Raw genomic sequence first — 60,646 nt, forward strand, 5'->3', positions numbered from 1 at the left:
ATTATTAGTATTCACTGAAACAGAGCAATGTTTGCAAAAAAAATAGGCATCGATTGAGTATTTCTTCCTTAATTCCTGTCCGGCTCATCATCTCGTGACCCGACACAGTTCAGATGTTCTCATTGAAAATGGTTAAAAATCAAACTTGTGAAATGAGTTGGTTCGAACGGACTCGCTGCTGAGTCGGTGGATTCACTCACAAAGTGAGTCTGTTGTGAGAAGGAGCGGACGGTTAAAAACAGCCTCCTCAGGAAAATAAAAAACGTATGGTGAGCTCTCTAACTGACAATTATACACTGGCAGCGAAGCCTGCTGCATGTTGCATTGAGCTGAACGGCGTATAATCAGAGAACATGCCGGTGGGGAGGAAATAAACAGATTCAGAGAAAACAGAAAGCTCCGTTGACAGAAATCGGTCACATGGCGCACGAGAGCCAAAAAAACTCATATCAAGCTTCAGACTCTCTTTTGTTAGAAAAATTCAAAATACAACATAAAGAATAAAACCGTGCCGTCCTGTCTGTGGGGGAAAAAGGTGTTTTGTTTTCCATTGCAATACCTCGACTGGACTCTAGGGGGAGACCTTGGCAGCACGGCCAGGTGGCAACCCGATAATCCGTTTTATGTTGTTCTAGATCCACGACTGCAACCGACAAGTTCCAAAGTAAGTAACTGACGTTACGCCATTTTTCTTGCCGGCTACAAAACTTTGCCAAACTAAGCCTCCAGACCCGTGGACGAAAATTGCGGTGAAACTTTCTGGTGTAAAAAAAAACAACCTAAATTTAGTTGGAAGTTATCTGCACGAACTTAAATATCTTGGCATGACGTCGGTCCGACAGGTCGAGTTTCTCAGAGCGTTTCTAGGATTTCAGGAAGTATCTTGGTGAGTAACGGTGTAATTATTATCACTCAGAGAAAAAAAAAAGGCGAAAAACTGGAAAAAAAAAAGGCGAAAAACTGGAAGCATCCTGTGAGATGAAGTAAATAAATGTTAGTGAACCGCTCTTCTTTGCACTGAATTGCTTTTGGATAACGAGTTTCAGTCCTTGTGCATCTGAACCGTTCCACTGTACATTCGGTAGGTGGACAGACATCACTGTGCAGCAGTTAGGAATCCAGAAGCCACAAGTACAAGTTGGTTTTCCTTCCCCCCTGCCCCCCCTCCACCCCTCTCCTCCCCCCAAACAGCCAAACCACTCTTTCAGATACCTCAGCCTCGCTCCAAATGATTCATTCAACCATCCACTCACTAAAGAAACACTGAAACAAAGAGCGAGCGCAACATAAAACAGCCTATACTTTTCCGACCGCACACCGACTACGGCGACCCCCCCCCTCATCCCTCCTCCCTCCCCCCTCCCCTCCCCACACACACACTGTAAGTTTGATGCACCCACAGTACGAAACAAAATCACAATCCCCACAGACACGTGCAGCGTCTTTTCCTGCGTTGAACGCCAAAGGAAACACCGATCCCGCCGCCGTAGGTCTCGACCCACTTCCAGCACCGACCCGGGATGACATCACTCCTCTGCCCCCCCTCCCTCCCTCCTTCCCTCCTCTGCACCCATCCTCCTCTAATAAAGGGCTGCGTTCCAACACAAACCATCCAACCTTGTCCTTAATGACAGGGTAGAGCTAAGTGATGCCGGGGGGGGCAGGAGAGCTGGAGGTACTCTGGTCTGGGACGCTGCCCGTTCAGGATTCCTCCCCCGAAACATGTGGTTTGTTTCTCTCTCTCTGACTGTACAGCGGGAGGGAGGGATGGACGAGGGGAGCAGGGAGCAAGGAAAAGGGAGACCACAAAGTAAGCTCATAGCCCAAAGGGAGAGATCAGTTGTAGCTCAGGTGGGATATGATTCTGCTTTCATGTCGGGTGGCTTTCTTCTGCGGATGGCATTAAATAGCAGAAGCATACCCTTTGGACAGAATACCAGGATGAGGTCTACGCATGCAATTCAATCGGGTTTTTTTGTGCAAATTTCCTACTGACATCAGGGCATATGGGTGCTATTTAATCCTGCGGTTAGGTTTAGGGTTATGCACATGACATGACCATGGTTTATTTTTGACCCTCCACTGCCAGTAGAGGCGAACAAATGAAGGAAATAATGAAGTTCCTCTGCCGTTGTGGAAAGAGAATCCTTTCCAAGGCTTTAAAGCAATTCGAAAGGATAGAGTAATAGGATTTCCACAATCTTAAATTAAAATTTATGAAGCTGTCCTCTGCAGCTTGAATATGATGAAAACAAGACTTTCAAGGGTAAAAAAAAAAAAAAACCCACCAAGTCATTCTAGACGAGTTAAAGTCAAGTCAAGAGTGAAGTCTCAAGTTTGGGAGAAAGGAGTTTCAAGTCATTAAAGACAAGTCTAATTTGAAAAATGTCCAAGTCACATCTCAAATCTTTACATAGAACGTTCTTTAAGACAAGTTTCAGTCAAGTATTAAAGTTTTAAAGCCTCAAGTCCACGTCAAAAGTAATCTGAGACAAGTCAAAGACAAGTCTCGGGTCATTTTAAACAGGTTGTGTATAAAATCACCACTAAATAAAGTCAATGTAGAGTCAAAAGTAATTAAGGACGAGTCTCAAGTGTTGTAACAACCTAAAGCTGTCGTTGGTCCTCGAGTGAGTCCAATGAGTTGGGATGAGTTCAAGTCTATCCTGAAGCTATCGGAGACGAGTCTACTCTCGAGACTCGTAAGAACGAGTCTCAACTTAAGTCTCAAGTCCTTGAGGACAAGTTCAAGTCAAGTCTAGCGTCACCTGAGAGGAGTCCAAGTGAAGGCCTCAAACCGTTGGTTTCTCCAACTCTAGTCCAGCTAGTCAGATATTTTTTGGGGGACGAGTTCAAGTGAATCCAAAAAAGGTTTCCTCGAAATCAAGTCTTGTAAAAGTCCAGTTTTAGGTTCTTACAGACGAATCAAGGGACACACCTTTCAAGACAACAGAAAGTCTGTCTGTTGGACTAAAAGAAAACGTCCGAGTCAGCGTTCAATCTCTCAGGTCTCTGAATGCTGAATCTTAAACCGACTTCTCTCACAGTCACGTTTGCTTCCAAGTCTCAAACTAAGACGAGTCTTTCGGGAGTCGAGTCAGAGTGGAGTCATATACGTCTTGACTTCTCCAGTGGAGTCTCAGATCTGCAGTTAAGTATTGCAGAAACAGAAGTTTGCATGTTGCTTATTGGACAAAAATCAAAAAACACATTCGTTTCCAAAATACAAGAGACTGAGTGCAGATTTTCTTCTGGAAGAAGCGTATGGATTTTTTTTTTTTTTTTTTTTTTTTTTGGACTACACGAGGAAGGGAAATGCATCGAGCAGATAGAACCAGATTCCCGGGCCGGGGCAGAGCTACAGATTACCAGCCTCACTAATCATCAGGACGATCGGGTTGCGTCAGATCTGCTGCAGCGCTCAGAGATCCTGGTCTTTGTTTGATATTAGCCACATGTGAGCCGGCCGGCCGGCCGGCCCGGTGCTGCGCTGTAAACCTGTCATTGTTCTGGGTCAGCTCCCCGAGGATGTCCTTAAGTCCCACGCGCGCGCGCGCGCACACACACACACACACACACACACACACACACACACACACACACACACACACACACACACGGACACAAATACGAACACACACTGCAGAGGGACTACTCCTCCTCCTCTTCCTCCTCCTCCTCCTCCTCCTCCTCCTCCTCCTCTCAGTGGGGAGCGAGGCCAAGAGCAGACAGCCTGTGTTCCGTCAGGGCGTCCAAAATTCCATGACTTTCCCAGAATTCCCGGACGGAGCCAAGTCATATATTCTGTTGTCATCCGCGAGGCCCTAATGAAAACCCACGGGGAACACAGCGGCAGATCCTGTCTGCTCACCCACACGCCATTTACACTGAAAGTGACTCCAAACTATGACTCACCGCGCACCGCTCTGGATGCCGATTCTCCACTGAAACTATTTGATTCCACGCAGCAGCAGCTGTACGTCGTCGTACGGAGAGGCTCCACTTATTGAATTCATTTGATCTGCGCGTAAACCGCTAATAACAAGACACGGTTCGTGCAGCCGAACTAAAATAGCAGCATATTGTGAGGATTTTCTAACGCCGTGAGTCACTCGGTCTTCGCTGCGCGTCGAGTCCAACCAAAACAAGACTCGGTATGCCACATTAGATCATAATATTACACGTTTTTATTCGTCTTTATTGCATTACATGTTGTTAAACAGCTCTGTGAAACTGCAAACCTTCTGTATTGTTCAGAATCGAATTTTTAAACGCCGTCTCGGGATTTAAGCTGTTTATTTTGATTGAGTCCCTCAGACTTAGGGGGGGGAGTGAAGTGCCAGGAAATATGAATGAAAACTGGCCCGCTGAGTATAAGAAAGCGGTTTAAAAGAGCTTTCCGTTGTTTTTTTTTTTAATATAAACGATGGCTTTGATAGGCTGCAGTCTTTATTTTCGCAAATGAATGTGTCAAGTATTAAGGTGCCTGATAAATCACTCTCCCTTCTCCTTCCTCTCCTCTCCTTTCTTGGCTTTTCTGAGGGGTTTGGAGGAGCAGCATGATTGCTTACAGCTCTGGCCCTCCTCGTCAGTAACCGTGCCTGAATCAACAGCCGCCCTGCTGTTTTAGTGCAGGAGAAATTTTAAAGATTATAATGGGACTGTAAAAACGGAAACCTGCTATATAGCGTGATTGACGGCCGAGCCTCACACGCTCAGGCTGCGATGCCGTAATGGTGTGTGTTTAGGACGGGTGACAGTAATATTTCAACCCGTGCGTGCGTGCGGTCGTCTGCTAATCAGACGCTTCTGAGCTTAAATGTAATTGTGGTTTTCGAACATTTCGCTTCCACAGAATCGTCAGTGGAACACGGGATGACGCGTCACAGGAGGAAAAGATGGCCCGCACGATGAGGTCTGTCCATAACAACGATTTTCCTCTCTGTTAAATAAAGTAGATATAAAAACTGAGGAAATGTTAACTTTTTTTTTTTTCCAACATTAAACTCCAACTAATTGCTTAAACATTTCCTGTGTGGATCCGTAAGTGGACAGAAGCCTCGCGACAGACTTTTGGCGCTCCTTGAGCCACATTTGAGAATTTCCTACTTACCTCATTCAGAGGTGATGCTTAACAAAAACATTCAGCGGCCGCCTGAGAAAAGACGACCCCACTGAGTTCAGCCGTCAGCGCTGTTGAGACAAGTGTCCCGGTAACTTCAACACGTCTCGAGGATTTCTGCACCTTCTTTTTTAGGATTATCTACCCGAATATAGTTGTATATAAAAAACAACAACAACAAAGCAAACAAAGCCTTGAAAAAGTGGTGATTAAACATGAAAAAAGTTCAAAAATAAAAAACCTGACGTACGAATTAATTGCCCGAAAAAAGAAGAGTGTGCACCAAGCTGGCAGCTGTGAGGCTTTACAGTGAGACAAATCTTAACGTTAGATGTTGACATGTCGTTATGACAACGCTAACTAACTAACTTCAACTGGTTACCATAACAACACGTGCTAATCAACACTAAAAAGTACAGCTGAGGCTGATGGGATTGTCCCTGGTATCGGATAAAGGGAAATTTGCATTCAAGATGGCGTAAGGGATCTTCAAAGTTACTATAGTTCATCCTCAGGGGAATGTGAATGCCTGGACCAAACTTCATGACCATCCATACAACAAGTTATTGATGTAACTGAAAACTATAAATGTCTACTTCACGTGACACGAGGCGAAAAGCCAGGGGATCAAGAAAGTCATACGGATTCATCCTCTGGGAACCATGAACTTCTGGACACAGTTTTTGCGCTCATCAACTCGGTAGATTAGATATTCTGAAAAAGTGAAAATGTTGAGTTATTGGTGGCATTAAGAGGAAAAGATTTATCCTCTGGGGAGCATGAATGTCTCTAAAGTTTTCTGCTAACCTGCTCGGTAGTAGATGGGATGTTAAATGATCAGTAAAAATGTTGAGTTATTGATGGTATTGGAGGAAAAGATAAGTAGGATTCATCCTCTGGGGAGCATGAATGGTGACAAAATTTCAAGGAAATCCATTCAAAAGTGAAGGATCACCCAAATAGCGTCACCATCCTTCGAGCCGTGTCTTTTTCTAAAAACATGTTACCGTGCCAACCTAAAACACGCTCAGGACGAGTCACTGGCAAGAATTGTGTTAATCACTACTTTGAATTATGTGAAAATGACTGTTACAAATGGAGCTCCTAATTAGCAGATGACTGTTTGTAATGAGTTCAGCTAATAACAGACTTCAACAGGCAAAGACGGCGTAACGTGTTTTCACACGTGCTGTGACGAGCGGCCGAAAACTACAGCAGCAAACAAGAGGGAGGAAGCAAAACAAAACCATCAGTGCATCATCTGCCCTTCACCATTGGCTCTCTGTGCACCCCCTCCCCCCTCCACCTCCCAACTAAGAACTGACAAGCCGCAGCAATGAACTGCAATGCCTTCACGAACGGGCACTGCAGATGCAACCTAAAACAAACCATAATGATCTATTTGTGGTGCTGCTCCGGGGCGAATAAATGAACATAACACAAAAGCACACACACGATGTTTGGACTTCCAGTAAGTTCCACAACCACAGTTTAGTCTCCGGGGGATGCCGGGCTCCTCTTTGCCGAACTTTCCTGAATGACACACGCACACACGCTCGTGCACCCAGTAAATGCAACACAAGCTCGCTGCAGACCTCGCTGGGGGGAGGCGGGGGGAGGCGGGGGGGAGGCGGGGGGTGTTGGCTCATTCAAAGTTGTGAAGTGTTAGCAAACACAAGTAAATTCAGTTAGTAGGACTTAAATGAAAAGTGTTACAATTTCAGTAGAATTTAATCTTAAGTTCTTTATTTTGTTAAACTTACTTCTAATTTAATTGTTTTTATGTACTTTTTAAAAAAAAGTTGTTCCAACTTAAAAAATGCTTATGAAATTAACCTGTTATGACTTAAAAAGGAAAAAGTTGTGTTTGCCGAGTAGAAATTAGTAACCATTAACTTGACTTTATATTTACCCGTTAACCTTCCTCGTTGTTTTTACTTCGTTTCATGAACTCGATGCTCTTAAATGTTAGCAAACGGTGAAATAAACGTGAAATTATTTCGCTGTTGTCAAGAAGCCTGCAGCAAAACCACAAGCCGGGAAATCCTCCTGCCAAACACGCTATTTACCAACGGACGCTGCACGAGTATAACGGAAATTTAATTCTACTCGAAAGCACAGAATTTCTCAAAAGATATGTTTATTTGTATTTTGTTCATTGGCTGACAGAAAACTCAGACTCAAGAGAACTCGTGATTGTTAGTTGCATTAAAATGGCTTTTTCTTCGGTCTGTTTTGCTTTAATTGGGCTGCAACTATATCTTATTTTGTGATGTTTGCAGCTGGAGTCTGATTTGTCGCATTTATTCATCGTTGACGGGTGAACTTTTGTAATTGTGGACATTTATTTGATCCGTTTTATCCGGAGACGGCGTTGATGAAGCTAAAAATTAAACATCTGCCGCCAACTCACGGATGTGGTGACGTTCATTGTTTCTTTGAAGGGGAAGCGTGCCCTCTAACCAGCTTAGAAACATAAAGGAAGGGGAACTCCTCCTACGTGGTAACACTTCCTAAAACACAAATAAATGCCACGCTCTTCAAATGTGTCATGAAAAGGTTCTTCTTTCTATTTTCCCCACTTGACGGCGTTTGCTCAGCTCGTATTTTACATCCCATCCAACGCCTTCCCGAAGGCTCTTTGCCGTCCCTCGACCCCCGTTCCCATGGCAATTAGTCGGGAGACCTCGGCCAATTATCTGCCGTTGTTGAATGACGCGCGCTCGACAAACGCCCGACGACGTGCCACCTCGACTCCAAAACCGAGGAGAGATTTGTGTGACGGGTTAATAGCCGGATAGTAAAAGTGCTCCGGAGGGCGACATTGTTCACTTCATGTTGGTTTATCGTGCGCAGCGACCCTATTGAATGTTTTATAGAGACGGTCGCCCATCTACATATTCCTCTGAATGGGCCGAGGGCCACATAAAGAGGACTCGACCGACACCGAGCCATAAAAAAAAAAAAAAAAAAAAGAAGAAGCTTGAGGGTCATTTCAAGAAAAAAGGTCGACCTGTTGACTGCGTTAGAAATGAAACGTCACCGATTCATTGAAAGGAGAAACTGAAGACGCCGCGGGCGCATGCTGCACAACCTGTTAGCCGCTGCCAGGCCGAGTAAACCCGGATCGAGTGTCCTTCTGTTCTGTGCGTAGGTGACGCGTCCCTTCAAGAATGCGGTTCTCTTCCTCTCGCCATTCGCTTCAATTTCCCCTCCGGTTGCTTACTTCACCCGCACAGCCGAGGAGCTGTCGCTTGAGGAATCTGGAAAACACCAGCGGGGAATGAGAGGAATTTCTGCTTTTCGTTTTTCCTTAACCACCCCCTCACCCCTTGCTCTCTTTACTTTGGACGCCTCTGCACAGCCGGGGCTCTTGAGTTTTCTCTTGTTTCTGAATGCAGCCCAACAATAACAACCTCTCATAAACAATGGGGCTTGTTGATTGGGGGGTTGTGAAGCAGAGTGGCCGTTGCTGGCCCGTGCTGTCGGTTCTGCTGGCAGCGGGCCTCACGAACGGTCCCGAAAGCCTGAAAGTACAGGCTGCGTCGAGGACTGTGAAAGATTTAAGGGGCAACTTTAAAAATGCACCATCTCTGAAGGACCATAAACACATGCTTTAGTTCTTTCTTAATCTGTCTTTCCTCCAAAAGGACTTTGATGGACCAAACGCTGAAAGGGGATGCTGGTCAATGTCAGGAAACCACAAAAGTACAGGGGGAAAAAAAAAGAAAAGAAAAGAAAAGGAAAAAATGGTAGTTTTGGAATTCTCTGCTTTTTACAGCAGCCGCGGACTCGTAAAGGGAGTCTGGATCACACGGTGGAGGAGTCTGAACAAGACGGTCGTGGAGCTGCGCCGCGTCCTTTCAGCCTCGCGGGTAAAAAACACAGCCGGAGTCACATGCCGGTTAATACAGGCGAGCAACAGTTAAAGCTTGTGTCCGCGGCGGGGAAATGATAATACGGAGTGATGTGTCCTGGAATAACTCTAGTCTCTCCTGTTTCCATTTTGGAAGAGGATACCGCACATTACTGGACATTGTCCCTCATCTGTTGAACCCATTTTACGACTCGCACGTCAAACTAAATCAAAATAAAATGTCAAAACAGATTCTGGTGAGTGAGATGTGTAAACAAATCCCTGCGTTTTTTTATTTTTTTTATTATAATTTCCTACAGGATGCAGCCCAGAGTAGAGGATTTAGGAGGATTTTCCAAAATATCTAAAATGCACAAATGAAACATGACACAGTGCAGTGACTTTTTGTAGCGACGGACGGGCATGGTGCGCCCCCGTGTGGACAACGAATGATCTGCATGTCACCTCATCTTAAAATAAGGTAGATTTTGTTGGGTAGGATGGGGGGTTAAAACAATATATATCACTTTGTCTTATATCCATCCCATTTCTAAACGCAACATAAAAAAGTCTTTAAGGGAGCCTTGATGATGTTTATAAATCTTTACACTTTATTTAAGAGAGTAAGGTGCCACTCAACAATCAAAATAAACATATTCTTGAAATCATTCACTCACACGCTCACCAAGCACTCATCAACACGATCACTCCAAGTGTTCATCAGACTCTGAGGTCAGACAATCATTTGTCTGTAGGCTTGAATGGATCCGACCACGTCTTCACACCTGCAGGCAAAAAAAACACAATGATTGGTGTTTAATGTCCATTAAAGCACTGAAAAAACTGCTTTCACTTTTTGTCATAATTTATTTACAATTCAGAGGAATGCATTTAAGATTTAAATTAAGTTTTTTTAAAATGTGTAAAATGTCTTTCTCACTGCTGGTATACACATTTACAACATTTCAATCGACACAACCTTCATTGAGTTGATAAATTTACCTTTAGCGTAGACAGAAAACAACCCAGTGAAAGCAGTTGGCTTTTGTCACACATCCAGGTGTGCTGAGTTTTTTCCTTCAGCTGAGTGGGAACATTTAAATGCTCTAATTTTCCAATAACAAGGTTTTCATTTACAGTCAGTATTGTGGTTTGTGCTGCAGCTGAAATACGTCAGCGTGTCGGTACGATGAGGATATCAGATGTTTTCTATAATTACTATAATATATCTTACCTACTGGCTGCACATCGGCCTGGTTGATTCCTGCCCGGTTCATCTTTTGAACTTTTTCTAGCAGGAAGAGAACCAGTGCAGCATGTTAGTTAAATATACTACAATTTGAACACTGCAGCTGGTTATTATCAGTTCTTCTGGCTCTACTTTTGTCTGCTCTCTCAGTAACACTGGATGTAGCTGATCCACAGTCTGACTATCGCTTTCCATCTTCCTGGCCAGGACGGGCTCGGACTCAAAACAAGTGGATAATGTGGCTAATTTAGGTATAAATGTAGAAACCACAACTGTTTAACTTGATGAGTTTTCCTGGCATCACTCTGCCTTTGTTTTAGTTGGCTAAGTGGTTTAGAAATAATAGAAGAAAAAAAAACTCTTTCTGGGAAGGTTTCCTTAAATGTTTTGATATCTGACCCCCAGTTAAGCTAAATTTATGGAAAATAAACCAATAAAGTGACATAAAATCAGCAAACAATTCTAAATACTTGTGCTTCATTTACTACTTCATTTCAGAGGAAATATTGTACCTTTACTACATTTATCTGACAGTTTTAGACGATAGTCGCTGTTCAGAATAAGATGTTTTTGTACCCGTCCTGTCGAATCATTTATCTGAGTTTGGTGGTTTTTAATTTTAATTTTTCTAATAAACTGAGGATTTAATGTTCCTTGATGGGCTTAGAAAATCTACTGTAATCTGAAAACAGAGATATAATCTTACAGGACGATGACACTACACACAAAAGATGTTCTTATAGACCATAAACATACTACAAACAATAAAATACACATTAATGCAGCTATAATATGAATCCAAAATCATCATGTAATAGTGAAAGTTCATTTTACTGACAGTACTTTGTTTTTGTTCCAGTCCACTAAAACAGGAGCAGAAAACTCAAATGGAAAACCTCGAAGTTAATCAGCTCAATGTCACTTAAATGAGTAGAAACCTGCCAGAAGCTTTAGTTTGTTGTTGTTGTGGTGGAGTAAAAACAACATGTGGAGACTTTCCAACATGCACCGTGACATTAGAGGAAGTGAAGGGAAGCTGATGCCACTTACTGTATTGGTCTTTGTGCGTCAGCGGGTGGAAGAAAATGGGGTAAAACGCGGCGGCGACGGCGGTGACGAAGCCTCCAAACACCAACACGATCCTCGTGTTTCTGGACATGTTTCTCTTGGCTGCATCGGAGGAAACGCACTCACCTCCAAACTTACACAATGTTTTTTGAAACGATTGTTTCCGGTGTGAAAGGTCGGCCGGACACCGCGCGTGCGTAAATCCAAAGAGAGGAGGAAAAAAAAAAAGAAGAAGAAGCTGGTTTTGGTCTCTCTGGGCACCCGTACTTTGGATACGACGTCAGCACCAATAATAATAATAATAATAATAAGGAAGTCTGAGGCGAATATATTGAGAGATTTAAGCTCTAGGTTTTCTAACCCTTCTCCTGGTTTATGGAGCCGACAGACATGAGATGTGTGGTCGTTATTGTGTTTGGTTTCTGCTGCTCGTTCGGAAAGACGCACGAAAACAAACCGATTCAAACATTTATAATCCCTCACAGTCACATGGATGTCGGCTGGGTGTACACCATCCAGGTAACACCTCACTTTCAGATATATATAAATATATATATATAGTTATACATATATATATATATATCTATATTGCACATCCTGCAGTTTAAAAGTGGTTTAATGTGGATAAAATATGCGTGTTCTTAATTGTGGATATGAACATGAGTGTTATTTATTTCCTGCAGGAAAGCATGCACGCCTATGCAGCCAACGTGTACAACAGTGTGACCGAGGAGCTGTCGAAGCTCAAAGACCGCAAGTTCATCGCCGTGGAGCAGGAGTTTTTCCGACTGTGGTGGGATGCCGTCGCTTCAGACAACCAGAAGAAACAAGTAATGATGATGGTCACATGATCAATAGGTGATGTTCTCCTCAGATGATCCTTGCTTGAAATATAAAGTAAACAATCAACATCTTTTGCAGGTGCGACAGCTCGTGAAAGAGGGTCGACTTGAGTTCATCATCGGAGGCCAAGTGATGCACGACGAGGCGGTGACCGACCTGGATGACCAGATCTTGCAGATGACGGGTAACACGACGCCTCGAATCCTTCAGCTGCAGCAGTGGGTGGCCCGACTCCTGTAGTAACCCAGACCCTCTTCTCCCCCCTCTCCTCCCACCCCCCTCCCTACAGAGGGCCACGGCTTCCTGTACGAGACGTTCGGGGTGCGTCCGCGGTTCTCCTGGCACGTGGATCCGTTCGGAGCCTCGGCCACCACGCCGGTCCTGTTCGCCCTCGCCGGGTTCAACGCGCACCTCATCTCTCGCATCGACTACGACCTCAAAGACACCATGCAGCATAACAAGGTGCCGGCTCAAACACGACTACAAACAAAATACTACTACGACAAAACGTTAACGTCAGCATCATCAGAAGACTCGTGTTGTTGACCTATTTTTGGCAGAAACTACAGTTTGTATGGCGCGGCTCTGGATCCTTGAAAGCCCAGCAAGAGATGTTCACTCACACGATGGACCAGTTCAGCTACTGCACTCCATCACACCTGCCGTTCTCCAACAGGTAAGTAGAAGCTCACGCTCCTCACTGCTGGATATTATTTCTGTAATTAATCAACGTGTCCTGTATTCTTAGTCCTTGTTTGTGCTGCTACAGAAAGTAACGCATGATACCGAGATGACTGGTAACAGAGAAGTCTTCCTTACAACTGGTTATTTACATCAATTTCATTATTATTATTATTATTATTATTATTATTCCATATTTACAGGAAAAAAAAAAGCCACAAAGAAGAATCTGTAGAAATGTTATTAAAACATGTCGTTCTTTACACCTCAGTTCTGGTTTCTATTGGAACGGAGTCGCCTTGTTCCCGGACCCCCCGAAAGACGGAGTCTACCCCAACATGAGCCTGCCCGTTACCAAGGAGACGGTGCAAGCCTACGCCAAGACCATGGTGGAGAACATCAAGCAGCGGGCCGCGTGGTTCAGGACCAACCACGTCCTCTGGCCGTGGGTGGGTCGGCAGAACTGCAACGAGCTTTTCACCTACAAAAACATCGTCTCCAGCTTAAACGTCTGTTGGATCTTTGTGTTTCAGGGCTGCGACAAACAGTTCTACAACTCGTCCGTGCAATTCAGCAACATGGATCCTCTAATGAAGTACATCAACCAGAACAGCGAAGAGTTCGGCGTGACGGTCCAGTACGCCACTCTGAGCGAATACTTCCAAGCCGTCTACCGATCGGACCTCGTCTGGGAGGTTCGTGGGAGCCAAGACTTTCTGCCGTATTCGACTGGTAAGAACCGAGTATCTCAACGCAGAGAAATCAAGTAGGAAGACTCTGGCTATTAAAATCTTCCTTGACATTTATCTAGAACCTTACCAGGCGTGGACGGGGTTTTACGCCTCCAGAAACGTCCTGAAGGGAGTGGCGCGACGGGCCAGTTCCAAGCTGCACGCGGCAGAGACGCTCTTCGCTCGGTACCGGATCAGCTTCCCGGACGGTCCCGTGGCTAAAGACTGGGCTCTGGACAAACTCCGATCTCTGCGCTGGGCTGTTTCTGAGGTAATCAAATCGAGACATTTGACTCCATCACCTGAAAGAAGAATGAAATAAACAACGGACGTGTCGTTTATGGTCTAAATTTTAAATCAATCGGTAAGAAAAGACCTACAAATATTCTTAAAGACGAGTCTGTCATTATATTAAAAATGAGTCTATTTGTTGTGTTTGTTTTTCTAGGTGCAGCATCATGACGGCATCACGGGTACCGAGTCTCCCAAGGTGGCGGACATGTACCTGCAGCATCTGACGCAGGCCATGATGGGAGTGGAGGAGCTGCTCGCTGCGCTCCTCCTGCTGCCGCACTTCCTCCAGACTCCCGGCGTCCTCCAGAGGCGCTACCACAGGACAGGTTGGAAATTATGACATTATATTTGTTCACGGATGTGATGTGAAGTGTAGTGTATATTTAAGTAATAATAAAAGTCATAACCATCCTCACACCAGATGTTCAGGAGGCTCTCGAGCAACACGTCCTCATTTACAACCCGCTGGCCTGGAACATCACCACCGTCGTCAACGTCACCGTGACGCTGCCGAGCGCGGCCGTCTTCGACGATGACGGACAGCCCGTCGCTGCGCAGGCACGTTTCATCCGTTTCATTACACACGCGATCAACTGTTCGCTCTGCAGGGAGACTGTAACTTCTGTATTTACATCGTCTGCAGCTGAATGAACGTTCGGGATAAACGTTCCCGAGAAAAATATCTCGTGGTCTCTAACGTCAGAACATTATTTCTCTAATTCTTTAAACGTGTTCAGTATTTTTTTATGTTCCCAGGAGGGAGTAATCTTGCTTTTAAAAACATTATACAAATATTTTTGTGGTCGCATTCTTCTCGTGTTTTTCCAGCACGTTGTCGTACCATTAAGAACAAATATATTGTGGGAACAACAGCAAACATTACTGCAGCGTTGCATCATTTCTTGCTGGTTATCAGCGAGTAGAGACGAGACACCAGTTAAAACAAACATCAGCTCCTGTGATTTCAAAAGTTAATAATTTAACAGATGTTTTCTGCTCAGTTAACAATTTCACATCTGTTGTATGATTATTTATATTATATTTATCCTGTTTTGGGTAAATTAGTTCGTAGTATCATATAAATTTCTGTTACAGATCCAAACGTCGGCCCAGTCCAACACGACCTACGACCTTTTCATGGTGGTGAAACTCGGAGGCCTTCAGTACAGGAAATACTTGATAAAGTTCACAGAGAAGCCCGGCGCCGGAAAGCCCGACTCGTACGAGGCGAAGCGTGTTCGGTTCGAGAGGCGCGGCGCGACGGACCGGGCGAGAAGCGGCAGGCGGCTCGTTCCGGTTCTCAACCAATGCTACGAGCTCATGTTTGACCGGGACACCAACCTGCTGCACAGCGTCACGTACCTGTGAGGCTTCACGTCTCCTTACATTTGGGTTTTCTGTCTGTTTTTTTTTTATATTTCAACTCTCTTGAATTGAATGTCTTATTTTATAGTCCGGAAAAAAGGAGAGTGAGGATGACGCAGGATTTCTGGGAGTACGACGCCAACGGAGACGTCAAAGCGGGACCCATCTCTGACAACTACGTCTTCAGCGCCAACGGTTCGGCCACGAGGGCCTACGAGGCCGCGGAGATGGAGATCGTCCCGGGAAAGATCGTCACGGAGATCAGACAGTACTTCTTCAGGTGAATAACGAGGAACCTCTTTATCTCAGTCGATAAAGACTCCTGGTAAGTCTCACGTTCGCTCCGTCTTCTAGAGAGGAGAGCGACGAAGACTACGCCTACTCCATCACCACCCGTGTCCCAGAATGCTTTGAGGCCACGCTGCCGTGTCACCGGCTGGAGCAGAGCTACTCGCTGGGGCCCCTGCGGCTCAACACGGAGGTCGTGCTGAGGACCAGCTCCTCCCTGAAGAACGACAGGACGCTGTACACGGACGACAACGGATACCGGATGATGAAGAGGACGTACCGGAAATTCACCAATAACACTTTAGCGAGAGTAGGTCCTCAGATCTCAGATAAACGGGGCTCCTGACATCCGTGTTGTTAAAACACTGGAACATGCACTGATCTGTGCGTGATGTGAATGTTGCAGAACTACTTCCCCATGGTGAGGGCCGCCTACATCGAGGACGAGCTCGGCAGACTCGTGCTCCTCAGCGACAGAGCTCACGGCGTGTCCAGCCAAGCGAACGGACAACTGGAGGTACGAAAACGACACACACACACACACACACACACACACACACACACACACACACACACACACACACACACACACACACACACACCTGAACGCCTCCTGTTCCCCCAGGTCATGCTCCACCGGCGGCTTTGGAACGACTTGCCCTGGAACCTCGGCTACAACCTGACCCTGAACGACAGCTCGGTGGTGCGGCCCACCCTGTGGATGATGCTGGGCTCCCGCAACGCCACCGCCAGGCTTCACCAGCGGGAGGCGATAGAGCTGCAGCACAGGCCGCTCGTCATGCCCATAGACCAGCCGCGTAAGTGCTGCAGATTTCAGGCCCGACGTGGGCGAGCGTCCAGCATCAAAAACAAGAAAACTAGTTTCATTATAACTGTTAGACGTCAGTGTGTTTACAGGGTGAACCTGTAAATAAAATAAAATGAAATACATGTTATGGTACAAATGTATACTAATAAAATCATATTTTTTGGACCCTACCGAGCATCAATTCAGTAACAAAAGTATTAAAGTTTGGTGCTCGGCATGAACCTTGTCATCACATAAACTATACTGACACTTACTGAGGTGACAAAGACAAAACAAGACAGCACGTAGAGACTAATGCTTCCTGCTCTTCAGCACTGACGCTGCCACACAACAGCATCACAATCACCGTACATGTAGTTGACGAAACCTGCCGATTTTTCCGTCTACTCAGAGGAGCCCCGGCGGGGGAAGGAGCCCCGAGAAACTTCGGCCATGCTTTCGGTCGTCCTGCCGCCCAACCTCCACCTGCTCAGCCTCGCCATCCCCGGCTGGAACTACAGCTCCAACCACGACGTTCAGCTCCACCGCGTACACTCGGGTCAGCTCCGACATGTATCGGGCACACGCGACTACAACATGTTATTTTACTTCTGTTGTTTGTCTATGGGATTAAAATGTGCATTTTGTATTTTTTTTTTTTACATCTAGGTACGGACCTGCAGGTGGAGCCGGACTACGATCGGGTCCTGCTGAGAATCATGCATCTCTTTGAGGAGGGAGAAGACCAGGAGCTTTCAAAGCCAGTCACCATCAACTTAAAGGTGCTGAGGAAAAAAAAGAAAACTTAAATCTCTACAACCTTTGATTTCAAAATATAATTTACATAATCTTTTGTTTTACCATTTCCTGTGTGGGCAGGATGTTCTGCGGGGCGTCGGGGAAGTGAGAGCGCTGGAGGAACGTTCTCTCACGGGAACCTGGAACATCACCAGTCTGCAGAGGTGGAAGTGGAAAACTGCAGATAACTTGGAAAGAAGTAAGAACTCGCTGTAAAACAAAGAATATCAGGGCGGCTGGATCCTCCAATTTTTCATTGTTTCTTGATTGACATCCGTTCTTCTTCTTCTCTTTTTTTAGAGAACCAGAGGTGTCCAGATGAAGATTTCACCGTGACCATCTCACCCAAAGAGATCAGGACCTTCTTTGTTCACTTCAGCTCTGGAAACTTTTAGGTTGAACTTTTGTCTTCCGCGAAGATCGAAAATCATTAGAGAAAATCTGATTTTATAGAGTTGATCCTTTTTCTACACTGTTAATTAAAGCTGTTTTTGCACATTGCATTGATTTTGTTTTTTAAAAGAGGCATTGATCTGTTGACTCTCGCAGAATAAAGTGATTATTTTTGTCCGACTTGTTCAATTCTCACGTGTCAAATTTCCTGATTTCACACTCATATTGGGGATTATAGAAAAGGAATATTAACATGTTGGTCCACTCATCCAAAACCCAATCTCAGCAGTCCTTCTTTAAAGTGGCAGTAGGCAAGTTTCACCTCTCTCTGCTGCCTTACTCATCTAAGCCCCTCCCACCCAAATTACACATGAATTTTGAAGATTGACAAATGTGGTAACAAACTACCAAGCCAGCGTCTCGTCTACTCCCCAAGCAAGACAGTTGAGACATGGTGAACCTCAGTTTGTACAAAGCTGATGTGATTGGCTAGTTACACAAAATGTTTTTAAAGAAACACTTCAATTAAATATTGTTAACGACATGCAATATCCAAAAAAAATAGTTAATTCAACCAAAATTACCATTAAATAATTTGGCAGGTGCAGCTGTGTCCTGGTTGAGGCTCGATGACAGACATCGACAAAAAAAAAAAGTTAATTAAGGGACAGAATCAAACAGTATTGAAATGTCTGGATAAACAAACATTTTGTACACAGCCTCTTTAAAATAGCCGAAACCAATTTCCTTTTCAACTTTCAGGACAGAAGATCAAATTAGGTTAATTTCTAACATTTGTAAAGATCTACTTTTAGATTATGTAACGGGTAAAAATAAATGTTTAAATTAAAATTGAACGTAAAAATGTTATCACATATTTTGAACATAACATTTTTAATTTTGAGTTCATTATAAACTTATTAACACATTTTTCACTCACAAATGTAGAGTGTCAAAAAAATCTCCCCCAACTTCACAGGATCTTTGGGTGAATTTAAAGATTAAAGACTCAAACTGATGAATACAAAACCGTCCAACTGTACGATGAAATTCTTGAAGAGGAATAATATGCTACTTTTATTCAGTGTCTTTTTCTCCATTGACATATTTGTATTCAAATCCATCTATATTTATTTATATTTTAGTGAAATAATGAGTACTTGTCTACATTGTTTGTAAATTTATATCTTGTTCAATAAAGTTCTTTTAAAAAAGGGCAAACTGCTAGCCTTTTCATAATTTATTTCATTTACTTTTTCCAAAGTAAAAAAGAAAACTGTTTTCCAAACTAAAAACAATAACATCTTTAAATACCTTTAACAAGTTATATTTGTTTTTTCAAATCCAAAATGGAAGAGCAAAGTCAGAGTTTGACAAGTCACTGACATGTCTCCTAGTCTAAAACCACCAATTTATAAACACACAGATAAAAGTGCTGTTATCTAACTCTTTGTCAAGAAGTTGTTTTGTTTTTTTCCCCACTTTAAACACTGAAACAACAAAAGGTCTGAATATTAGCGAACGTTTCCGGTCCGTTCAACAGTCAGGTTAACGCTGCAGTGTTCCGCCGCGGCCGGCAGGGGGCTCCACATCTCTATGACCGAACCTACTTTTCATGCTGCAGCCAAACGGTGAATGAATCAAAAACGGCGACACCCTCAGGAGAGCTTTCCTCTTTGTGTGTCTGGAAAAGGAAAGAGACGGTTTGAGAGTTGACGTCCTGCAGCTTGTGAACGCACCATGATCGCCTCGTGACGGAGACGAAGCTGTCTGCTATCCGGGAAGAAGATGAGCGGCACCGGTGTGAGTACTGTACGAGTCACCTCCTTCCTCTGAAAATTTACTGTGACCTTATTATTATTATTATTATTATTGCATCGTTTAATATAATGTGAAATAACGATGGAGGATGCTGGATGCTGGGAGGAGGGTGTTGCATGTGTTGCTAGGATACTAGAATTTGGAGGGTAGTTGATGGAGAGCTCTAAGGTGCTGCATGTTTATTGTTTTTTTACTTTAATATATTTCCTCTGTGATTAGAAAAGAGAGAGGGAGCAGAAGAGGAAACTGCAGCACTTCCTGAGTGACCTGGCGTTGCTTGGATCACTGCAGGTTGGAGTACGCACGCACGCACGCACACACACACACACACACACACACACACACACACACACACACACACACATGCACATGCACTCTGCTCATCAGACTATCTGTTGTTTCTCCTCCCTGAAAGGGGTTTAAGTACTTCCAGCCGTGGCTCAGAGGGAAGGAGGAGCTGCTGCTGACAGTCGTCAACGAGGATCTGGTCAGTTTCTGTGGATAAAATGTAGGATTGTGTGTTAACAAAAATATATTCATCTAATGACACAACAAATATGCTGCCACACTAACCCTCTCCTCTCCTCTCCTCTCCCTCTCCTCTCCTCCTCCTCTCCTCTCCGGCCATGCCAGGGTTGGCGTTCCCCGGGCTTCGTGGTGTCCCGAGCCTCCTCCTACTCCTCCACCAGCAGCTGTAACAGCAGCGATGTCTCCCCCAGCAGCAGCTCTCCCAGCCTGGCCAGCCGGAGCAGCTCCCCGCTGCCCGGGGAGCCTCCGGGCCCGCCGGACTCCCGCCGACACGCACACGCCAAGACGCCGCCGCCGCCGCCGCCCGCCGCCAGGTGATGGATGCAAAACTTTTTTTTTTCTGTGCAAGTTTCAGCACACATCTTAGGATGTATGTGACATTTTACAAATTTTGATTCTACTTGTGATGTTCTTTTGTAATCTGAAATTGAGCCATTTAAATAGTTGCACTTTGATTGACGTGAATTGGTGCGTCACTTCCTGTTGGTACGGTCCGAAGCCAAACAGCAGGTGAAGGCTCTCACTGGTGCAGATGTGGATGTAAATGATGCACCGCTGATGAGGCGGTTAACAGCGTGTAGGTGTGAATGTATGTTTAAGTAGAAGTATAATTACAAACTGAAAATACTCAGCTACAAGTAAAAGTCCTGCTTTCGTAACCTCAACGAAGTATTATTATTAAAATGTACTTAAAGTTTCAAAAGTACACACAATGCTTACTGCTGCATTACTGCTGTGGATGTTTAAGGTTGTGTCAATTTAACTGCTTATTTTAATTCAAATAAAGGTTTTATCACATGTTTGCAGCATCATCGCTGTCCTGCGAGAACCTCGTATCTCCAGAAAGTCAACGAGCTCAGAAAAAAACTGTAAAACAGGTTTTAGGACACTTTCAAGTGGGTTTTTTGTGTGTGTTTTTCAAATAGTTTATTTAATTTAGAAGTAGGAGATTTTTTTATCGAGACGATCTGAGGTATGTTGTTTGCACTGGACAGGAAGGTCATGAAAAACTGTGTCGTAAGAAGTAATGTTGTGGAGTAAAAAAAAACCACAATATTTGCCTCTGAGGTTTTTAGTGGAGTAAAACTATAAAGTTGCATAAAGTGGAAATCGCCAAGTAAAGTAAAAAGCAGCTTGAATTCGGAGGTTTTGTTTTTGTTTCCAGTGTTCACAGGGAGCCCAGCAGTGAGGAGCATCTTCTGCCAGCATCTCCCAGTGAAAGAGAGATAGCCGTCCCTGTAAGTGCCTGCAGTAAAAAGAGGACCCTCCACAGGTCACATATTAGAGACACATTGTCAGAAAAGATCATTAACTCGCTCTCTCGACCTCGAAGGAGGTGAACTGCACTCTGTTTTTACTGGCCGGCTACGTGAAGTACGGCCGCCCCTACGCCTGGATACGCTCCAACCACGAGCGCCTGGTCAACATCGGCGGCACCGATTCGATGGTGAAGGACACGCCGATGAAGCTGAAGTCCATCGCAGACTGGCAGACGCGAGGTATGGAAACAATCCTAACAGGAGAGCGAGAAGAGAGAGTTATTGTTTCAGCGCACAGATTCAATAATTACACCATTTTCCATGAGTTTAAATCAGATGCAGATGTCTTTGCTTGAGTTTGACCTTTGTGGATCTGACTGATCAGGTTTATGGGGAGAAAAAAAAAGAGCTACGAGTGCTGGAGGAGATAATAAATACTTATATTGTTTATGTGTAGTAGAAGAAGAAACTGTTTCTGAGCTTTCCCCTGCAGGTATCCGTGTGTGGGACGTCGTCAGCGAGCTGGTGTGCCTGTGCACCGTTCCTTCCCCCTCCAACCCCTTCGCCCTGGACATGCGCTACGTCAAAAGTCTTCCCCTCCCCGACCGCTTCCTTGTCACGGGAGCTCTCCTCAGCTTCCTGGAGACCTACGTGGTTTACGGCAACCGGGACGAGTTGCACTACGACAAAGGTGGGGATCACTACAGGTTCTGTGATCACAGTAAATCCTGGTGAAATGAACACACTGCTGTGATTATGATCACGGCCAGCAGGCGGTGCTGTTTAGCTACGTTACATTAAGGCATCAGACCTGCAGCTACACGGAGCTGCAGCACATCCTAGTTTTAAGGTAGAAGTCGATGCTACATGTGTTGAGCCTCATTCTTTTCCTTCAGAGAACAGAAGTTGTAGTCGTAACGTTTTGTTCCCTTTCAGTCCGTTTACTCGCTGCAACATATAATATGTGACATCACATACGATACGTGCTCGACCTCGTTACCGTCCTACAGGGAACAGAAGTTAGAGTCATAACTTTTCATTTTTTGATGGCATAAGTTTTCTCTTCCAGTGGTTGAGGAGGTGAAGCCTCTGAGGCGTCTCCACGTCCAATCCCTGCTGGAGTTGCAGCGCCTCAGGGAGGGGGCCGGGTTGACCGGCAGCCCGCCGGTACGGGACTCCTCTGGAAAGGAGCGACTGTGATTGTATTTGATCCATAAGAAGATTCAATCTTTTATTGACATTTTGTAAAAAACCAACAAGACAGTAAGTAGGTTTAAATATGTGAAATATAACCAGAGGAACTTCCTGTTGGAGGTTTTTCATTTATTATGTTGAGTTGTATGGTTTGTTCTGGTAAATCCGAACTCATTGTGTTCGTGTAACGCACAAAGTGTACTGAATAAAATGTTTGAGAAGAGCTCGTCGAGGCTCTCGCACACAGCGTCCAGGCGAGAGCTGCATCTGCAGCTCCACCGCAGCATCTGCAGCTCCACCGCAGCAGGGACGGCGTTACACGTACCGGCCGTTCCAAACGTGAAAACACTGGACAAATAACCATGAGAAATGAGTCACATGACTGATATTAAAAAAAATCCCAGGACCTCTGAATGTCTTGCCCTCTGCCACCCTTCAATCTCAACCCCCCCCCCCCCGCCCCCCCCACCACACACACACACACACACACACACACACACACACACAAAGACAAGAATTCGGTTGTCTTCAGGCCAAATATAACATTTTCAAACTTGGGCATTCGAGCAGAATCATTAATCAGGGTCAAAGTTGCACGAGTTAAATATCCGTCTTGTTGAAAGCAGCACGACAACAACAAACAAATGTTGTATAAAATGTTTTAATACTTCATAAAATACATATTTAATTAAATATGTACAGTGACATAAAACAGTACATCAATGAAATACATCTTTAAGCAGGCGCATTAACCCCTTGTCTGAGATGAGGGTTGTGCCATTTGAAATGAAAAAGAGTTAAAAAATAAAAAATGGTTGACCAAACCATAAAACCCAGTGGCACATCAGTCCTGTTAAAAATAAAAAGTTTAGTTCAGGGTCCACCATTAATCCTCCAGTCTCATCTGTAAACCTCAGATAGAAATCATGAGAGCATATGATGCAATGAGCACATATCAGTGTCTGTAAGCGTCGCTTTAAACGGGCTTAAAGCCGTTCGAGGCGCCTTTTATGGTTCTGGTGTGAAGCAAAAATAAAAAGCACATTGTAGTATTTTCCGACATGGCTGCTCGATATGCAAAGTTATGGATGGACATCGGCGAAGAAGAAGTTGAGGCCTTTTTATTTATTTTTTTTAAAGAAGATTTGGGATGTCCCCCCCCCCCCCTCACACCCCCCCCACCCCCTCACACCCCCTAAATTGGAATGCAGGTGCACGGCTGCACATTCCTCACACTGAGGCTCCACATGGGAACACAGTGTTCCCAGTGTTCGGACACAAACAAACCCCCGAGTCATGGCCCGAGACTGGGGTAGGTTTTTTTTTTTCCACATAAATGCAAATAATTTATCACCGTGGACAGCTAGGATCTGTTTTCTTTTTCTATTTCAGGATGTTGTTGCTGTGCATGTGGAGGATTTTTGTCGACCCTGCAACTCCTGCTAGTGTTTTTTTTTCCGTTATGACGCAGGTGCCCGAAACTAACAAACCTCCCGACGATTAAAAATGTCATTTCTTGCGTAGGACTTGAGGATTATTTATAAAAATAAATTATTAAGGAACTGCATTTATGTGCGTTACAGACTTTGAAGAATTCCAACTATTCGGTGTGATGTGCCGGCATTTTTCACCCTCTGCACAAATCAACAGAGACGAGCTTGATAATGCCACAGGGTAAAATAAATAAATAAAAGAAATCATCATGACCGGTCACGAATGTCAATTAAATAAAAATACAACCTCTTAAAAATCCAGACTCTTGTCTTTTTCCAGTCGTGTCTGTGGATCCAGCAGCTGGTCTTATTGTTGGTTTTTCCAACAGTCCAAAACTCTTCGGTGGCTTCGAGCACAAAAGTACTTTAAAACAAACAAGCCGAGCCAAAAACGAGACGTGGACGCGACCCAGTCCGGCGCCTCAGGCGGCCAATCACACGTCCTCGTTTGTTTGTCGACGGCGTCTTTTCGCGGCGTCGGACGCGAATTGCGAAGTTTGCTGCGTGAAAAACCTCCAAAAGTCCAAACGCGTCACTGATCACCGTCCTCGCGTGTCCAAATATGGACGTTCCCACTTCCCAATTTGGGCCCCTTTGTCCTTCCTGAGCGTCTCGTAATCAGTCCCTCCCTGCCCTCCTTCTTCTGCTTTTCAGTGTTGTCACCCTTGAGGTTATCATCAGGTTAATGTGGTCCCACGTTTGAGGAGTTAAGGAGGGGGGGGAGGTTCAGTTCCAGCTGTCGGAGGCAGATCCTCGTCTGGTGATGGCCCTGCGGGACACCGAGCCTCTCTTCTTCCAGCGAACTGGAACCAGAACCAGACAGCAAGTCAGTGATGTTAGTCAGAAACTGAACTGTTATTTGAAACCGTCCAAAGCGGTGTCGGCAGTTTGTAAACTTGAACTCTAAAGTGACGGGATTCATTTACAACCACCTGCAGCAGCAGCTGGTTCTCGTTACTTTCACTGGTTTTCTTTTCAATCAGTACAAAACGTATCGTTTTAAAACAACTAAACTACGACCGAGAGAGGAGACACTTTGTTTTGCTCGACTGCTCTGACCTACAAACCTAAAAAACAACTTCTAATCAGAATTAAGCAAAGATCAGAATCTAACTTTTTTGACATCTGATTATAAAAACGTCTAATTTTGCCAGATCTCGGTTTTTTTGGGGGGAAAAAAGCCCCCGAGTCTGTGAAGGTTTGCTCATGTTTGGCCGTAAAACACATACAAAATGAAGGTGTTAACAAGTAGTAAAAACTCTTTAAAGAAATAGAAATCACCTTTTCCCAGACTGGCCGGCAGCGTGGAGCTCTTGGCAGCGGCAGAGCTGGACGACTCCTCCCCGAGTTTCCCCTTCGCCTCTCCGGGCGTCAGCGTGGCCGAGCCGTCCCGCTGCCAGTCGCTCAGCGCCTGCTGGAAGGAATGCGCCAGACACGCCGTCATGTCTCGCGCCCGCTCGGCGCGGCTGCACCAGAACACGCGGCACTGCAGCTGCTGCCCGTGATGCTTGCAGATGTACAGGAAGACGTTGGGTCGGCTGGCGTCGGCGGCGCAGTACGCGATGTCCTGCAGGTACGTCTTGGTGAGCTGCCGACCCGTGCTCAGCTCCTTCACCTCCACGTATCTGGGACGCACCACCAGGGCGTGATCTTTGCTCAGCTTCTTCTTTCCGTTGGCGATACCTTCCAGCAGGTGGCTGATGGCGTCCAGAGCCTGTTCTCGATCCAGGGAGAAGATCTTCTCCGTGCCGAGGTAGTGGACCTTGAACAGAGGATCCCCGTGGGACAAGGACTCCGTTCGGTCGCGACGGAAGCGGCGCCGCAACGCCGCCGGAGAGTTCTTGAGGGTCTGCATGAGGTGGAACGTGCTGAGGGACATGGCGCGTTTCAGGCTGGGTTTGGAGGGAGTTGTCGGCGGCTGGTCCACTTCACGGTCTCCCCCGATCTTCCACCGTTCTTCTATGAATGGAGCGTAGTTGCATCCAAGACTTTTATCTGAAATGAGGCAGAAAGAGACGGATGATTTTCAAAAAGGACACAAAGACCTGAGCGAGACGAACGCCTCGATCGAGGTTTTTCTTGGATGTTAAGTAACTTTCACTATGATGCAATTTCTTTTCTTACAGATAACTCCATGGACGAGGAAAAAAATAAAAAAATGCCAGTCAGCACAACTTGTACTCAGGGTGGAAAAACAAAAAGGCCACCGAACAGGGTTGGTTACAAAAAGTGACGCAATCAGTGTGAAATATTCATCCACCACAGGCACCGGCCATTAAATATTTACAGGCAGGTCTGGCTCGGTCTTTGTCCTCCAAGCAGTGAACCCGTAAGAAACGTACAAACACGCCGACGGAGCTGGAAACGGGCCAGTATACATGGAAAGTTAAAAAGTGTCACGAAGGAATCACAGCACACGTTAGTTATCCTTCTTCAAACTTCAACCCGCTGCCGTGTATTACGAACATCATCAGTCTGGCAGATACTGGAGGACTCGGAGGCTTCTGTGACCTCGTTAACTCGAGGTGTTATGCAACCACATCTGGCCCTCCATTGTCTCCCATCCTACAAACCCACAGAACTGCCCGTTCTCCATTGTTGTGACCCTCCATATTTTTTCCTCTTTCGCTTTTCTTGGCCATTCTTTCAACATCCTAGCTGCCTCCTCTAGAAGGGAGTCGCAGAGAGAACCACCGACTGTTCTGAAGGTGGTGACCATTGTTAATCAAACCCCGTACAGGAAACAGCTTTGCACACACACCCCCCCCTCCTAAATATTTCTCTGAAAAACAATGGCATGCTTGCGCGAGTGTGTCACATCACGAAAGGGATGCAAGTCGACCCAAAGCATGCACATATTGCATGAGGCACCCAACATGCAAAAGTACTGAAAACCACAACTTGGATTAGGGAACACTAACAAACACCAAATCTGCGTCACAACGACAGGGCTGATTTAGATCAAATCAAATATGAGACCAAATTTGCATCCACAACAGACCTTACGCATATACAAAATAACTAAATATAGTCTGAATAACCAGCTTTCTTTCTTTTATCCGACACGTGAAGAGTTGTCACAGCAAACATCCTTTGGAAGTTGACAGAATACTTCTGTGATCATTTGCATTTAACAGTTGTTTTCAAGAACAGCTAGACATTGGATGTATTCTTGACCAAACCTCTATTTCAAATATGTGGCTGATATAAAAAAAAAAAAAATACAAAAAGACAATTTAAAGAATTTAACCTTAACAAATTGGCCTCCTCTCATCTTGCAGTCTTCTTGCACTAATAGGGCAAAGGCAAATATTATTTTTAAATGAAAGTTTTAATTGAGGTTATGTGCTGGTTACTTCTATGCCGAATTAACTCCCAAAGCCTGGTGATAACGTATAACAACTCAAAACTATGAAAGGCGACTACAAATCTTAGAAAAAGGCGAGAAACCCTAAAAACTACAGATTTTAGAGCGTGGCTCGGCGAGACTTGAAGGGTCGCGTTTTCCCCAAGTTCCCGCAACACTTAGGAGTAAAAACTAAAGTGCTTCATACGTTCAAAAATCATTTAAATGTCTTAGGAAATGTTACGAAGTTGAAGAAAACAAACATTACAAGGTTAGATTTTAAAATATATATGACAAAGTGGGCACAGCGTTCAAGTTGTGTAACTTGTGCCGACAGTTGGTCTTACCTGGCCGCAGTTTCATGCAAACGATGTCCTCGTGCGCCTCAGGAGAACAGTCAACACAACCTGCGCGCTCACCGGACCGTCCGGTGCTCACGAGCTCCTCGAGCCGGTGGTGTAACGGACGGTGTGACGGTGTAACGGACGGTGGTGTGACGGACGCGGAGTCAAGCGGCTCGCGGACAGTCTCGCGCTCCCTTTCAGTGCATGTGCGCGGTGAGAGTGGTTCAGGGCGCTCGTGAGAAGGAGCGTTTTAAACGGCGGAGGACGTCACACACGGGGACGAGCTCCGCGTCGGTGGCAGCGAGGAGGAGGCTGGTCGGTGGCAGCGAGGAGGAGGCTGGTCGGTGGAAGCAGGGAGGTGATCGGATCATTTCCACAAGGAGACGGGTTCAGAGTACACGGAGGTGCACAACAATGGAGCCTATCTGCGTCCACTTGTATGCTGTCAGATCATTTGATGGTTAGATTTGAGAAGTTAAACATCAAATAAAGCGTTTGTCTCATCGGTCAGTAGTTTTGTTTCATTTAAAGAAAAGCTAACAAAGAATCTAATCTCTCAATCATAACTTTCTCAAAGGAAACCGCCAGTTTTGGTCAACCGGAGATTGATCAGCTGTTCATTTCCTGTCAATCACTGAAAATACATTTGAAAACTACTCCGTATGTTTATATTGCTTTAATGGACGACAATATTAACAAATGTAGGCCACTCATGATGACACACGAGTTGACATTATTTCACAAACTCCTCCAACTGAAAGTTTCACATTTCTTTATTCACGCCTCCTCGGTGTTCACGCTGCGTCACGACGCGTCTCCGACGGGGATCAGCGGCCTGGACGGTTTGCTCCGGGCCATTTTAAACAGAGGTGGAGGGAAACTTTAAACACGTCCGTGTGTGTGTGTGTGTGTGTGTGTGTGTGTGTGTGTGTGTGTGTGTGTGTGTGTGTGTGGCTGGGTGTGCCTGACGTTGAGGGGAACAGTAGGGCCCCTGTTTCTTCTGGGTTTGGCCCAACAACAGTTAAGTTCTGGACGTCACACTCGCCTCGGTTCCTAGCGGGACACTGGAACTATTCTGGTGGGCACCGATGACATAATGGAGCGTCTCAGACGGGCACCCGCCCTCCCGACGTACCACACAACGGGCAGCGGGAACACACCGGGCGTCCGAGCCGTGGCGTGTACCGGCCGGGCTGCAGCTGCGGTCGTGAAGCATGTTGCAGCATCGTGAATACGAGCTACAGTCTATTTAACGGTCCAATCAAAGAGACCCATTCAGGGAACGAGGTCTTCGATTGTCCACTCGGTTGGTGAAGATGGAAGGAGTGGAGGATGCTTGACCGGTTCAGTCCGCCTTTAAAACATTCATATAACTGCCTCATATTTCCAGCAGCATCTAGTCATTTATCCATATCGTAATGATATTTTTTTGTATTTTTAGCACGTTAGCTCGAGATTAGCTCGAAGCGGTGCCGCTGGCTTGGAAGTGGACTTTTTACTCTTGTAAATGTCCCCGCAGCAGAAGAGCAAGCAGTTATTAAAATCATGAATATTAAATGTACGAGTGAATCCCTAACAGTCACAATGCAAAGTGTTATTTGAGAATTCACCATCAGCCACATTATCATCAACGGGTTGTCATCAACGGGTTATCATCAACGGGTTGTCATCAACGGGTTGTCATCAACAGGTTATCATCAACGGGTTATCATCAACGGGTTGTCATCAACGGGTTATCATCAACGGGTTATCATCAACGGGTTATCATCAACGGGTTATCATCAACGGGTTATCATCAACGGGTTGTCATCAACGGGTTGTCATCAACGGGTTATCATCAACGGGTTATCATCAACGGGTTGTCATCAACGGGTTGTCATCAACGGGTTGTCATCAACGCAGCAACACCTAACCCTAACCCCAACCCCCCTTCCCCCCACCGACTACTGCTCGTGACCCAAACCAGAAAATTAGCAACCCTCTCTCTCAGGAGGTAATTACAAGTCAGACAAAGACGATCTCAAGAAAGAAAATCCATCAAAACACTTCATCATAATAATATCAACAACAACAACAACAACAACGCTCCGTGAATGGTCAAAGTCAACATGGGTCCCAGCTGAGGGGAAATTGGGGGGATTTTGAGTGAGAAGAAATCACAGAGCACCTTTAACAAGAGACTAGTAGCAGAAAAAAGGAAAACATTGAGATTAGTTTCAGTTCGAGCCATAAAACAGACAATTAAAATACATAAATCGGGGGGGGGGGGGGGTTTCCAAAGAAGCAGGTTAAAGTTAAATGGAACAAATTCTTAGATAATGTGCCCTCATATTTACCCCCTCTTCTATTTTGTATGGTGTTTCTATTGTTAGACGGAGGGCAAACAGAAAATTTAGGAAGTAAAATGACCTTAAGCCGACATCCATTCAGGTTTACAAGTGTTTTATATCCAGTTCTCTTTTTTTAAAACGCTCTAAATCAAACGTCGCTGACATGTGAATCTGCAGCAGTTCGACTGATCAACAACGAAGAGCCACATTCCAGTTTGCTATCGCTGAGTTCCACCGAAGCAAAAGAAAAACACTTTACAGTCTGTTCCTACGGCTCTAAAAAAAAAAGCTGTGAACTTTGACCTTTATATAATAATTGTCAGAGTTGCTGGCAAATGTTAAAATGCCAACACACTACATTTGAGAGATATTATAGCGTCAGAATGAGATGAAACGTTGACAGCACACAGTATATTTGCCAATTTAGTGGAATAAAATAAATCGGTTGCTGTTTTTTTAGGGTGTTTTAAAAAACGTATAATTTATGTGTTCCAGGACTAAATCTTGATTGTCACATTTCTGTTTTATTCCGATCTTGAAAAAGTGTAATATCTCGTTGTCCCTCTTCATGATTCGTTGCAACTTGCTGCCTTATTTTTGATTAGGACGCTCACATAAAAGAAAACATGGCCGTCTTATATATATCTGAGCCCAATCCAAACATGGTGTCTGGTTGTAACCGTCCGTGTCTTTCAGCCGTCCCGACACACCTGTTCGGGACGTTCCTCGGATGCGGTGTGTTCTCGTGGCGAGATCACCTGAAAGGGGAAGTTGGACGAGGCGTGGAGATATGAAAACAGGAATGACAACTCTGGATTTATAGGCCACTTTGCTGTGTTATCAAATATTTACTACAATAGAGAACACTGGGAGGGTTTTGGTGTCTATTCACGACATGACAAGTGACCCGTACGACAGGTTTGAGTTTTGAGGTCTTGTAATCGCAGCGGAGGTGCGTTACATAACTTTGTGCCTGTCCTGACCTGGTATGTGTTTCTGAGCATTTCTGCTTGTTCACGGCAGAAAAACAACAACTTATTCTCCCTCTGATGTCGAAAATAAAGGCTGTAAACGGTCCGGAGGGCAGCAGAAGGCACAGTTCAGTTTCTACCGGTGTTATTAAGAAACACTGGTAGATACGGGAGGTTGACATACGTGTGAAACAGTAACAGAGTGAGTGGAAGTCATTCAGTCCATTTGTTTGATTTCATTGAGGGATTTCGTGACCTAATGAAGTGACACTAAAGCTGCTCCTCCGGTTGAAGTAATGTAATCATGAGGTGTGGAACTCCCAAGTCTTTATCCACCCTCCGCTCACGCCTTCCCTCAACGAGTACGACGGGCCTCTGGTTTCAAAGAAGGAAATGACTCCGTCTTTATCGAAAGAGAAGTCGTCTGTTGGGTTTCTTTGGGTCTGACGGCCTCACGGTCTCAGTCTTCCTGTCATTTCACTGTAAACTTAAGAAGGAGGAGAAATGGGCGCTTTCAGCATTTGATAACTTGGAATCTCAAGACGGCACTAATTCATATTCTGACATCTGTATTGGCACTTAAAAAAAACGACTTAACCTCATAGACATCCCATTTTTTGTTTGGCAGCGGCCCAAGCTTTGATGCCCCGCTGCAGTGAGACATTAAGGGAGAGGCGATTTCCTCAGGATGTTGCTGCAGCAGCTTTATGTGAGTCCGTGTGTCTGGACTTCACATTCACTACGTGCAAACCACGAGCTGCAGGTTTCTTCATGGAAACGCGGGATCTGGTCTCTCTCGCAAGTTCACCGTCTGCGGTATCTATCGACTGGTATATCTATCCAATAAATGTATTTAGGAAACCTAACAACGAATGACATTCCTTTGAGCATCACAAGGTAAACATTCAAGTTTGAATTTAGATATCCAACAGCCCACTCATATATTCAATGTGGTTCTTGATATTATAGAAGCACATAAATAACACACTGTATGGATACAGTGAAAGTGTTTAAATGCTCAGCCATAGAGAAATGCACACATGTAGGCTACGCAGCAACTGGACTTCCTTAAGTTTGTGATGTCACAAAAGCACACTTGTTTTAACCTACAAAAAACATATTGTAGTTTGTCAAGCAGGCAAATAAAACACAAGAAAAAAAATGTAATATGGGATATTTAAACCCACTTTAACTGTAAGCAAAGTCATCTTGGCAGTGGACTCTTTCGATGTAGTTTCATTGGTTAGGAAAAGCCCGGCTCCAATTCTACTTCCCGGCAGCGTCTGATATCAGTAACAACAAACAAACCGGGACAAATTTAGAAAGTTTAAAGATCTAAGATCCACATCAGGAAGGGTTCACCTGTGTGTAAATACGCAGGGCAGCTCAACATGTGGACGGCCGGCCCGAGGCCAGTGGGAAAAGGTTTTCTGTGTGTTTACAGTAGCAACAGGTTCACACGTAAGCAGCTGTTGTCTGTAAACTCATCTGCCTTCCAGGTTAAAAGTATGTCAGGAAATGTACCTTAGAAAGGGAAGATGGAAGGTTTAAAGAGGCGTTATCAGAGAAATAGAAATATGAGACCTATAAATTACACTTTTTTTTGTTGTTTGTTTGAGTGTTTGCCGACAGCTTACGAAAAGTGAACCACCGAGCCGTGATTGCATCTCATCCAAAAGCCTTTAACAGGACACAACAGGAGGTGGGGGGGGGTGATAAACAGCTTTCTTTGACTTTACAGGAAAGCTGTCTCTCTATCTTTTCCCGAAAATGTACCTCCAGTGTTATTGTTTAATTTTTTACCGAACGTCCCGCTCGGCCAGCTTCCCGTGGTGAGAAAGTGGCCGTGTGGCCTTCACAGGAATCACGTGACTCATGAACGTCTGAAGGAAGTCATGAAAGGCCGGCTGGCCGGTCGGAAGAAAAACAGAAAAACAAACATGTGGCCGACTGCTCCGACACACAATGGCTGCCAAAGTCCTAATAAGGCGCGTTTAACGTGGAGCACGAGGAATGACAGCGCGTCTGCTTTTTTCACTCATCCAGTTATCTTTACTCGGGTTGCGTCAGTCTGCTGATGAGCTAATTTCTTTTTTTCCCCACTTCTGTCAGTATGAACAAACTGGGATGGTTTAATAATAGGATCAGGCCAGACAAGGAGGAAAGGTCTGTCTGGGGGAATCCCTGAAAATCATGTGGTTTCATTTCAAAAATCTGAGCTTTGTCATCCTGATAAAACTTTTTTTTGTCAAAAAGAAACTTTAAACCAAAGAGAAATCAATTATATAATGTCCTGAACATGAATGAAAGCGTCAGACTTTTCACAGACTTGCAGCTATTCATGATAAGCGTATTAAAAGCCGTCGAGGCCGCTTGAATAGCTCTTAACACAATACTCTCCCCGCTCGGGGAATTGCTTTTGTATTCATGAACAGAAATACTCGAATATAGCACAGTTAAAAATTTTGGAGGGCTCTTATTTTGAAAGCACAATAATGCCCAAAAATGGAATTTATGGAGGATGAAGGAGGTTCAGAGGAAGGTGGCAGCAGCGGTTCCTCTTCTGTTTTGAGAGTATTTCTGCTTTTTTAAGGGAGGAGGTGTCTTTTAGCTTTTTTTTTTTTTATTATTAATAAAATGTGGCGTTGACTGCTTTGTTGTGAAAATGCTGTCGAGCTGCAGGGACCAATCAGAATCCAGACTAAACAGGAAGAAGAGGCAGCTTCCTGCACGGTGCCGTAGGAGTCCTCCGACCCATGTGACCCCTAACGGTTGCTCACAAACCTCAAACACAACCCACACGGAGGGTTTTTCTAAATCACTGCTTAGTTTTACTGCTTTAGCGAATGTGTGTAGAGGTCGTGGTCTTTTTAACGTAAACGTCAAAGTTAATTTGATGACAAGAATCTCTGTTATTTATTTGACCAATAGGGTTGTTTACCTAAAGACCAACGCTGTCTGTTTTTTTTGTTTTTTTTGCAGGAGGACCGTCTCCCGCTGTTTAAATATGAACCGAGGAAAAATAAATTCTCAAGCAGTGAAAAGTAATTTCAGGTCAAATCGATGTATCAGTGTTTGAAAAGTCATAGTTCGACTTGTGAAAGAGCCACTTTCCTCCCAAGAGTTACGATGAAAAGAATTGCTCTTACAAACAACCTGAAAATTAACTTGTGGGAATAAAGACCAGATCACTACGATGTTGTGGATGAAATCCAAATTAGTCTTTAAAGGTAAAACATGATACGCTCTGATTTATCGAGTATTTGTGGAAGATAAGTTCTATTTATTTAGTTCGGGCTGGTTTTTCTACATCCGTGTCCATCTAAGATCACATCACTAACACGACAGCATGTTAACTGACATTTAAATCTTTACGTTTCTCCTTTGAATAACCAGCACATTTATATCTGCAGCATTATTTGAATGACGCCAACAGAACTTGGCTGTAAATCTTTTTCCAATATCACCATCTTGGCGCCCAGAGTACCATAATTTCTCTCGTTATTCAGAGGTGTGAATAATGTCAGTCTTATCCAAAGAGTGGTCTTACTCATTATTTCTGAACAGAAGTGACGCAACCTTAAATTTTTTTCTGCTCACATGAAATCAGTCCTCCAGATCGTACTGTCTAGGACAATAATGCCCTTAAGGGACAGTTGACGGGTCACTTCCCATCACGTCCCGTGAGACCCATGTGTCTTAAAAAATGATCTCACTCAAAAGAAAAACAGAACCTATTTTTCATCTCATAATAATCCAGTTGTTTATAAATGGTTCATTTATCACAAAAAGCAGGTTTCTCAGCCCATAATAACCTGTAACAATCATTTTTATGAAAACAATAGGGTTTTTTGAGGTTTATTCTGTAGTTAATGACAGGATTATTTTCAGATGAACCGCCAGAAAACTCAAAAGACTGAGAGACTTTAGCTGTAAACACAATAAGAACTTGTGGAAAGCTTGAGACCTCTAGTGGCCCTCTGTGGTATTGCAGTTAAAGGCCACTTCTGCATCGGCCTCATTTTTCGGACTCTGACGCTTCATCCACTTTTATACCCGGTCTGTGGTTTTGATAAACACTATATTTCAGTATCAGCAATACAACGTGGGGTCAAACAGTCTTGACCCGCCCCGAGGAAATCAGTCCAACCGACGCCACGCTGATTACAGAATACCAAAACTTGAATCTTTTGAAACATGACTTCTTCTGCAACAATGACAATCTGTAATGAATTAAGATGACATCAGATTTACGGTGGGTTTTTGTAGCGTTCGTCAGATACCCAGCGAGAGAGGCCCCCACTTCTTACTCACTCCTTTGACTACTGTTGTCTACAACGTTTCTGCTGCTGGCTGCCTGTGAGTCCTGAAGTGCGTCTGTAGAAGCCGTCAAGGGTTTCTCATGCACGTCATCCGCGGTGCCGGAGAGGCCGCTGATGAAAACGATGGCAAAGCAAAGGCTCTCTTTTATTTCTGCTTGCGTCGTATGAAAAAGGAGCCGTTAGTCAGTCTTAAAGAGCCACGCCGACTCGCCTGAGCTATTAATAGGCAGCCTTGTTTTTTTTGTTTTTTTCTTTTCAGGAGAAAGCTAGCTACGGATTGCATTTGAAGCCGGCCCAGCAACAAAAAAAAAATCCCCCTTCTCCCTGCTCATTTCCTCCCCACCCTCCACTCTGCAGAAAGCCATGTACTGTGACGAATCGCTCACAAAATGTTATTTTTAGCCCTCAGGCGACCCTAGTCTTCTACGAGCGCAGAATCAACACACAAAACATCTGAAGACGACGTTGTTCCGGGCGTGTTGGGACACCAAACGCTCAGATATCTGACTGCTGAATCACTCATCAATTATTAGTTCAGGATTTTACACGTGGCTGAACCAGCAGTTTGAGTGTTGTTTGGTTTCTCTGAGAATCCGTCCACCGCTCCTCAACCCAACGATCACAAAGACAAGACAAGCTCAACTTTGTGAGGAAATACAGTTCAGATTATGGATCAAAATTTTAAAAAAAAAGTAGCTCAGAAAACACTGCTGCATTGTACGAATATAGATTTTATAAGATGTTTTGTTGTCGAACGCCTCTGAAGAATTTTCTTTGGTTGTTTTTTTGAAGAAAACGTGAATAAAAATGTAAAATGTAGTTTTTTTGTTGGTCATTATACGGTACGAACAATAATATTTGTGAAGCACTTTGAGCAGCATCCACAAATAATGCTAAACAATTACATTTATTAATCAAATTGATCATTTACGCCACGTAATCAGTACTTCTGCTTTTATACAACTGTAAAGGAGTATTTTATAGCGTGACATCGTCACTGCTCATGCAGCTTCATATTACGAGCCTCAAAACATTATAAATAAATAAAAACATTCCACTACAAGTCAAATAAACTGCTAAAATATATACACTAAAATGTATAAATAGACAACTGAAGAAATACATAAAATAAATCCAATTCAGTTAAAGGCTCGACTAGAAAGATATGACTTGAGTTTTCTTTTAAAAACGTCACGAGTAGTCATGTTGTCAGCAAAATATAGTTATTAAAAGCATTCCTTGTGCAAAATTCTCCTGTTTCAGAGAGCCATATTATTACAGCTTAACAAGACAGAGAGTTTATTGTAACTACAAAACTAAAACCCTGAAACTACAAATCAAAGCTCTGAAATAAATCGTATCATCATGGAGAAGAAGCTGAAAATTGAAATTCAGTTCAACTTATAAAGTGAATTTACTGCGTTATTTCAGCCACTGGAGACGATGTGGTCGTAGTTGTGTGTTGCTGAATGTGAGTATTAAAACGAGGCTCAGAGGGGCTTCATCAGCGTTGCCTTCAGGCGTTTACTGACACGACTGCAGCAGCCGGTGTCGGAGAATGAGCTAACGAACGAGGCATTTTAACAGAACTACTAGACGTCTTCTGTCAGCCTCATAAACTCGATGCTTGAATCAGAGACATTCACATACACAAAGGAGATGAGTAAGATGTAAGATGTTTGTGGTTGAGGTTCTCATGAGGTCATTTTTTGTGCAAGGCGTTCTCGGTTCCTCTAACTTGATGCTCTGAGGTGTCGGGGACTCGTTCTCTAGTCGGTGGGAAACACAATCACGAGATCATCCTTATTTCTGCTGCTGGAGTTCAAAGTTTGACGGCCGTGCATCATCGAGGGTAATTTAAACTAAATATAACTTCTCCAGTACTGACGCCAAACGTGAAATTCACCTTTTTTAATTTTTTAATTTTAACGAATAGCAAAAAAAAAAAAAGCATAAATCTAGTTTGGGATGATGAAAGAAGCGTCCACCCACACAGACACAGAGGTCAGCTGGAATAAAAATCCTCCTCAGTTTGTGACTGGAAATATTAACTCAGTTAAATGAGAGAGTTACAGTCAGATAACCAAACAACACCAGAACATGGATGGATGGGTGGATGGATGGATGGATGGATGGATGGATGGATGGATGGATGGATGGATGGATGGATGGATGGATGGATGGATAGATAGATAGATAGATAGATAGATAGATAGATAGATAGATAGATAGATAGATAGATAGATAGATAGATAGATAGATAGATAGATAGATAGATAGATAGATAGATAGATAGATAGATAGATAGATAGATAGATAGATAGATAGATAGATAGATAGATAGATAGATAGATAGAGATAGAAAGAAAGAAAGAAAGAAAGAAAGAAAGAAAGAAAGAAAGAAAGAAAGAAGTGGCTCTACTGAAAAGTCAAATAAAACCAAGAGAACAAACAGCTCAAAGACCTAAGAAGGCCAAAACACTGAAACCATGCTGCGCCCTCTAGAGGCTGTAATGGTTATTACACTCCATTAAAAACTAGGTACTGGATGGAGCTCAGAACTTCCTGATATTTCTCCTCTTGTGTTTATCCTGAATGGAAATCCATCAAGACTGCAGCTTTATGTTATTAATAATACATTTTGTCTTAATTTTGCCATGCAAAAAGCAAGAAAAATAGGCAACTGGTTGCAGAGACTCAAAAGTTCCTGTAGGTTCACGCTGCGGCAAATAACATGTTATAATTTAATTTGAATATGCACCACTATGAAACGTAAAAACTGCTCCTGTAATTTGTTTATGGTTAAATTTGAGATTATTTCAGAGGTACATATTCCTGAATACATTTGTATATATATATATATTTTTTTATCAAATTACCAGCAAACCAAATAAGACAAAACACACCTGGCCAGGTGTGGTCGGGGGCCTGATCCATTAAAAAGGGGCAACGAAACCCAGTAAGGCCGGCCGTGTGTAGTCTGACACAAACACTGGGGAAGCCTGCAGTAAACACTCAAATGCAGAGGTGGAAAAAAAAAAGAAGAGGGAATCAAGAGGGGGGCACGTGTTTTACCCCGGAGCCCCCTAGAGGATTAAGGTGGTCCCTGCAGGAGGCACGTGAGCCTCAGTCAAAGAGATACGTGTTTATAAAGCATCAGTAAATGAATCCTTAAACATATGCAATTAAAAGCATTCAGAGGATTTCTTTTAAATCTTTTGAAGCACTTTTCAGTGCACAGCTGAATCCCCCCCGACACCCCCCCTCCCACACACACACACGCACGCACGCACGCACACACACACACACACACACACGCACACACACGCACCTCCCCCGTCGTCACACCTCCTTCCTGGAGGAGGGCGCTCTGTGCGCAGCTTCCTGTCCGTGCGGGGAGGTCTGCGTTGTGCACGTGCGCCGGTTGCTCCAGAGGAACCGAACCCGTCCAGACCGGAGCGGCACCGCGGCACTGTGAGCCTCACCCCCATCACACCCATCCGACATGGACTTCTCTATCCGGGCTGCCAACGTGGAGGACTGCAAGGACATCGCGCGGATGATCGTGGTGAGGGGGTTGGGGGGTTGGGGGGGGGGGGGACACGTGTGCGGTGCAGCTGTGTCTGACTCGGAAGACATTTCTCAGTCCTGTAATGACTCAGACTGACGTCAACGGATCTCTGAATAAACACGATGGAGCTGTTATTAGATTATCGAGGTAATATTGGATGAACTGTGCTGTATTGGTTAGTTTCGTTGCCAACATGCTGATAGACTGGTACTGATGGCTGGTTGCTGTTTGGAGATATTCTAATAACTGATGACTAACTGCTGCTATTTATGTTTCCCTCAGGAATTGGCAGAATATGAGAAAGTGGCAGACCGTGTGAAAGTCACCCAGAGAGGTAAAGTATTATATCATTTATGCTTTACATAAAAATAAGGACCCGACAGTCATAAAAACAAGATAAATCCAAGGTGAGCCAGATAATATAGGGGTCAAAGGCAGATAGCAAAACACTTTTCATGAGGTCCATTTGGTCACAAAATGTGATCGATGAAATGAAAATAGTTCTGAGCACTTTTCGGAAGGAAATAAAAAGTTTACGCCCGATAAACAGATATTTGATCAACATGAAGAAGAACTACACGACAACGAATAGAAGTTGTAATAAAATCAGGTTGTGATCAGATGTCTGGTCAGATATCCCAGCAATAAATATTACTACAAGTCAGACATTTGGCTTTAAAAAGCCGACAAGAAAGTGGTGAAACAAATAGCACACAAACTAAATGTTAAATTAATTTTTATTCTGCAGCTGTAACTGAAATAATAAAAGAAGTTCCACCTACACACGCTGATTAAATGCAGCGATGAGGTGGAAGTCAGCTGTGAATGTTAATGCTTCTAACAGATTTGCAGCAAAAAAAAATGCTAATGAGGTGCGACTTCTTAAAAAAACTGGAACTTCAGGATCCATTTAGTATATTTAATTAATGAGTACACAAAGGAGTGCACATCTGTTAATGGATGGTGAAATCAGGACCCAGTTTTGATCACTTTTTCTGTTATATTTCTGTTATTATATATATTAAAATATATAAATGATTATTTTACGACTACTGCCAAAATTGCATTTTTATATTAAAAAAAAACTAAATTATTGTGTAAAAATACTGAAAACTGCCTAAAAATCTGCAGGATCTTAACTGCAAAATGTCACTGAACAGGATGTGAGTTCACTTTTTTGGTGAGTTTGTGTGTTTACATGATGTTTCCTCAAATCTCTTCAAACTGGACTCATAAAATGATTACCAGCAGATCTGGGCTGATCAAGTTCATGAACAGATTTGGAGCTTTGTGCTTCGTGACTTTATGAGTGAAGATTGTCAATGTTCATACAACCTGCATGAAACACACACAAAGGGTCAAAGGATGCTGTGTGTGTGTGTGTGTGTGTGTGTGTGTGTGTGTGTGTGTGTGTGTGTGTGTGTGTGTGTGTGTGTGTGTGTGTGTGTGTGTGTGTGTGTGTGTGTGTGTGTGTGTGCTGATAATCATTTTATTAGTCCGGTTTATTTATGATTCCCTAAACAATGACAGATCTGTTCATGGAATTTGCACAACAACAACAATCACGTGTTTTCCTCGTTGCTGCTCACTTGTCTGACGTGGAAAAAGTAGCTTCACATTATTCTCGGTCGATCTGTGAGAACTTTCCACACCTAAAGGCAGTAAAGTGATATTTGCTTTGCTCTCCGTAATCTTTATGAACCAAATCCTGTGATCAGAAAGTGATCCTCTGTAACAGGATGTTCACCTTCGCCCTCCTGTCCTCATATTCACTGACATAAATTATAATATTATGCGCATCACGTTAAGCTCATATCGTCATCCCTGAACGGACGAGTTCTTCTCAACTTCTCATCCTTCCTTGACCTTTTCCTTTTCCAATGGGCTCGAGGAAAAGAGCTCAGGAAAAGATTTAGGAGGTCATTTTCTGGACTATTCGAACATGCCCCATAATTCATTTGCAGACTTGGAGCAGGACGGCTTCTCCAAGAACCCGTTCTTCCACGGGATCATCGCCGAGGTGCCGGAACAGCACAAAACCAAAGAAGGTGAGAGAAAGCCATCGCTAACATCGTTTACTTATTTATATACATATAATAGTTTCATATACAAACGAACAGGATCACAAAACAAAGTACTTCTCTGAACGTAGTCTTAAAAAACAACAACTAGAAAACTGCTCCTTCCCGCCCACCTCTGATTAGTGATGTCACAACTCTGCATTTAATCAGCTCCGGTAAATAATACTCTTTTTTTTCTCAAATGATTGCTTTTTATAAATGTGAAACAGCAGCAGCCGCTGACCAGGTGCATCAGCCGTATTCATGAGCTCCTGTTACTTACTGCAGGCCGTGGCCTCCCTCCCAACACACCTCTTACATAATAAAGCTAATGCACCGCTTCCCCCCAGAATACAGTAACCAGATCGTTAGCGTGCGCTCCGCTGCCCAGCTGGGACGTTTGTCTTCCGTGACGCCGTCCTTTTTCCGTCCAGTCACCGTCCACCGTATCTGACTCCACTCTGAGGAGCAGCTGCTTTGAGTTACTACGTCTAGATAACCTACGACTTTCATACGTATATTTGGATGACAGGATACAGATTTGCTTCCTGAACAAGCTGCAGTACAACAACAAAAGAAGAATGTAGTGAACTCACCGCTGCAGCGTAATACAACAAACTAACTTCCAAACTTCAGCATGCTTTTTCACAGATATCTTAAAAAGATGAACTAATTTCCAAAGCGTTTTTTTAAAGCTCGTTGTTTCGCTGCACCAACAATCAAAGAAAATCGACCAATTTTATAGATACGGAAAATACTGGGCTTCTTTTTAAAAGTCGATTGTTGTGAACTGATTTCTCTTCTTTTGTACGGTTTGCTTCCAGGCCATACGAAGATCGGCTACGCACTTTACTTCTACTCCTACAGCTCGTGGTCGGGCAGAGCCGTTTACATGGAGGACCTGTTCGTGAAGCCCGAGTTCAGAGGTAAAATACTCCACGGGGTGAATAGAGTCGCCTGAACGCCCCGCGGTAAAACAAGCATCTGTAAATGTGCAGTGACGCGTGCCGTCTGTCTTTCAGGGAAGGGCATCGGTAAAGCACTCATGAGCAAGGTAGCACAGGTGAGTGGAGCGTCAACGCGTCGGGCCAAAAGTCAGACAGGGAACTTTACAAAAGACTTCTAACTAAAAATGCTAAATGCTGTCTCAGACAAACCAAATAATGGAACTTTTCCTGCTTTATTTTGCGGTGGTGCAGCTCGGCCTGGCCGCCGGCTGCAACCAGCTCAACCTCACCGTTCTGGACTGGAACAAATCATCCGTAGACTTTTACGTCAGCCAGGGCTGCTCCGATGTGACGGCGAGCACCGGCTACCACTGCATGCGCTGCGAGGGGGAGGCGCTGCAGAACCTGGCGCAGCCGTAACCTGGCAACGGGGCGGCGCCGAGCTCCACCCACGCCGTGCGGGGACACAGCGCCACACGGTGGCCCCTTTCCAAAACTTCCACAATAACAATCGTCAAGCCGATTTTAAAATAACTGACTGTTCGCTAAAGCCGAAGCTATGATTTACCGCTCAAAACTTCCCAAACAAACGGTGTTTTATGTTGGCTTGTAGTTGTAGTTAACTAATGTTAGCTAGTTAGCTTTCACTAACTGTCTACGGCCGCCGTTCAGCTGACTAAATATATACGCACATGCTGGCTACATACATGATATGATAAAATGGTAACAGGCGTCCCCCGTAAAACCTACATACAGCGGCAGGCACGCGCTTTCACAATTGAGAAACTGAACAATCACTGTTCAGGGCAGGAATTTAGCAAACGGACAATTAGCTTCAATTATTTTCAGAGTGAAAGATGAAGTTTTAAGTGTTGGAATGAATGGAGCCAATGCAATATGTTTAAATAGTAAATAACAGAGGCACTGAACTGTGTTTTGTGTTGTTTTTCCTTGTGTGTTATCATTTCTATGATAAATGGATCCGATGTCCCGACTGGCTTGATGTGTGTGTGGAAAGAAATTGTGCTAACAAGAAGAGTGCGACGTGTGTGTGTGTGTGTGTGTGTGTGTGTGTGTGTGTGTGTGTGTGTGTGTGTGTGTGTGTGTGTGTGTGTGTGTGTGTGTGTGTGTGTGGTGGGATTTTAAAGAAAGTTTTTTTGTTGTTTGCTTTTGCACAAAGATCCACAAAACCCTTATTATGCATTGGAAAGCCAAGATGTACATTTCATTGTATGACTGTTGACTAAAGTGAGTTTTTGGGAATCCTGTCCCTATAAATTCCTTGTAAACTATCGACAACAGCAACCAAAGAGTCAGTCAGCTCTCTCCTCGTCTTCCAGATGAGATGTCCTGCGATGCTGTTGTAAAGCACAATGTTGATATTTGCACTGTTTTCTTTCTTTTAAAGCTTTTGCACGGTTCTAGTTCTCGTGATGAAACTGTGCACCAAAAGGAATCGGTTGGATTAAACCTAAAACCTCCTTCCATGCAGCCAAACTCTGGAGGCTGGTTTCAGAGAAGTGGATGAAGCCTCAAATCAAACAAAAAACAATCCATCTGGTGGGATTTGAAAAATAAAAGATGTTGGACGGAGCTCAGTCCACGTCTTTGAACCTGTCCTGCTAAAATGAAAGTGGCACAATTCTGGTCTGCACTTCTGTTTTATATTCAGTCTTTTTTTTTTTTAAGGGACTTTTTGTGCCGTTTCCAGCAATTTAATGAAAACAGGCTGAGTTGTGGGTTATATTTAGTTTGTTTTCTTTCTCTCTAAACAAGTAAAAACCACTAACCCTTCTTTTGTAACGTTTACAATTTGCATTTGTGTTCATACTTTGTTTACAAGATAATTCAGTGAGGAATGTACAGGGTTCAATTATTCTTCCATCTTTGGGGGCACTAAATTCACATATCTTGGCTTTTAATGTGCAAAAATCTACTGACTTAATTGATGTGGAAAAGTACGTTTAATACACTGTGATCGTGCTATCACAGGGTGCATGCCCCTGAAAGTCAACAGAGTCCAAAGGAAACATGAAGATATTATTTACATCCTCTGTCGTCTGCAGCTTCACGATGTTAGACAAAGAGCAAATCATAACTCTGTTCCCTCAAAGTGGTTCCAAATCAAATCAAAGTTCAACTCTGGTTCCTGTCAATTCCAGCTGCAATAAATCTGCGACGAGCATTTGAGATGTTTACTCAGACTTTAATGTGCTGGATGTGTTTAAACTACGACACTGTGTACGAGTCAGTAGAAGTGAAGTTCACATTTCTGGTGCTGTTTAGTTGTGTTACTCAGAGCACCGTTCATATTCACAGGGTTATACTGTGTGTGCGTGTCATGTGCGGCCATTGATGCTCTTAACGTGTTTCATATTTCTGATTTTTGTCTCTGAAACGGTTGAAAATTAAGTTGGGTGGAAACCTTGTGAATCCAAAGTAAACTTTTCATGAACGTGCATTTTTAGACTTCATTCGCGGAGCTTTAAAAGGGCCTCGTGAGGATCGAACAAATTCCCTCAAGAAAACCACGAAGGAGCATGAAATCCCTCCGCTGAAGCCAAAACACGAAGAAGAGCCAGAAATGGATTCACACGTTTTTCACGTGACATCGGTTGAAAGTTTTAACGCCATGATTTTGTCCACAAAATATGTAGCTGCTAGGATTTTGTGTCATTTGCTGTGTCCGACACTTTAGGAAAATACCAAAAGCCATGTTAACATTCAGCCTAGAACCTGCATGAGAGTCCGATGTTGGTTTCTTAAAAGTATCGTGGGCTTCCTGTCGTCTCCCATTTCTTGAAAACCAGAAGTGTGTTTTACTGTTTGACTTCTCTGCTCAGTTTACGTTGATCAGAATAATAAAATCTGTCAGACTGAAGTTTAAAGTGACGTGTGCACTTCATTTTTTTGTCTGTGAGTTTAACAATAGAAAAATATTAATGGCCATACAGATGAAAATAAAAAAAGATTCAAAAGGTAAAATTATAGCCAGAAATGCAGTCACATGTGACCTATAGGGGGCGTAATAATACCACCTGTTCATTTAGTCCTGGCACAATGTTACTTGACTTGTTCCAGAGGTGCTCAGCATACGTACTATGTATACATACACTGTCAAATACGACAGAGTGACAGCAGGTCCTCTTTTACAGAGCGTGACATGTTGCACTGCCATGTTTCTACAGAGGCCCAGAAGAGACAAACCAAACACTGGCCACCCTGCACGCTTGGGAAAGGGGAAGACGCCGGTACTGATCGGTTAAAGGCTGCTGCCATAGTTTCAAAATAAAGCCGAGATGAATTAGTTAATCCTCAACGAACTGCAACCAGACACGTACGGTCACACGGTGTATTTGGATCTAGTGACGCCAGGACAACAATCTGCAACGTCTCCACTAGATGCCACTAAATCCAACACACATGCTCCTCTAACGCAGCGGTTGATCTCCTGCCTGATGTGTGGGAAGATCTGGCCTCATAAAAATGCACCAGGGCTCTTAAAAATGTCTGTTTTTGTTTTTTTCTTTACCGAATAGTATTATAACTTTATTATTAGGCCAATTTAAAACAACCCTCAAGAGATATTTTAGAAAAGTGGTCACCAATTTAGAGGTGGAGACCAGGCTGCCACAGGATCCATCGGAGGGGATTTCTTTGTCCCGTCTTTTCTTGATAAAAATGTACCTGATTCAAATTGAAGGATGTGAGAGGGGAACCATGATGAGGAGGCACAGCGCAGTACATTAAAGAGCCGTTTCACTTTTACTTTTTGTTTAAAAACGCTTTTCTTGTATGAACTTAAAGTTTGACTTTTAAATTGAGCTCCTAAAGCATTGAAAACCGTTTTTATGCTTCACAGCATCTCTTTTGGTTGCGTTCTTTCTCATTGTTTCACTGTTTATCATTCATTTCTCAGTTGAAACTCACCTGTTGATGCTTCAGTGGAAATAAAAGCTGATGTATCTTTACCTATACAGCCACCGTGTGGTTACAAACGGTACTGTTGCACACATGAATGGCACATAATCCGAAGGCATGCAGAGTTGATGAAAGTGATTTGACAAGCAGCGGAAGCTCCGGTGCGCTTTTTTTTCTTCTTGCGCTCACCTCGCTGGTTTCCACGACGGATGCCAGCTGGTGTCACATCAGAGCTCGCTGAGGGCGCACTGCAAAGTTCACGTCCAGTAGTGCGTGCGCGCGCGCGCGCGTGTGTGTGTGTGTCAATTCATGTGGGCTCAGTTTGTCTGTCTGTCTGTCTGTCTGTCTAATAGCCTGACCCCCCAGCACGCTGTTTGAAGGGAAGACAAGAGAGCTGAGTCAACGAATCACAAGGAGAAGGATGCAACAGTTGATGTGCGCAAGTTGCACAGTTTTCTCGTATTTGGAGACGAGCTGCACACAAGGAGGATGGTGGCGATGATCTGTGTGGAGGAAGGATCGGACGTTTTGTTGCTTTAAAAGCTACATCTGTCAGAGAAAGACAACCTAAAACGGCGGATTTGCTCGTCTCCAAAGCGGCGGCTGAAAGTTCTCTTCTGTCCACTCGCGCGTCTTTCTCCCACCCCCCACCACCCCCTCCAACATGGACATTTGGACTGAAACGCATTCGCGGAGCCGTCATGCTCCGCTGGAATGGAGTTGAAGTTGGGATTTCGGTCGGTCTGCGGTGGCGGTGAGTAGCAGTGCAGTCTGCACCAACAATGCATCGGATTCTGCAGAGGAGGCGAGTGCGCAAGCTGCGGGTCGTCTGGGCTTCACTGGCGCTGGTGGCGCTGTCTCTGGCCGCATGCAGCGCGCTGTTCACGGCGTGGACTTGGCGACAGACGCGGGACCTGTCTCAGTCCTTCAAGGTCCTGCAGGACCGTCTTGAGCAGGTTTGTATTCTACTTTTTTCTCTCTCTCTCTTTTTTTTAAGGGAACATCCAAGCATACAAACATGCATATTTGTACCAACAATAATATTTACTCGCCTGCAATTTTGACAGAGCTTCAAGTGTTCGTTATGTAACTTTTTTGTGGCTGCGGTTACGGGAATGTCGGCGGGGGGTAAATGGACAAATGCAACCCCTCTCCCCTCCCATCTCTTTTTCTCTCGCCCCTTTGCACGTACTTTATTCTGTTTGGCAGTTTTACTACTTACCAATAAGTGCAGTCAAGTTGTGCGTGAGTTGTTTTTGTGTCCACCTCCCCTCTGCTTCCCCCCCGCCATGTTTAATTACTCTGGTGCCAGTTGTGCTCCAGTTTTATCTCAATTTACTGGAAAAGCCTCAACTATTTGGCACATGAGCGCTTTGTGCCCCACTGACTGCTCTGAGGCTGGAGGCGTGAAACAGGCTAGGATGACAAGGGGGGGAGGAGGGGCATGTGCAGCCTGCAGCCACCTTATCATGCACGGATCAGGAGAAACTATCATTATAAAAAAAGAGTCTTAAGTCTCATGCAAAGTGCAGCTTTTCAAAACTTCTCGCACTTGCAGCGAATGTTCTGCAGAGGTTGCATCACAAGGAAAATTATTTTTCCACGAGCAGCCAAAAGTAGCTGATGGAAATTCTTCTGGTTTTGAGTTCACGGTATTTTGCAAAACCAGGTTGTGCTGGGTTTTAGATCAGGGGAGGGGGGGGGCAGGTTGGCTGTGTATCCTGTTGACAAACCTACACACACACACACACACACACACACACACACATATAATACACCCCAAATCTGGACACGTGGAGTGTTGATGCTGGAGTCTTTCCCAAGGGGCCCCCGTTCTTGTCCATTTGACTGCTGGCCAACTCCTGATGAGAGCCAGTGAGTGAACGTCTGGAGAGCGAAGTGCAACTCTCTGCCTTCATTTCCACAGTAGCAGTAAATTTACTTTCCCCCGAGCAACTTCTCCTCTCACTCGACTCGAGGCCTCCTTCGGTCATCCAGTGGGCCCCCAGCCAGAGGAATTAAAACTTTGCTGGCTTGACAAAATTCATTTCTTTCTCAAAAAAAAAAAAAAAAAAAAAAGGAGTAAAGACATGTGAGGAATGCAAAGCCCTGAAAGCATGCATTAGGTGTCGCAACCAGTCTCTGAGGAAGTGTTAGGTCTCAAGCTAGCATGGCAGCAAGGGGCAGGTTATACTGGAAAAGACCAGGCTGCATATGTGGCCGTCTGTGGCTGCTCGGTGCCAGACAGAAGAAGTCATAAGAAACTAAGTGGACATTTGTTAATGGTGTGGTTTCTCCTTCTCAACAGGTCAACACGCAGAGGAAGGCCATAGTTCAGCTCATTCTGGAGAAGAGAGAGCTGCTGGTGGGGCAGCGAGTGAAGAGAGATGGTACGGCAAATCTAAAGTCTGCCACAGCTGCATTTCTTTATTTTTTTCTTGCCTCGGGCACCACCGACATTTAGGAGTCTCAGCCGTCCAAATCACCACAGACACAATGTACTTACCACTGCGCTGTTTTTTTGGGAGGAACATTTAACACAAACGCTGGCCAGTCTTGGCCAACGTGCCACTTTGGTCGGGTCTCGCGGGCCGCAGGAGCTACCCGCTGCTAAAAGTTGACACAGGAAAAAGTAGGCAGCTGGATTTCAGAAATTACAGGTCTGACCGGAGCGGCCTCGGAGCCCAGAAAACCAGCTGGCGCGGCAGCGAGGCCTTGTTGCACGCTTTTGGGCAATGAAATGGATTTTTTTCCCCGCCCTGCGCACACGACTGACACAGCTATGATTTGTTGTGAAAGCAGTGATATTTGATGACCTATCATTGCAGTATTTATAGCCCCCGCTTGCGTCACCATCATGGGACCGCTTGATTGTTCACATTTTGTCCACGGGTGAACCCTGACACGCTTTCATGCTGGATTTCAGCTGAGGGATGAATGTCCAAATTTGACAAAAGGATTCGTTTAGAGCGCCGTGTGTCTCGCCAAAATATCTACATCGATATCTTGTAGGTGCTGGCGTGTTTTCTATGGTAACTGATATCTGATTTTGTCTTCCAAAACACATTAAACTGTTCAGAAATTCATGGCCATCCATGAAAAAAAGAAGAAGCCCAAAGCAGCTTTTTCCAGTTTGTGGAAAGTTGACCGCCGCGGTGCAGCGGTGCAGCGGTGCAGCGTTTCAGCGGGACACTGCTGTTATGTTCTCTCCTGGTGACTGACAGCTTAAGTCAGGAAAGTCTGGACAGCCTGAGGGCTTTACGCTCGCCCGTAACAAATCCTCAGTCTGCAGGGTCACCCACCTGCGAGTTATTTTAGCAGGGACTTAATATTCCTGAATGGTGGCGGGGGCCCGATGTTTGGCCGCTCCGTCCCGAAAAACATAAAGTATGCGTTTCACAGTTCCTACGGAGAATATTCGAGTTGTATCAGCATTTGAAATCGCTCCCCACAGGCCGGATCGCGAGGCTAAAATAAACCTTTAGTGAGTAACCAGAGCAGGCGTCCTTCGGCTCCGGGCCTTTTACTGTTGTGTTTTATTTATTGTATTTATCCGAGCCGGGCCGGAGCTGTTGCTTCACTCTGACGGGTCACAGAGCAGCCAAAGACCTTTTTGACTCTCGTTTTTCCAGCACTTCATTTTTCTTATTTAGCCTCCGAGCCCTTCAGCTTTATCTCATAATGTCTGTCTTCAATGCGTTCTCATTCACTTTCTGCCTGTCCATCTTGCCACCTCCCCTCCCCCCTTCACACACACACACACACACACACACACACACACACACACACACACACACACACACACACACACACACACACACACACACACACACACACACACACACACACACACACACACACACACACACAGCTCTCCATCCTCCTCCTTCCATCCTCTCTCTGTATTTTCTAGATGACTGCGACCAGCTGCCACTAAGATTAGCCCCCACAGAGGAAAGAAAAAAACAAAAGAGGCACACGCTTTTTGACTGAAAAGAACAGTTTGAGGAAATATATTGAAGCACGTGAAAGGAAATCCTCTGCCCATCTGCTAACCGCGTTAAAAGCAACTAGGTTGAATCGAAAACGTCAGCAAATTAACACACCATGTTATTAGACAGATACAGACGGGAATGATTGTTTTATTAATAAAAAAAATGAACTCAGGTTTATTTTTCTTTGTGTTCAAACTCATATTCTGTCTTTCTGAAGGGGGGACGCTGCGCGGGAGGAATGGAAACGGAAAGAAAGCGGCGTCTCATTTTGAGAGTAAGTGGCTTGGCAGATCTCTTATAGCCGTCTCGTGTAGCATCTGCTGAAGTGTTTTCAATCATATACTCCTATACGATTGCGCTCATAAAATCTTAATTGACTTTCCCCCATTTTCTTTCTCTCTCTGTGTCTGTTAAATTCCACCAGTAACCAAAGTCTCCTCTCAGCAAGGTAAGACTCGTAAAACGAAGGCTCGAGGCTCATCTAGGAATCTTTTATCTACAAGATGAATAACCTGGTGTGTGTGTGTGTGTGTGTGTGTGTGTGTGTGTGTGTGTGTGTGTGTGTGTGTGTGTGTGTGTGTGTGTGTGTGTGTGTGTGTGTGTGTGTGTGTGTGTGTGTGACAGTGGGAGAAGGTGGTGTGATAAAGGGCTGGGAAGAGAGGACGTTGAATATGAGTAAAGCAGTGAGGTACAACAAGGAGCAGGGAACCTTCACTGTGGAGAAAGCAGGCGTCTACTTCCTGTTCTGCCAGGTGAGTTTTAGTTCATTTACAGCGTTAAATATTTTACACACGATCACTAATCACTGATCCATACTTTTCTATTAACAATGGATCAAATGAATAGTTATAGTGACAAACTCCTGGGAATATTATCACCTGCCTTCGGAGCGTTTTAGCGTCTTTTAAGCTGATTGTTTTGGTTTTTCTGATTTTTAACTTTAATGTTTTGGTTCAGCTGTTTTTGAGCAAAATCAATTGGATAGTGCCTGATCAAAATCATTTCAAGTTTGGTCCTATTTTGTTCCAACCTGTCGACGTTCGAGGTGGAGCTCTTAGATACGCCGAGGCAGCACGTCAAAGTGAAACGAGATTTCTACTCACGAAAAAACCCGCTGGAGAAACACGGCGGTCCCACGAAGACGGACGATGCAGGCTGGGGGAGAAAATTAAAACAAGTAAACAAAAGACAAACAAGCGAGCAGATAAAGAACTGAACTTAAGACACAAACAGGATTCAACATAATGATCTGGCAGCAGGTGAAGGGGCGGAGCTACGCAACTACCTGGTCGGACAATAAGAAACCAAACGATGGCTGCAAATAAAGAACGCATGAAAACTAACAGGTGAAGGATTCCTAAATTAAACAGGAAGCGATTCTATCGAGTCCAACGGGGTGAAAACAACTCATTTAAACATTGATTACTTGTGAAATTGTAAATAAGGGTTTAGTAGAACATGTTTTATATGAATTTGGCTTCGCTGTGGGTACAAAAACTCAATTATTGTAGTTTAGGTGGTTGATCGGGTTTCTTTGACCGTAACAGACCTCTTAGTCGGATTTATCTTCCTTACATGAGGTGACGTGAAGAAACATGAGATCTACGTCTTCAGATGAACCTGGCAGTCTTTATGTTGTTCCAGCAGTCGTGCCGTAGAGGTTTGTGTTGTGTTTTTTGAGAGGTGATATCAGGTTTCTGGTACAGCCAGACCTTCGTCTTGTCAGGTTGACAGAAGTCTGGAGAAAATCTGGCCAAATAGGAGAAGAAGAAAAAAAAAAGTCCAAATCGCAGGACCTCGAAGGTCAGTTTTCTTCTCTCGGTGAGATGCAGCTCTTCGTCCTCCTCTTCCTCCTCAGGTGCTGTTCAACGAGCAGCAGTCTCAGTATGTGAAGCTGGACGTGGTGACCAGCGGCCAGCGGCCTCAGAAGCTGCAGTGCATGGAGGGCTACGGGACGACCCCGTCCGCCGGGCCGCACCCGTTCCACTTCCTGAAGCCCTGCCAGGTGTCCGGCCTCATGCGACTGGACCGAGGGGCGGAGCTACAGGCCATCACCGGCTCGTCCTTCAGACTCCACAGCGTCGGCAACCCGTCGGCCTCGCCGCACGTCTTCAGCATCTTCAAAGTCAACTGAACGCGCTCGTCCGTTTCGGAAAACTTTTCACGAGTGCAACAGAATTGACTTGTTCTTCGTAACGAGGGATGAGATTTCAAACGGTCGCCGGCATCCCATAACGCTACAGCTTCTTCCCGCAGACGTTAATTTGAAAGACAAACCTGACATTTGTGGAAGCTGTTGTGGACTTTTTTTCCTCTGGACTGCGGGGCTGTTTTGGAACGCAGCTTTTTTGGATTACAACCAAGACCCACAGTGAACAAAATGAATGTCTGCCGAGAGAACAGATGTGATGGAAGCTGTTCTGTAGATAAAGTGCTTCATATAAAAAAAAAAAAAAAAAAGATAAAAAACAAATTCCTTGGATCATCTTAGCCTTTTGTATCATGCGGATAAATTGTGCTTTACGCTCTCTTTTTATAAGACTGACAGGAAGGCTGTGCACGTCCACAGCCGAGCGTCTCCACACTATAAAAGCCTCCAAATGTTGTCATTCACATTTTATATAATTGCAGCGTCTGTGTACGAAACTGAACGAATCAATTTCTTGTTTATACTGATTTTTTTTAATTTTTATCATCTTATCAATGCAACGTGTCGCTGTGAGTGTGAAATAACTGCAAAGCCTTATCTTTAAAACACTTTGTATATACACGTCACACATTATACAAGTCGGGAGCGGGCAAGCAACGTTTGAATTAAAATGGATGTGAATTTGTTGTTTTCTAAAGGTCAGATGATTTTTTTTTTTATACTGTTGAAAAGTAGATGCAGCTTACAAATTTGAATACAGCTTCTCTACTTCTTACTCTCTAGAGGACATAATAACCACCGATAACTGTTAGTCAGTTTTAGGGCTACGCGCTATCTACTATTAAAAAAAAAATGCCTTGTCGTTTGGTACCGGAAGTTGACGCCGAGGCCACGCAAAAAAACAACAACAACAACAACAAAAACGCATGACGTTTGCTACGTTCACGCAGGAGTGAACCTCCTCTGCGTCGGTGCGTTTAACCGACCGCGAAAAAAATTATTACAAAAAAAAAAAAAAGACTCCAGTAAATGTCAGTAAACTTGTGTTTTAAATGAATTTGTGGCCATTTACCTGTCAGGAGTTGCACGCAGCACCTGGAGGCGTTCAGGGACGTCGGTAAATCGTAGTATCTAGCGATAGCTGGCGTGTGAGGCGTTGAGGAGACATCTGTTGATTGAAGATACAGAAAAACAACCAACTGGGTTCACACTTTCATCCCGCTAAACTCCACGAAAACTAAAGATTTGTGCCGTCATGTGTAACAGATTTAAATTGGTATCGAAAAAAACCTTTAAAAAAAATACCCAACTCTAGTTAAAAATTACAATTGGAGATATGTCTAAAGCTTTTAGAGAAGTTGGCATTGAATCTTCCTTTTTCCTGAAAAGGATAAGTATTCTTACGGTTCTTTTTTTTGGTTTTTCTTTTAAACAAAAAGTTTATATTAGTAACACCAAAAAAGTAAAACCACTCAACAACTGGGCCAATTGGATGAGATTATGAGTTGAAGTTAGTGCACGTGTTCATGCAGCAATTTCAGATTTCAGTCTTTGTTGTGACCCAGTTAACATGAAACTACAATTCCCATCAGCCTCAGCTTTTGTACTAATTAGCTTTTGGAATATCACACAGCCAGCTTGTCATTTTACTAAATAGTATTATAGTATTGCTGTTATTATGGTGCCACTTTACACAGTAAAAACCTGCATCCTCACAAAAGTCAACTGTTAAGTTAACTCGAACACGTTCAACCATGTTGGTAAAACATTATTTATATTTTCTTTTCAACACTTTGTACAACAGCAACTAACGTGTCTTTTTGACCTTAATTGTTTGCTTTCCAAACAGAATTTTTTAAAACCCAGATATATTCAGGGTTTGTCGTCGCTGTAAATCAGTTGTTTGACACCAAAGCGCTAAACTCTGCAGATCCCTCATTCATTTTCATTGAAGCACTTCCAGGTTCATGCATGTGCACTTCGATAGCCTCAGAAAATAACCAGAGTTCTGGATATTTTGGTTTTTGTCAGACCGAGTGTGGGAAATGGTCTGAAACGTCAATTTAAAAACAGATTAAAATCCCCCAAAATCTACAAACCCATTAGAGATATTCAGATTGTTCTGCTTCTATACTTTTTTTTTTTTTATATTGTTTTGGATATGAAACTTGCCTCCATGCTGCTACCGTCTGTAATATCCCCTGCTACAATACAGCGTGTATTTCTAGCAGTGGGTTTCAGCACTCCCACTCTTGTTTATAAGTAGTTTTTGTGGACGGACCGCATTGGTTTTTCTCCTCAGCACTTTACTGCAGAGATCGTAGTGAATTTAATTGGAGCCAAACGAGCCAAAAAATGTCAGATTTCGTAGTGTGGATGTTATATCCTGTTTGATTTCCTCACCGTTTTCCTCTTTCCTTTTTGTGTCTCAGTGTGCCCCCCCCCTCCCCCCCACACACACACAACCCTGCGCACCTCATATTTCCCTGTCAGCACCAATCAGACCACACGCACACACAAACACATATACACACCCATGAATGTCCTCCCGCCACACACACACACACACACACACACACACACACACACACACACACACACACACACACACACACACACACACACTAGCAGCCATCTAAATTTTCACTTCCTGAATCTGAACCTGAACCACATAGTCTAAAGTCTTTGAGGAAAAACATGCCCTGTCCCTCCCCCATCACCACACTTATACACACACACACACACACACACACACACACACACACACACACACACACTCCTACACACTTCCTTGCCCCGATTCCCTTTTCTTTGTAAATGTCAAAGTTTATTACCACCTCGGAAAACCTTGTGAAGTCTTGTGAAGAAGTTGTCTGTAAGATGATGATGTATACATCGCCTGAACGTTCTTGTTTTAAAAAAAAAAAAAAAAAAAAAAGAATTCTCAAATCACTCATAAAATGTTGAATAAACTTTCCTTGTTGTTTTTGAAAAACTATACTTAAAGTTGTTGTTTTTTATGGGAACACGGGGGGAAAAATGGAACTATAAAACAGTAAATAAAAAATGAATATTTTCACAGCACCAGTGGTTCAAATGATTGTTTAATGTGAGAAATAGTCTTTCGTAATGATAAACTCTCAAAGAATTATTGCTATACAGCTTCCCTCAGCTGGTTTGTGTGTTTTAGCTCCTATGAGCTCATTGTTTTGTTTTCACGGCCTGTTCAATCTCACTGCTTTCATCAGCGCTATTTCCATCCTCAGAAGTGCGTTCAGTGGAAATAAAACACTTTACGCTCCCCGACCGGCACCAAAGGCGACGTTAGCAACTCGCTAGCCGCTAAAAAACACGAAGAATTTGTATCCATTTATTGCTATTAGGATAAATGTGACAATATAGCAGTCGTGATGTAAGTAGATATGCAGTCATTTAACTTTAGTGCACTTTTACATGTTTATTTGTTGCGGTAATATAAAGAAGTTTGATTATATTTTCCACCGAAGCAGATACGTTTTTCTGAAGAGCTTCTCCACATAAAAACACGAGCTACAATCCTAAAATATAAATCTCGAGAGCGTTCAGCCGTTACTGTAACTATCAGCATTCAGCCTGTCGGTGGTCATGAAGCTGCAAGTGATAACCATGAATAGTGAATTGTACGGCATCAATCTGCTCTGATTCACAGGAGGAAGACTTTTCATCTCGTCATCATGAATCACCAACCATCTGCTCCTCTTGGTTGTGTGTGTGTGTGTGTGTGTGTGTGTGTGTGTGTGTGTGTGTGTGTGTGTGTGTGTGAGATGGAGTAACATGTGATAAAGGGCTGAAGAGGAGACACTGAGTCAGTGTCGTCCTCACCGCCTCCCACACCAGTGACTTCCTGCTCCTCTGCAGCATCTGTCATCGTCATCGTCATCAGACCAGATTGACAAAGCGATTATTCTCCAAAGATGACGGTTCAGTTTTATTTACTTATTTACTTTTAGCAATAAAAGCTTTTGCACAGTTTTAAGCGGCGCCTGTAAAACTTTCCCTGTTGACTGATCAGCTTCACATTAGAGAGAAAATTAGCATCATAAATGTAAAATTGTAGTTTATATTATCTACAGGCTTGGATTTAAACCGAATCATTCAGTCATAACAAGTTGAACCGTATACTAAAATGTTGTAAATGCTCCTTTAATTGTTGCACTATGTTGTCATAAAAAGTAGGCATGAAAATTAGGCCGTAAAGAGACCGTAAGTTTATATTGAGTGGTGTTACGCAAATTTAACGTAACGACTGTGGTATTTTTAAAGATATTTTAAAGACGGACTATTTATGTAACTGAAATAACACAACCACACATGTTCACTTTAAAAGTTACATTTATAAGCATTGAAAAATGCAACCATGCCCATTTAAGCAGCTCGAGGTGGTTAATGTTATTAGAAAAACGTACAGCTTAATGTGTTCATGTGTTTCTGTGTAACGTAGCCATCTGAAGAAAAAAATCCACACGCTGATTTTTTTTTTTTTTTTTTTTTTTTATCATTTCAATCAGTTTTATTACAAACAAAAAAAAAACAGAAAGAAAGAAAAAGGAGACGCGTCATCATTGACATGTTTTTACTGCCGCTCATCCTTTGATCAGCACCACTACGTACACAGTGACACAAAGATACCCAGAAATCAAACACAAAAACTCTGGAAAGAGGACGAAAGTAAAAGCGGGAAAAAAGAACTAAGTGCTTGTTTTTGATGCAATATTTTAGTTCAAACCTCAGTTTGAAACATAACACGCATAAAATGGACTCAGACTACTTCCTGGGAAGATCAGTGTAAAATGTATGGGATAAATTAACTCCTTGCTATTGTCTTCTTTTTTTTCATTTTTAACTTAAAACAGATAATGCTGACTAGGATTTACAGGTTGACATCAGGTTCGTATTTCATTTGAATGACTTTACATTTGTTCAGCTATGTTTATTAAGGCGTTTTTTAATGATGCGGTGTATAAAATGCATTTCCAGCCTCTAAATTCCCAGATCATAACCGTGTATTCTTTACTGGAGTTAGATAGTATGCATGTTCTTTTTGCTTATAGAAGCATTAGGGTTACATATGGCCTATTTCTCTATATATGTACGTCATTTGCAAGAACGTAAGCAAGAAAAAAATTAGTTTTCTTGAATTATATCTACTTCTGAAGTTAGTTCAACTTCTTCGTTTTCGTCGTTCTCTCGTAATTATCGGACAAACATGGCGAAGAGGTGCATCGGGTGTCGAAAGCACTGTGTTGTTTTTCATAGTTTACAAAAAAATGTCTCTTTTGGTAAAAGCTCTTTCTCAAATAGCAACAGCGAGAACGACAGCAACATCGACAACAACAATACTCGTAAATCGCGAGAGTGAAAACACAAGAGAACACGAATGAGCTGTTAAATATGCAAAGTATATCACAGGGTTTTATAGAAAGAAATAGAAACTTGAAAAAAGAAAAACAGAATAAAAGGTTGATTGGGGGAGGGAGGGAGAGAGGAGGAGGGGCGTCAGAGCTGACGGTGGTCGATAGGTTTTAATAACACTGACTTACTTATGAAAGGTTATAAACATTCATAGGAGGCTTCTGAAAAATCGCATCGTCGCGAGCGGCCTTTTCTGGAACAAACCCCCCAAAATACCTCAAATCTCTGTACATTAACTAAGAACCGGGGCAAAGCGAGGGCGGAGCGTCGGGGAAATCCTCTGTGGTCAAACTAGTCCTGAATAAATTCATCGTATTTTTCTGCGAGTGTCTAAATCTGAACATGTACCATCGAAAAAAACCAAAAACAACAAAACAAAGGCCAAAAGAAAAAAAAAAAAAAAGAAGCTGGAGCTGTGCTTGGAGCTGCTCGGAGGTTCAGCCTCTCTCTGAGAATTAGAAACAGTATTAAAACCACTGTAGGCACAGCATGATATCTTTTTTTTGTTGTTTTTTTGTTTCCTTTCCACGAGACAGCATTATTGTGATCAGAGCATGCTTCTGGGATGGAGCGCTGGTGGAAATGACTTTAGTATCGCATGCAGCTTCCTGTCGAAAGTTTAAGGAGGAGGAGGAAAGTTTACATGAGTCTACTGAGATCTAAAAGGTTTCTAGGATTGAGGTGGGTTTAGCGTTGTGTGTGTGTGTGTGTGTGTGTGTGTGTGTGTGTGTGTGTGTGTGTGTGTGTGTGTGTGTGTGTGTGTGTGTGTGTGTGTGTGTTGTAGGTGAGGTTAGAAGAATCCCTAGAGGAGGAGGAGGAGGAGGAGGCCTGCGTGAGGAGGCCGCTCATGAGGAGTATAATGGTTTGAGGCAGACAAGAAAAGGTCACGAGGAGTTATGAGACAAGTTGGACTGTGTGTACTGCAGGTGTGTGTGTGTGTGTGTGTGTGTGTGTGTGTGTGTGTGTGTGTGTGTGTGTGTGTGTGTGTGTGTGTGTGTGTCATGTGGACAGTAAGTGCACATGTGCTGAATGTGTGTGTGATTGTAGGTTTTTTGGGGGAGTACCAGTGAGCAGAGCAAAATGTTTAGAAGACTCCTGTGTGTACAAGTGTGTGTGTGTGTGTGTGTGTGTGTGTGTGTGTGTGTGTGTGTGTGTGTGTGTGTGTGTGTGTGTGTGTGTGTGTGTGTGTGTGTGTGTGTGTGTGTGTGTGTGTGTGTAATGAAGCAACTACAATCACTTGCGGGTCAAAGAATTCCTGCATGTGTGGTTCAGTGATGCTGATTTTTACTTTCTTGGAGAGAAACTGAAGATATCTTTGCAGCAGATGGTGTTCAGTGTGTGTGTGTGTGTGTGTGTGTGTGTGTGTGTGTGTGTGTGTGTGTGTGTGTGTGTGTGTGTGTGTGTGTGAGAGAGCGTGAGCGTGTGCGTGTGCGTGTGCGTGTGCAGTCTAGTCGTCGATACAGATGACCTCTCCGCTGCGCTGCTCCCGCCGGTTGACGAGCAGCTCGGCTTCCCGCTCCTTCTTTACAGACATCGGAGGTCCGTTCAGCACTGCAGGCAGAAAGACACGAGAACGTTCAGTCAGTTCAACGTGAAACTCCTTCTCAGTTCTCTGTACGATAAATACGTAAAGGTTTGAACTTCAATAAATCACTGTGTTCTTCTGGTATTGATCACAGAGGTTAGAAGCTGCCTGTCTTCTGCTCTCTGCATTTCGCTTGCAGAGTTTTTTGGGTAAAAATATAAAAGAGCTGGTTGAAGTTAGCCAGTGATAGACTGTGACAGACAGATGATTAGTATTTTTCTAAAAGTTCCTATCCTGTCACGAAGACGATTTCTACATTTTTCTGAGACAAACCTTGCAGAGCGTGAGGTCACGTTTCGACGGCATTGATTTCATTTTCTGGCACTAAAATACCTCGTTCATGATGAACAATAAACGTCTTTTTCGAAGGACATTTGAAGGCGTAAAAATCGAGGTAAATTTTGGAACATAACAAAACTCAGCAGATATCAGCATTATCTATAGAAGTAAAATCATTTCCAACATGTTTATCCAGAAGAGCAGAAATATTTTGCTGTGGAGCTCAGCTGAAAAAGATGTAACATCCTCTTTGGTGAAATAAAGCACCGTTGTTTGTAGGAAATGTGGTCGGCACTAAAAACAATATGTCTGGCCGCCCCTCGGTTTTATTTACTGATGATAACTCAACCGAGACGATATTTATGCTAAAATACAAGCGGCAGCATTGTTTTCCTGCGAGTAAGTAACATTCAGACTTCGCCTCATAATACTTTTTAATGAGAAAACTTGCATACTGTAGCACATCAATAGATCACATTACATATACAGTATCATGTTTACCATGACGACCAAACCTCACAATGCATCGCTATTAACCTGCAGAGGGTGAGGCCAGCAATGAGTACACACACACACACACACACACACACACACACACACACACACACACACACACACACACACACACACACACACACACACACAGGAGGACACAAATATACACATGCATGAAAATTAAAACTTCTCTGCACGACTGCACATCTGTTCTTCCCACATTTGTGCTCTATTTGTGGATCTGCTCACCGAGCGGAACGTTCAGAGCTCCTTTCAAAACAAAAGCCGGGAATCAACGGAGAGCGCGCGGCGCTCGCTCGCACCACGGGGGAAGATAAACTGTCATAACACCCCTGTGCAGATCAAAGATGTGATAGGGAGTGTATTGGAGGGGGGGGGGGGGTGAAACTCTGTTTGTGTGTGTGTGTGTGTGTGTGTGTGTGTGTGTGTGTGTGTGTGTGTGTGTGTGTGTGTGTGTGTGTGTGTGTGTGTGTGTGTGTGTGTCTAAAAGCAGAAGGGGGACCACTTATGGGAAAACTTATGGCATCTTGCCAGTAGAGGCCAAAGGAGGAGATGGAGAGAAAGAGCCAAGTGAGTGCTGTAAGTGTTGTTTGTGTGTGTGTGTGTGTGTGTGTGTGTGTGTGTGTGTGTGTGTGTGTGTGTGTGTGTGTGTGTGTGTGTGTGTGTGTGTGTGTGTGTGTGTGTGTGTGTGTGTCTAAGGGTGGGGGCGGGGGTGGGTGCACAAAATCTGATAAGAAGCAAAACAAACGGAGGTAAAGACTGGGTGAAAGAGCACGAAGAGATGTCGACGGGAGGAAGGATGAAAATATTTTGGCACTTGAAGGGTTTCGATGCTTCAACAAAGCAAACAGAAACCATTTGTTTGACATTTCTCGACCAGAGTGCTGACAAGTACGGTTTTTCAACTGTATTTCAACTAAGGGAGCCGTAGAAAATGTTTACGGTGTTCATTTATTGTAAAGCAAAAACTAGGAGTACTTTTGAGGCTTTAAAAGTTATAGTCCTTTAGATTTTGATTAAAACGCTGTTTTTTTGATATGAGTCAATATATTTACTTAGTCAGCATTT

The 60,646-nt window shown here is 43.7% G+C and overlaps 6 protein-coding genes across 8 annotated transcripts; 4 read left to right on the forward strand and 2 right to left on the reverse strand.

Moving 5' to 3' along the window:
• Positions 1–9,566: 9,566 nt before the first annotated feature.
• On the reverse strand, positions 9,567–11,480 carry smim20 (small integral membrane protein 20). The gene is made up of 3 exons (XM_069718938.1): positions 11,278–11,480; positions 10,213–10,269; positions 9,567–9,763 (listed from the first exon to the last, which is right to left on the reverse strand). Exons 1-3 carry the CDS (start codon positions 11,384–11,386, stop codon positions 9,720–9,722), a joined length of 210 nt encoding a protein of 69 aa, XP_069575039.1. The 5' UTR covers positions 11,387–11,480; the 3' UTR covers positions 9,567–9,719.
• A 120-nt stretch (positions 11,481–11,600) lies between these two features.
• man2b2 (mannosidase, alpha, class 2B, member 2) lies at positions 11,601–17,676 on the forward strand. Of its 2 annotated transcripts, XM_069718963.1 has the most exons (19): positions 11,602–11,814; positions 11,979–12,125; positions 12,217–12,322; positions 12,428–12,600; positions 12,699–12,814; positions 13,091–13,268; positions 13,353–13,551; positions 13,631–13,821; positions 13,999–14,170; positions 14,266–14,402; positions 14,940–15,208; positions 15,298–15,489; positions 15,564–15,807; positions 15,904–16,014; positions 16,123–16,315; positions 16,718–16,864; positions 16,975–17,087; positions 17,185–17,302; positions 17,404–17,676. In XM_069718963.1, exons 1-19 carry the CDS (start codon positions 11,671–11,673, stop codon positions 17,496–17,498), a joined length of 3,045 nt encoding a protein of 1,014 aa, XP_069575064.1. In that variant the 5' UTR covers positions 11,602–11,670; the 3' UTR covers positions 17,499–17,676. The 2 variants fall into 2 exon arrangements, with proteins under 2 accessions (XP_069575063.1, XP_069575064.1); XM_069718962.1 differs by having other exon boundaries at positions 11,601–11,814; positions 13,091–13,551.
• Positions 17,677–19,110: 1,434 nt separating this feature from the next.
• Positions 19,111–24,048, forward strand: LOC138632996 (uncharacterized). 2 transcript variants are annotated; one of them, XM_069718952.1, is made up of 8 exons: positions 19,111–19,308; positions 19,537–19,614; positions 19,733–19,804; positions 19,951–20,159; positions 21,011–21,083; positions 21,179–21,344; positions 21,598–21,795; positions 23,882–24,048. In XM_069718952.1, exons 1-8 carry the CDS (start codon positions 19,285–19,287, stop codon positions 23,974–23,976), a joined length of 915 nt encoding a protein of 304 aa, XP_069575053.1. In that variant the 5' UTR covers positions 19,111–19,284; the 3' UTR covers positions 23,977–24,048. The 2 variants fall into 2 exon arrangements, with proteins under 2 accessions (XP_069575053.1, XP_069575052.1); XM_069718951.1 differs by having other exon boundaries at positions 19,114–19,308; positions 22,174–24,048.
• LOC138633029 (uncharacterized) lies at positions 22,946–32,659 on the reverse strand. Its single transcript, XM_069719000.1, has 4 exons — positions 32,586–32,659; positions 27,485–27,675; positions 25,073–25,786; positions 22,946–24,594 (listed from the first exon to the last, which is right to left on the reverse strand). The coding sequence occupies exons 1-4, from the start codon at positions 32,657–32,659 to the stop codon at positions 24,518–24,520; spliced, it is 1,056 nt and encodes a 351-aa protein (XP_069575101.1). The 3' UTR covers positions 22,946–24,517.
• Positions 32,660–38,465: 5,806 nt separating this feature from the next.
• Positions 38,466–42,689, forward strand: sat2a.1 (spermidine/spermine N1-acetyltransferase family member 2a, tandem duplicate 1). The gene is made up of 6 exons (XM_069718983.1): positions 38,466–38,672; positions 38,958–39,009; positions 40,640–40,723; positions 41,560–41,661; positions 41,758–41,798; positions 41,935–42,689. Exons 1-6 carry the CDS (start codon positions 38,610–38,612, stop codon positions 42,100–42,102), a joined length of 510 nt encoding a protein of 169 aa, XP_069575084.1. The 5' UTR covers positions 38,466–38,609; the 3' UTR covers positions 42,103–42,689.
• Positions 42,690–45,841: 3,152 nt separating this feature from the next.
• On the forward strand, positions 45,842–52,444 carry tnfsf12 (TNF superfamily member 12). Its single transcript, XM_069718961.1, has 6 exons — positions 45,842–46,559; positions 47,912–47,993; positions 49,816–49,872; positions 50,023–50,046; positions 50,223–50,350; positions 51,457–52,444. The coding sequence occupies exons 1-6, from the start codon at positions 46,386–46,388 to the stop codon at positions 51,730–51,732; spliced, it is 741 nt and encodes a 246-aa protein (XP_069575062.1). The 5' UTR covers positions 45,842–46,385; the 3' UTR covers positions 51,733–52,444.
• Positions 52,445–60,646: the final 8,202 nt, after the last annotated feature.

Source organism: Brachyistius frenatus, unplaced genomic scaffold (assembly GCF_029030835.1).
Source record: "Brachyistius frenatus isolate BFR_SWC_R1_liver_20210118 unplaced genomic scaffold, ASM2903083v1 Contig_203, whole genome shotgun sequence".
Lineage (NCBI taxonomy): Eukaryota > Metazoa > Chordata > Actinopteri > Embiotocidae > Brachyistius > Brachyistius frenatus.

What these genes read in the sequence shown, in the direction of transcription:
- smim20 (XM_069718938.1), bottom strand. Translation starts at nt 11,386, where the DNA reads ATGTCCAGAAACACGAGGATCGTGTTGGTGTTTGGAGGCTTCGTCACC. An exon ending in GACGCACAAAGACCAATACA is followed by an intron (nt 10,270 to 11,277) that starts GTAAGTGGCATC and finishes TCTTCCTGCTAG; the next exon opens with AAAAAGTTCAAAAGATGAAC. An exon ending in GGCCGATGTGCAGCCAGTAG is followed by an intron (nt 9,764 to 10,212) that starts GTAAGATATATT and finishes TTTTGCCTGCAG; the next exon opens with GTGTGAAGACGTGGTCGGAT.
- man2b2 (XM_069718962.1), top strand. Translation starts at nt 11,671, where the DNA reads ATGGAGCCGACAGACATGAGATGTGTGGTCGTTATTGTGTTTGGTTTC. An exon ending in GACAGCCCGTCGCTGCGCAG is followed by an intron (nt 14,403 to 14,939) that starts GCACGTTTCATC and finishes TTTCTGTTACAG; the next exon opens with ATCCAAACGTCGGCCCAGTC. An exon ending in ATCAGACAGTACTTCTTCAG is followed by an intron (nt 15,490 to 15,563) that starts GTGAATAACGAG and finishes TCCGTCTTCTAG; the next exon opens with AGAGGAGAGCGACGAAGACT.
- LOC138632996 (XM_069718951.1), top strand. Translation starts at nt 19,285, where the DNA reads ATGAGCGGCACCGGTGTGAGTACT. An exon ending in TTGGATCACTGCAGGTTGGA is followed by an intron (nt 19,615 to 19,732) that starts GTACGCACGCAC and finishes CCTCCCTGAAAG; the next exon opens with GGGTTTAAGTACTTCCAGCC. An exon ending in CCGCCGCCGCCCGCCGCCAG is followed by an intron (nt 20,160 to 21,010) that starts GTGATGGATGCA and finishes TTTTGTTTCCAG; the next exon opens with TGTTCACAGGGAGCCCAGCA.
- LOC138633029 (XM_069719000.1), bottom strand. Translation starts at nt 32,659, where the DNA reads ATGAGTCACGTGATTCCTGTGAAGGCCACACGGCCACTTTCTCACCAC. An exon ending in TTGCATGAAACTGCGGCCAG is followed by an intron (nt 25,787 to 27,484) that starts GTAAGACCAACT and finishes GCCTCATTTCAG; the next exon opens with ATAAAAGTCTTGGATGCAAC. An exon ending in GCCGGCCAGTCTGGGAAAAG is followed by an intron (nt 24,595 to 25,072) that starts GTGATTTCTATT and finishes TTCTGGTTCCAG; the next exon opens with TTCGCTGGAAGAAGAGAGGC.
- sat2a.1 (XM_069718983.1), top strand. Translation starts at nt 38,610, where the DNA reads ATGGACTTCTCTATCCGGGCTGCCAACGTGGAGGACTGCAAGGACATC. An exon ending in TGTGAAAGTCACCCAGAGAG is followed by an intron (nt 39,010 to 40,639) that starts GTAAAGTATTAT and finishes ATTCATTTGCAG; the next exon opens with ACTTGGAGCAGGACGGCTTC. An exon ending in CGTGAAGCCCGAGTTCAGAG is followed by an intron (nt 41,662 to 41,757) that starts GTAAAATACTCC and finishes TCTGTCTTTCAG; the next exon opens with GGAAGGGCATCGGTAAAGCA.
- tnfsf12 (XM_069718961.1), top strand. Translation starts at nt 46,386, where the DNA reads ATGCATCGGATTCTGCAGAGGAGGCGAGTGCGCAAGCTGCGGGTCGTC. An exon ending in AGCGGCGTCTCATTTTGAGA is followed by an intron (nt 49,873 to 50,022) that starts GTAAGTGGCTTG and finishes AAATTCCACCAG; the next exon opens with TAACCAAAGTCTCCTCTCAG. An exon ending in CAAAGTCTCCTCTCAGCAAG is followed by an intron (nt 50,047 to 50,222) that starts GTAAGACTCGTA and finishes TGTGTGTGACAG; the next exon opens with TGGGAGAAGGTGGTGTGATA.